General features: G+C 41.6%; 1 protein-coding gene across 1 annotated transcript; it reads left to right on the top strand.

Moving 5' to 3' along the window:
• Positions 1-41,978: 41,978 nt before the first annotated feature.
• On the top strand, positions 41,979-71,771 carry MICOS10 (mitochondrial contact site and cristae organizing system subunit 10). Its single transcript, XM_081055882.1, has 4 exons — positions 41,979-43,189; positions 66,483-66,530; positions 68,881-68,990; positions 71,517-71,771. The coding sequence occupies exons 1-4, from the start codon at positions 43,126-43,128 to the stop codon at positions 71,529-71,531; spliced, it is 237 nt and encodes a 78-aa protein (XP_080912008.1). The 5' UTR covers positions 41,979-43,125; the 3' UTR covers positions 71,532-71,771.
• The last annotated feature ends 318 nt before the right edge of the window (positions 71,772-72,089 follow it).

The raw sequence follows: 72,089 nt of genomic DNA, 5'->3' as shown, positions 1-72,089 counted from the left end.
AATGAATACACTATCACTCTCAAACTGGGACTCTTTCCTTCGTACCAAATCCCCCTGCACCTGATGACAATAGGAAATTTTGCAGCCTCGAGATTTTCAATTTTCTTGTTTCTTTTTGACTGGATGAGGCAGTTTAGAATGTATCCACAACTTTGACACTGCCTTCAAAAGGTGGACCTAATTTCCTCCCTCTTGACTATCAGTTGAACTTAGTGACTCACTTCTAACGAATAGAATAAAGTGGAAGTGACAGTGTGCAACGTAAAAATCAGGGAGCCTTCCATCCTGGTCTCTCTCTTGGATGGCTCACTCTGGGGGAAGATAACTGCTGTGTCAGGAGCACACTCGAGCAGCTCTTTGTGTGTGTGGGGGGAGGGGGTCTCATAATGAAGAACGGAGGCTTCTTGCCAACAGCCATGTGAGCCAACCATCACAGACACAGATCCTCTGGCCCCAGTCAAGCCTTCAGATGAGTGCGGCCCCAGCCAACAAACTGACTGCAACCTCATCAGACACTGAGCAAGAAACACCAGCTGAACAACTCCCAATTTCCTGACCCACAGAAATTGTGAGATAGTAAGTGTTGTTTTAAGCTGCAATTTTTGGAATACTTTGTTACACAGCAATAGATAACTAATGCATTTTGTATGAATTTTCTTGATGAGAGGTTGAACGAGTGCTTTTCTAATGATACCTGGCTCATGGAGACTTCTGATTCTTCATTCTCCATATTGTTTTAACACTATTTAGAAAGTCCAAATCCACACTTTACTTGTCACATTATGGCTAACAAATAAAGGACCCCTTCCCCACTAAGATATCAGGTGGGCTGCATCCTGATACCTGTTGTACACCAGCCCTCAGAGGCGTTGGCACTACCAGATCCCCAGGTGGGAAGGAAGAGTCAGGCTCGGTGACAATCAGGGTTCTGTCCAGTCAATAGCTCATATTTGCAAGCATCATATTGTCCATTTCAGGAGGGTCCATCTCAGAGACATTATTTCCTTACTGATGTTTAAACAGCAGCTGATCCTTTTACTTGATTTGGAGACAACTTCAGAAGCCTTTCTCTGACTAGCCAAGTCTCTGCACTCACTGGAGAGAACTCTCATAGGCCTTTGCGTCTGGGAACTCTCTGCCTAATGTAGAAAAGAGCCTGGAAAGAGTGTCTGCGCCTGTCCAGATTGAGAGTTGGGCCTGATGAAGACAAGCCAGCTCTTTTCATCTCACAGTGAGGACACCAGCACTCAACCTGTCCTGAGGGCATGGCCAGTGTGGGTATGGCCATCAAGTTCAATATTTTTGCAGTAAATAAGGCCAGGGCACATTGAGCAGACAAGATCTTTGGCCTGAAGGAATGCATGGTGTGGTTGGGAAGCCAGGCAAACGGATCAATAATTACAATTCAGAGCAGTATTCAGAGATTTACCCACACACCTTGCGAACTGGGAGCACAGAGCAGCAGAAAGCAAAGAAGAGCTCCTTCCTTGGGGATGGAGAGGACAGGACAGAATCAGGGAATACTGAGTGGGCAGCATCTGCCCTGGGCCAAGTACAGGGAGGAGTAAACCCTGGGTGGAGGGCTTGAAGGACAGGGCAAGGATCCCTCTGAGTTCTTGGTCATAACTTCTGGAGGGCTGGTGGCATCTAATTTACCCTCCTCCAGTCCCTCTTAGAATCTAGCGGGAGCATTAACCACCAAGCCAGACTGGAAAGTTGAACAAAGATCTCATGAAAAGAGGTCAGGGTCCAAAAACCCACACCCAGTTTGTAGCCTGGATGCTGTCACGAGAGCTAAGTGCAGGTTTCTCATCAGATCTGGAATCTGTTCACTTTCTCCATCTGCACCGCTCTTAGCCAGAGCTCAGCCACCATCCTTTCTTGCTTGGACTTTGCTGTAGTCACCTAACTGGTCTCCCCATTTCTATTCCCTATTTCTATGCTAAATCGAGGCCCCACATGGCAGCCACAGCAACCCCATAAAAAATTCAAGTTGGACATAGTGCTGGAAGTTCTAGCCACAGCAATCAGACAAGAGAAAGAAATAAAAGGCATCCAAATTGGTAAGGAGGAAGTAAAATTATCATTATATGCAGATGATATGATACTATATATAGAGAACCCTAAAGACTCCACCAAGAAACTATTAGAACTGATAGATGAATTTAGTAAAGTAGCAGGATATAAAATTAATATTCGGAAATCAGTTGCATTTGTATATACCAATGATAAAATAGCAGAAGGAGAAATTAAAAAAACAATTCCATTTACAATTGCTCCAAAGACTATAAAATATCTGGGAATAAATCTAACCAAAGATGTAAAGGATCTGTACTCAGAAAATTATACAACACTGAAGAAAGAAATGAAAGAAGACATAAATAGATGGAAACACATTCCATGTTCATGGATAGGAAGAATTAATATAATTAAAATGTCCATACTGCCTAAGGCAATATACATATTCAACGCAATTCCTATCAAACTACCAACGACGTTTTTCACAGAAATAGAACATATAATCCTAAAATTTATATGGGACCATAAAAGACCCCGGATAGCCTCAGCAATCTTGAGAAATAAGAACAAAGTGGGAGGTATAACGATACCTGATTTCAAACTATACTACAAGGCTACAGTAATCAAAACAACATGGTACTGGCATAAAAATAGATACATAGATCAATGGAACAGAATAGAGAGTCCAGACGTAAATCCATGCCTATATGCCCATCTAATCTACGACAATGGAAGCAAGAATGTACGATGGGGTAAAGATAGTCTGTTCAATAAGTGGTGTTGGGAAACCTGGACGGACACATGCAAGAAAATGAAGCTGGACCACCTCCTTACACCATATACAAAAACAAATTCAAAATGGCTTAAAGACTTAAATGTAAGATCTGAAACCATAAAATATCTAGAAGAAAATATAGGAAGAAACTTCATGGACATTACCCGGAGTAAGATTTTCACTGATATATCCCCTCGCGCGAGTGAAGTAAGAGAAAAAATAAACATGTGGGATTACATCAAACTAAAAAGTTTTTTCACAGCAAAGGAAACCATCAATAAAACAAAAAGGGATCCTACTCTATGGGAAAAGATATTTGCCAATGATATATCTGATAAGGGATTAATATCACAAATCTATAAAAAACTTACTCAACTCAACTCCAAAAAAACAAACAACCCAATTAAAAAATGGGCAGAGGACTTGGGGAGACATTTCTCTAAAAAGGACATACAGAAGGCAAGAAGACATATGAAGAAATGCTCAACCTCACTAACCATCAGAGAAATGCAAATAAAAACCACAATGAGATACCACCTCACTCCAGTCAAAATGGCTATTATCAATAAATCAACAAACAACAAATGCTGGCGCGGATGTGGAGAAAAGGGAACGCTAGTGCACTGTTGGTGGGACTGCAGATTAGTGCAGCCACTATGGAAAACAGTATGGAGGTATCTCAGGAATCTGAAAATGGAACTACCCTATGATCCAGTAATTCCACTCCTAGGCATCTACCCGGAGAAATCCAAAACTCCAATTCAAAAATCTGTATGCACTCCTATGTTTATTGCAGCACTTTACACAATAGCCAAGATATGGAAACAACCAAAATGCCCATCGGTAGATGACTGGATTAAGAAGCTGTGGTACATTTATACAATGGAGTATTACGCAGCCATAAAGAAGAAAGAAATCTTATCATTTGCAGCAACATGGATGGATCTAGAGAACATTATGTTAAGTGAAATAAGTCAGAAAGAGAAAGACAAGTACCATATGATCTCACTTATATATGGAATCTAAAGAAAAGACTATGTGAATGAACTAATCAGAGTCAGTTTTGGGGACGCAGAGAAAAAACCGAGAGTGGTTAGATGGGTGTGTGGGAGGGGGTTGGGGATAAGGGGAAAGGTGAAGGGATTTGGAAGCAGCTGGTAACCACAAGATGGCCTCAGGGTTTTTCTTTTGAAAATTAATTTGGGGAAGGTATTCTATAATGTTGTAAAGATTTTGTTGGGTATCCGATGGACATGCGTCCTATTTGGGAGACCACCTCAGGGATACTGTGGATACCTGATCATGGCATTGTACATCAGAAGCTAAACATTAATGAATGCCAACTATAATTTTATATATATAATGTGATGGTTCAGTGTGAGGTCGGAGGGATAGTGGATGGGGGGAGGGGGGTTCACAGTATGAGGGATATAAATGATGAACGTCTAAGTATTACCTTGTTTTGTACACCTGAAACTAATAAATAAATTAATTAATGAAAAAAAAAAAAATTCAAGTTGGATAATGTCACTCCCCTGCTTAAAACCCTTGACAGGTCTTCCATTACTCGCAAAATCCCCCCTGCTTTTTAGGCCCTCCGCCGCCATAGGTCTGCCCTCCGCCCACTTCTCTAACCCCCTCTCCTGCCCTGTCCCACCTGCTCAGCCTGTCCCATGCACTGGCCTTCTCCTGCTGCCCACGTACACCAAGTTCTTTCCCACTCAGCGCGATCCACTCACTCAACACTTATATCACTTTCAAAGTGCCAGACATTGTTCTTGGCACTGAATATACAGCGGGGAAGAAAACGCCCATAAATCCTTGCCCTTGGGAAGCTTACATTTTAGTGGGGGAAGACAGACGTAAACAAGACTAGTATATAAATACAGTATGTAGGGTGGGCATCGGTACTAAGGGGAAAGAAAGCTTAAAGAGGGGATCAGAAGTATTGGGAGTAGGTTTGCAGTTTTCAGCATGGTAGCCGGGATGGTCTCAACAAGGTAGTGACATTTGAGACTTACAGGGAGTGAGGGAATAAGCCATGTCGATATGTAGGAGAAGAGCTTTCTCAGCAGAGGTGACAGCATGTACAAAGGCCCTGAGGCTGGGCCATACCCAGCACGGAGGCCAGAGGGGCGGGAAGAGAGTCAGAGATGAGACTCAAGAAGTCACTGGGACCCTAATCAGGGGGTGCTGACAGACTGGCACAAGAACTTTGGCATCTGTAGAATCCCCTACCCGGAACATTCCACCCTGACTCTCCCATCTTTCCAATCTCACAGAGACTTGCCTTAACTACCCTCACAGTTCATGATCACAACACCCTCGTTTCTTCATAGCGAGCATCCAAATATGCAATTGTTGGATCTAATAGGGCAGGAGCCTGTCTCCTTGTTGACCATTGTAAACCCAATGCTTAGCAAACTGTCCAGCGCTTGGAAAGTGCTCAGTAAACAAAGTATTGAATGAAAGAAAGAAACAGGGAGATTCTGTAATTATTATTCCTAGTATGAACTCTATTTGGTATGAAGAAATATGTTTCAATGTTGGAGGAACATCCCCAGGAAACCGGTGGCCAGGGCCTAGAGGTCAAAAAGCTTTCAGAGAGAGAGAGAGAGAGACTGAGGAAAGAAAACCCCCCAAAATGCCACGTTTAAAGACTGGGAATTAGAATGGCCTTGAACTTCTAACTAATAACAGTAGGACCTAGAAGGCAAAGGAACAAAGCCTTCAAAATACTGAGTGAAAAATACCGTTAGCATAGAGTTCTACGCCGAGCCAATCTATCAGTCAGATGTGAGGTAGGATACACATAATTCCAGATACACAAACCCTTAAAAATTGTTATCTCTTATGCACTTTTTCTCAGAAAGTGATTGATGATGTACTCTACCCAAACACGAGAAAATGGCAAGTAAAAGTTAAATATCCAGGAGACAGTGGTTCCAATGCAGGAGCCAGGTGAGGCAAACTCCCAAGCTGATGGCAAAACGGGCACTCAGGATGACAGCTGTGCAGAGCTCAGTCTAGATGAGCGTAGCAGGGCAGAGGGCTCCAGGATCAAGGTCTCCCAGAAAATAGGAGAATTCGCACATTATCAGCTCCATACAACCAGAACTGCCTGCGTCATTGGCAGGGCCCCATGTAAAACGAAAATGAAGAGGCAAGGCCTCTTGTTCAAAAATTATGAAGAATTTCAAGGTGGTGAAAGCAGAGTAGTAAAGCAAGTGAGTGCACTCTTCTGAGAATGAGGCCCCGTGTCACCACAAGGGTCATATGCCCAGGAAGTCGGCCCTGGATGTCGACCATGTAAAAACTGTCTTGATAGGCTGTTTTTATCAGCAAGCTAAGAGACATCAACTCTAGATGACTTAAGGAGAAAGAAAATTTATTAAAAGAATATAGGTGGATTGTGCAAAAAAATGGCGGCGTGAGGTGAGCCTCTGTAATGCTCCCCTGGAATTTACAACGAATCAGACAACAATAACTCCACAAAAGAATATTACATGGACCATGAAATCCCAAGAAGGTTAGAGAACTTTGTAGCTACAAACAGAAGTAAGTCCTCAAACCAGGATGTAAGCTGGTTGAGTGAGAATGACCTTCTGCTGTCCCCGAGTAGCAGGCCTGGCAGCTGGCAGAGCTGACACTGCTAGGGCCCTGGGTATGGTTCACTGCCACGGTCTTGCACTGCTGCCCCACTGCAACGTCTTCTACCAAACAAGCGTCTTGCATTTTCTGCTTCTCCAGTTATTCATTACTCAAAGTCTTAGATGTGTGCATCTGGTGGGTGGCACCCACACCAAGTGCCCACACCTAGCTGCAAGAGGCTGGGAAAGCGAGCTTCTAGAATCTTCCACTTCTATGGTGGAGTTCTGCTTCCCACAGTCTCATAAGGGAAATTCCACAAATACAAGCTGGGTTCAAGATTTGTTAGTTCAGAAAAATGACAAATATCCACTGTAGCGTTATGGCAAGACTTGGTCATACACAGATTAAACACACACACAGACACACACACACACACACACACACACAGAGACACAAACAGAAATGCAGATAAAAATAGAATAAAATGTTGTTTAAGAAAGGAAATATATTGATAGTGTACTATCTGGCTCATCGGTGTTCTACATTTGCCTATTCTGGACAATGTAATGCAAAAAAAAAATTTAACCCACATTTTTCATATTTGTCACATTGTGACGATAGAAGGGGGAGAATCGGGTTGTTGATGATTTAAGAAAGCCAAAACGTCATGTGCTGAAATAGGAAGTTAATAGATAGGGCCTGAAATGGAGAAAATTGGAAGTAAATTCATATTGAGAAACATGGACATAAATGCCCAAAGAAGCTGCTAGAACATTGAAAATGGTCTTCTGGAGGATAAGACTGGGGAGTGAGGCGACGTGAGGTAAGGGAGCTGCATTTTTGTTGTCATTTGTTTTTGTCATAAGCGTTTCGGTGTTTGTTTTGGTCAGGCTACATCATGCAATGGTGCAGTAACAAATAAACCCTGAAAATCTCAGTGGCTTAACTCAACAACAGTTTTTTTTTCTTCTCATTCATACTGAGTCCAGTGTGGTTTGGGCAGCCTCCTTTAATCTTATAGTCCTGTCATCTGGAACAAGGTCATTGCAAGAGGAAGACCAAGCAGGAAAGTGTGATATTTGGAAGGGCCAACATTGCTTCAACCCACATTCCAATGCCCATAACTTGGTCACTTGGGCCCAGAACAATTCTAAGAAAGATAAAAAATGTAGTCTTCCCAGAAAGACACGTAGCATTGTCTTTGCCACAATACCATTTTTTAAAATTGATAGACTGTAATATTTAGAGTAATTTTAGGTTGACAGAGAAACTGAGCAGAAAGTACAGGGTTTTCTATATCCCCTCTTTCCTCAGCACACACACAATTTCCTCTGTTTTTCATATCTTGCATTAGTGTGGTACATTTGTTATAATTTATTAACCCATATTGATATATTACTATTAACTAAAGTCTATAGTTGACAGCAGGGTTCACTCTTTGTGTCGTACGTTCTATGGGTTTTAACAAGCGCATAATGTCATGTGTCCACTATTACAGTAACTTACAGATTAGATTCATTGCCTTAAATATTCCTTGTGCTCCATTTAGTTATCCTTCCCCACCCCCATGCTCCCTGAACCGCTGGCAACCACTGATCTTTTCACTGTCTTTATAGTTTTGCCTTTTCCAGAATGTCCTATAGTTGAAATCACACAGTCAGCAGTGTCTTCAGAAAGACTCCTTTCATTTAGCAATATGCATTTAAGGTGACTCCACATCTTTTTGTGGCTCGATAGCTCATTTCCTTTTCGCCTGAATAATATTCCATTGTCTGGATGGACCACTGCTTGTTTATCCAGTCACCTATGGAGGGACATTTTGGTTGCTTCCATGTTTGGGCAATTATGAATAAAGCTGCTATAAGTATTCATGTGCAGGTTTTTGTGTGGACACAAGTTTTCGACTCATTTCGGCAAATCCAAATGCCATTGTAGGAACGCAATTGCTGAACCTTATGGTAACACTCTTTAGTTTTGTAAGAAACTGCTAAACTGTCTTCCAAAGTAGCTGTGCCATTTTGAATTCCCTCTAGCAAAGAATGGGACTTCCTATTGCTCCACATCCAGTTTTTGGTGTTATCAGTGTTTAGGATTTTAGCCACTTTAATAGATGTGTAGTGGTATCTCGTTGTGGTTTTAATTTGCAATTCCTAATTACATTTGATTATCACATGCTTTTTTTCACATGCTTATTTGCCATGTGTATATCTTCTTTGGTGAGATATCCGTTCAGATTTTTTGGCCATTTTCTAATTGGGTTGCTTATTTTCTGATTGTTGAGTTTTAAGAGTTCTTTATATGTTCTGGAGACAGCCCTTTATCAGATATGTGTTTGCAAATATTTTCTCCCAGGGTGTGGCTTGTCTTCTCATGCTCTTAACTGTCTTTCACACAGAAATTTTTCATTTAAGTGAAGATTACCCTATCAATATTTTCTTCCATGGTGTGTGTTTTTGGTGTTATGTCTAAAAACGCATTGCCAAACCCAGCATCACCGAGATTTTCTCCTACGCCATCTTCCACAAGTTTTATAGTTTTGTGTTTTACATTTAGGTTTATGATCCATTTTGAGTTCATTTTTGTGAAAGGTATAAGGTTAGCATCTAGGTTCATTTTTATTGCATGTGGATGTCCAGTGGTTCCAGCACCGTTTATTGACAAGATTATCCTTCCTCCATTGAATTGTCTTTGTTCCTCTGTCAAAGATCAGTTGACTATATTTGTGAGGGTCTAATCCTGGGCTCTCCATTCTGTTCCATCAATCCATCTATTCTTTCACCAATACCACCCTGTCTTGATTACTTAGCTTTACAGTAAGTCTTGAAGTCAGGTAACGGCTGACTTTGTTCTTTTTCTTTAACATTCTGTTAGCTATTCCAGGTCTTTTGCCTCTGCATATAAACTCGGTTTGTTGCTATCCACAAAATAACTTGCTGGCATATTGATTGAGATGAATCGAATCTATGGATCAGGTTGGGAAGAACTGATATCTTAATACTGAGTTTTCCTACCCAGGAACAAAGACTATACCTTCTATTTATTGTTTTCTGATTTCTTTCATCAGAGTTTTATAGTTTTTCTCATATAGATCTTGTACATATTTTTGTGAGATTTTATACCCAAGTATTTCACTTGGTGGGGGTGCTAATGTAAAGGGTGTTGTGTTTTTAATTTCAAAGTCCAATTATTTATGGCTGGCACACAGAAAGGTGATTGACTCCTATAACCTTGCTGGAATGGCAACTTAGTTCTGGAGTTGGGGTTGATTCCTGTGGGATTTTCTACATAGATAATCATGTCAGCTGGAAACAAAGACAGTTTTATATCTTCTTTCCCAACCCGTGGACCTTACATCACTTACTTTTTATTCCATGAATATATTATTTTGCTAAAAATGTTTAAGAGTTGGGGATACCTTGGAAGGGTACCTGAAATGCTGATGGGGTATATGCCGAGCTACTCTGCCATCAGACAAAATATTTTAAGTGTATTAATCTCTGTTCCTTTGTTCCTCAAAAGTTAATGATCTTACAGAAAACAACAAGTGTTGGCAAGGGTTGTGGAGAAATTGGAACTCTTGTGCACGGGTGGTGGGAATGTAAAATGGTCTAGCCACCGTGGAAAACAGTATTGAGGTTCCTCATAAAATTAAAAATAGAATTACCATATGATCCAGCAATTTCACCTCTGGATTGTATACCCCAAAAAATGGAAAGCAGGATCTCAAAGAGATATTTGCACCCCTATAGGCATTACAGCATTATTTATAATAGCCAAGATATGGAATCAACCCAAGTGTTCCATGGACAAATAAAGGGATTTTAAAAATGTGATCTCTACATACAATAGAATATTATTCACATGTGACAACATGGATGAACCTTGAGGAAATGATGCTAAGTGAAATAAGCCTGTCACAGAAAGACAAATATTGTACGATTCTACCTATATCAGGTACCTAGAGTACTCAAATTCATAGAAACAGAAAGTAGAAGGGTGGTTGTCAGGGGCTGAGGGAGGGGGAAATGGGGAGTTGTTTAGTGGGTATAGAGTTTCAGTTTTGCAAGTTTAAAAAGTTCTAGAGATCAGTTGCCTAACAATGTGAATATAGTTAACACGACTGAACTTTACACTTAAAATGATTAAGACAGTACATTTTATGTTATGTGTTTTTTACTGCAATTTTTAAAAAGTTAATGATCTTTCCATATTGGACTAGAAGGATGATCTAGAAGGCTTTTCAGGTCCCATTAGACCCTACTAGAAATCTATCTGTAAGCAAATACTTAACCATGCCTGTTATTACTATTTAAATTTTAAATCTTTTAAGTGTTTTAAAGGGGCTCTTTGTAAAAAAAAAAAAAAAGATTATTCTGTAGTGAGAGTGACTAACTTTAATTTATCAGATTTGAAAAGTTAATTTTTTATTTCTTGAGTTTTTTTAAGGGCATCAAAAGCATGTAGAATTTCCTGGAATTAAAAAAAATTCAGTATTCTAAGCCCAAACAAAAGGCAGGTATTCAATTGCCACTTACTATGTAAATAAAGAATTAGAACCAGCTATGTTGTCTGAGCAGTTCCTTGGTTTGCCATCTTAAAGGCACTAACAATTATATATCAAAAGTGTTTCCCTATTTGCTTTGCCAACCAGGAAGCTCAGGACAAGATTTTCAGTATATCTCTAACGTCTACACAGAACTTTAGGCAATATGTGTTTACACAAGCTTTGTGTTCTAATTTGCCTCTGAACTCATCAGACTTATTCCTTCCCTTCATTTTTACTTAGCTTCAGCTTTATCACTTAAAAAAAAAATTCTTTGCACAGCACACATTTAGTAAATCCCCTTTGGAACATAGGGAAGTATATAAATAAATAAAACACAAATAAGTCATGTGAACTGAGCACTTTACAGATCTGGTCTTATATTGTCATGAATCTCTAAACATCATCTAATCCATTACTTCCAAAGACAAATAAAACTCTAGGGCCAAGTGACATCTTGTGAAGCAGAAGGAAGCAGCAAAGCATTAGGGGTGAACTCTTCAACTAATATATTTCATATCTCTTTGTAAACAGGAAACACAGAGCTCTCACAGCCAAGTGGCTGATGGGGGGAGGAGGTAGGGAGGAAGGCTAGGTCTGTGAATGAAGTGGTTCTGGGGGCAGTTATTGTTCACTGTCAACCTGACTGAAGAAACCAGCAACCTTCTATGAACGAGGTAGGAAGTTAAAATTATGCAGGAGGAAACTCTTAAACACATGGAAGCATCATAAATCAAGATGACACTAATGACTTCTGCTAGTTGTAATGTGCTTTGAGCTGTTTCTCCAGAAGTGGAAATGAGGGAGAGCTTTGAGCTATCCGCACTCTCCCTTCTTGTTTTCTTTTCGAAGAGCCACAATAGAATTAAATGAAATTGAGTAAGTGCTCATCATCTAGGCTTCTTGGTTGCAAGCCACAGAAACTGATTCTACCTTGAGCAAAACCAAAATTCATTAGAAGAGTGTCTTGGACGGAATGTTTGTGTGTCCCTGCCCCCTCCACCAATTCATATGTTGAAGCCCTACCCCTCAATGTGATGGTATTATATTTGGAGATGGGGCCTTTGGGAGGTAATTAGGGTTAGATAAGGTCCTGAGGGTGGGATCCTCATGATAGCTAGCTCTCCCCCACCCCCACCCCCGCCTCCCCTCCATCCCAACATCCCCAGGACATACAAAGAAGAGGTCATGTGAGAACACAGCAAGATGGCAGCTGCCTACAAGCCAATAGGAGAGGCCTCAGAATGAAATCCACCTTGCAATCCTTTGTCTCTCTGATCTGACCTTCTACCATTCTTCCCTTCACTCGCTCTGTCCAGCCACACCAGCCTCCTGGCTGTTCCTCCAATGACACAAACATCCTTCTGCCTGAAAGTCTTTGATCTTGCCCTTCCCTCTACCTAGAACTCTGCTCCCCCAGAGCTGCCTGGCTCCATCCCTCAAGTTCTTCAGTCTTTGCTCAAATGTCTTCTCAACAGACCATCTTTGGACCTTCTCTCTCCCCACCCTGCTTTATCTTTCATCATGGCATTTCTTACCACCAGGCATGTTATTTCTGTCTGTTTAATTGTCTGGTGTCAGTGCCTCATCTTAGAGAGTAAACTCCACGAGGGCTGCTGTATCCCTGGGAACTCTGCCTGAAGTTGGGTAGACACTGCATGAGCCAGGAAGGGCTCTGCTTTACTCAAACCCTGGGAAACTCAGGACCCTGAAGCCCCTATAGCATGAAAATGGACCTCATTTCCCCACCCTCAGAAGTTTGATCTTAAATTCCCTCGCTTTAGGAGGAATCTCCAGAGGGTAAAACTAAAAGCTGAAGGCACTGACCTTTTAAACCCCCAAATGCCTCAAGAGCAGGGAAGGGGTACTAGACCTAGAGCACAGTCAAAAAGATGTACTTTTTCTTATCCCCATCACCCTGCTTTATTTTTCTTCACAGCATTCGTCACTATTTGAAATGGAGCTGAAGCCCTCTCTAGCCACTTGGCTGTTCCTATAGTTTATGTCTGTTCTTTCTAGAACTTTCTCCATCTGGTTTTCCTTTGGGGACACTGGCCCTCCCTCACTCTTAGTCCATATGACTTGGAGGGCGGAACGCTCACCCCAGCCAGTCTACTTTGTCCCCCTGGCCATAGGGACTGCTTCGAAGACGACCATGTGACCCTATTCCGACAAAAAGACTCAGGACCAATTCAAGTCAATGGGACTGCTGGGGAAATACAGCGTCATCTTCCTGCTGGTTTAAGAGACAACAGGATGTAAGCCTGGAGCTTCCAGTGCCAGTGCCACAAGTTAGGAAGAGCCTTCCTATATAGAGTTCCACAACAAGAGACAGAGAAAGACTGGTCCTGATACAACTGAGCTCCTGGATTCAGCCACACCTGAAGTCAGTGGACTTTTTTCGGATACACGTTGCCTAAGCCAGTTTGAGTTGGACATTACTTACTGCCAAGGGATCTTAACTTTTTCATTCACTCTTCCGTCTCAACTCACTATGCATTCATCCCCTCTAACTCTTCTTCTGTGAGTAGGAGCTATATACCTAGGTTAGACATCGAGCACTTCCCGCTCAAAGCCCAAACAACTGGATGCAGATGGGGGAAAGTCAGTTCATTTTCTCCATGTTTTCAAACATTTGGATGCTTGCCAACATGAAGATAGAACTTCTAGCTTTTTATCTGATAATTTGGGAGCTCTGTTAAGGCCGAAGGGCCTGATTCTCAGGCTCTCCTTGGAACTGTAAGACTTATTAGCATTTGACTAAAGTTTTACAAATGTGCAGAATTTGGGGGAGAAGGATCCTGAATACATTTGCTGAAATATTTGTACAACTTCCCCTTAATCTACTTAAATGATTTCATTGTTTTTAGAGCACTTTGAGCTACTTTTCCTTTTCAAAGTTAAAAGAACAGAGGTAGACGCATATCTAGACTGTATCTTCCTTACTTTTAAAAAAATATTTAAACTTCATCATTTTTTTTTTCTTGTTGAAGTGGTAAATGTTTTAGAAAAATAAAACGTTATGGAAATATATAAAAGAGGGTATATAAATTTCCCCATGAGCTGACTCTCTAGAAATGACCATAACTGACAGTTTGGTGGGTATCCTACTATGTAATGATATATAAAGTTCTTAGACATAAATGGATTGTATCATACATATCATATCACTTGTGACTTTTTTTCTTTTATACATCATGGGCAACTCACCATGTCTTTATATAGAGCTATCTTAAAATGCCATATCATATTTCATTGTATGATGGGCTATGTATGTGGTCAGACAATTAAGTTCGCAAACTCACCCTAGAAAAAGTTTTACATACCTCACTGCTGAATACATTTATACATTTGAGCCTTTTCAAAACCATTTCAGTGGTTCTTCTTTGCCCTCAGGGTAAATTCCGCCCTCCTTAACAAGGCTTCTAGGACCTGGCCTGCCCCGACCACACCAGCCTCCGTTTTCCCCACCCCTCACACTCCCCAGCATTCCTTAGCAAAGCCCTGCTGCTTTGCTTATTGCCTGAAGAGCAGTTGTTCTCTCTCCCACTTCCAGGTCTTTGCATAACAGTCCTAGTGATTTATAAAGAACTCACTAAGTGCCGGCCATGTGCTAAGCATTATACCCCACTTGTGTACTCACAATAATTCTGTGAAAGACAGTAGGGTGTACAGATACAAACACACACTCCCGAGTCAGACTGCTGGAATGCAAATTCAGGCTCATGTATTAATCATGGTTTCATGTTCTGTGTTTTATGAGCTTTGACATTTTAGGGCCTTGCTAATCCTGGAGAGACTGCCTCGCCCAGGGCTAGCTAATTCTGAGAGAGAGTAAACAATTTGCCTGCGAGCATGCCTTTTGTATCGGTTCAAAGCCCAAACACCTAACTACCTTCTCTATCGAACTCTCACACACCAACTCAATATCCCTCCCATCCTAAAGCAGCTCAGGTGCCAGACGACTGGGAATCACCCCATAGACTGGAGCCTGCTGAAATTACTCCGACTAACCAATCCTAAACTGTTTACCTTGCTTTTCCCCTTTCTTCCCATGAAAACCACAATAAAGGCTTTTGCCCAGGCTCTTTGTCTGTCCCTAACTGACCCTGATGCTTTTTCTTACAGCCCTGCATGGCGTGGCATACCCCTTCCTCTTGGAAACTATAATTAATAAATTCTTCTTTCAAAGGCAGTTGTCTCCATGTCTATCATCTTCCCATACCCGATTAAAATAAAATCTTGAGTACATTTCACAACAGCTTAGCTCTTTACTAGTTGTGTGACCTTGGGCTCCATCTCTGCCTTGAGTTCTCTGTATCCAAAATGGGGATAATAATAATAATGCCCTGTTGGTGGGAATGCAGACTGGTGCAGCCGCTATGGAAGGCAGTGTGGAGGTTCCTCAAAAAATTGCGAATAGAATTACCATATGACCCAGCAATCCCTCTGCTGGGTATCTACCAAAAAAATCTGAAAACATTTATACATAAAGACAAGTGTGCTTCAATGTTCATTGCAGCTTTATTTACGGTGACCAAGACATGGAAACAACCAAAATGTCCTTTGATAGATAAATGGATAAAGAAGTTGTGGTATATACACACAATGGAATACTATTTTGCAGTAAGAAAAAATGAAATAGGAGCATTTGTGACAACATGAATGGATCTTGAGAGTATAATGCTAAGTGAAATAAGTCAGACAGACAAAGCAGAGAACCCTATGATTTCACTGATATGTGGTATATAAACCAAAAACAACAAAAGAACAAGACAAACAAATGAGAAACAAAAACTCATAGACACAGACAATAGTTTAGTGGTTACCAGAGGGTAAGGAGGTGGGGGGTGGGAGATGAGCGTAAAGGGGATCAAATATATGGTGATGGAAGGAGAACTGACTCTGGGTGGTGAACACACAATGGGATTTATAGATGATGTAATACAGAATTGTACACCTGACATCTATGTAATTTCACTAACAATTGTCACCCCAATAAATAAATAAATAAATAATAATAATAATAATAATACCTACTTAAAAGGCATAGGGAAAAATTATGAAAAAGTAAGACTTGTTTTCATAATTAGAGAGGCAGAAAGAAGAAAACACTAACGGTGTCTGATTAACTCACCCATCAGGTTTTCTCCAACTATGGTATTTTACGACTCTGTAAGTTGTGGAAAACTGACAGTAATGCAATAATTCTTGCCCAAAGAAATGCAACTGATTTTGTCCTGAGGATATTGACCAGTCGTGTCAGTTTTGCATCTACTTTTAAAATCTTTTCAGCATAACTTTTCTGACTATAAATGGTAGTACTTTGAATTTTCCTTTTAACCACTTGTAACATCTTACTGGTTTCCTCATTATTTAATGAGCTTAGTAATGTCTTTGACAATGTTCGTTTCTATCTGTATAAGAGTCATAATTTTACCTTGCTTGAAAATGATCCTTTAATGTTCCACCAGATAACCAATCAATTCATTCAACAGAGCCAGGTAAACTGCATTCGCAGAAGTACATGTCATGGGTGGTGTCAGTCAGCCACATATTTTCTCACCTCTCAAAGGTAAATCCCAAGTAACAATAGAAGTTGAACTCTGCTAACTCTTTTTCTCTATTTTCTTGCGCTCTACTAGGGTTGTATTTTGTTTTTGGTTAATTGATAGCTGATAAGTTATTCCCCTTTAGTGGCATCAATGACTAGGAATTTGATTTTTATGGTTGGAACATGTAGTGATCTCTATAAGTGGGTTAATGGATTATAAAGATCTATTCTCTGCTGTGAGAGGCAAAGAATCTGGTTTATTAGTCTTTTTGTTTGTCTATTTGAACTCAAATCAATGAAGAATTTTATGCCCACCAGTAAGGAGAACAACTCTTTGATACCAGGACCGGTGAGTTTTTTTGTGTTTTTGAGTTTATTCTTGATTCTTGTCTAACATTGTAGATTAGAATCTGTAGGCTCTATACCTCTGTAGTATAAAAGGCCCTATGTCTTATATAAGTGTGCAAAGTTTTCCTATCTTCAGAGGATATTAATTGTATTATGAAGTCTCAAAGGAAAGGAGCTGTTTTCTGAATTGCTTATATTTTTAAAGTGATTATACATATTCCTAAAATTTGAATAAAAGGAGGAAATTGAATTTCGAATGCTTTAAATGGGTGATAAGTAAAAGACGCTATTCTTATAGAAGCTCAGACATGTTTTAAGAATCCAAGTGCATGTAAGTAAGGTAAATCTTTGGCAAATAAGGCTAGCTTAATCATTTTGCTTTCACGAAAGCAAAATTGCCCAACTTATTATTATGAATATAATAATACATTTTACAAACTACTTAGGTTAGTTTGTCCTGAACTTATCCAGGTTTGTTAATCAAATAAGCTAACATTCCTCCTGTGTAACACTTACAATAATCAAGAAATGTCCATTTGTACTCAATTAAATTCAATCATTATTTTGACAAACTTTAGTAGTGACCATGTCTACAGTATGCCTGCTAATGGATAATTTCCAAGATCTTCAGATAACTGAAACCCTTGAACTGGTATTAAATTGAGTTATATAATGAATAATCATTGACTCCTAAATAGTTTCTAAGACAGAATACTGAAACACAGTTTACTAAGCATAATTTTAAGATTACATACATCTGCTTACATATTATATACTAAGAGAAGGTGTATAAAAGATAAGTGGGGCTACAGGAAGTTGCATTGAAAGCTTTACATGTCTGCTAAAATACTTGGGTGAGGCGAGCAGATCTTCATTATCTAACCTCACACCCCCCCAGTATTGTCTGTGAAACAGTAGTTACGTTGGTTAAAAATAAAATTTCATATGTGTGTTTGAATGGTCGACATCACCCTAGAAGCAGTAGCAAGAGAGGAATCTGACTTGTATGTGGGCAGAGGTTCTCAGGCTTTTTGTTTGTTTTTCTGTCTCTTAATCCTTGTGCATTCTTGAGACTCATTGAGGACCCCAGGCAACTTTCGTTTATGTGAATTTTAACTATCAATATTTATCATATTGGAATTTGAAACTGGGGAAACTTATTATTTATTTAATGTTTCATTTGAAGATAAAAGTAATGCACGTATAGCATGATCATAAATAGCATCTCAGTATTAATATAAACATTTTGGCCTTATGGGTCCCCTGAAAGAGAAATGCTTTGCTAAAGTGAAGTGTTGGTTTGGTTACTTTCGTTTATGTGAAAGTAAATTTGACTCACTTTAGTTTGTGACATCTGAGTTCGAAAAGAAGCTATGAAATAAATGAAAACTGTAGCAAAGTTTGTTCAATCTTGATGGTCCAGCTTCCTTGGTTTACAGACTACTGCTTTCACCTGCCACATGAAAGGTTATTCTTTATTTTCTGTGTAATTGCCTAATAGCAAAGACTCCATGTCTTAATGATTTTCTGTGATTTATTTTGATTTTACTATATCCTTACTTATTTAAGGGGGGCAAAAAAGAACCAAGATTCCTCACTTACGAAAGAGCTAATGTGTTTTACAACCTTGTTGCCGTCTTTGTTCATTTTTAAATGCTTTATTATCACAATTACAGGCACTCAGGATCCTATCTTAATTGACTGTCCAAATCTCCTCTGATAACTTTTCTGAAATTTTTGCTTTCCAAGACTGAATCTTAAATACAGAAGAGTAAAGTAAAAATTTCAAAATATCTGCCATAGCTAAAACTCTCTTTGAGATTTTTCCGTAGGATCCCAGGAAAATCACAAGGATTTGTTCTTTCTCTTTATTAAAAATAGTAATAATAAAATAAAGCTAGAAATCATTACATTTCCTTGAAGAATCGCATGTACAGAGTTGTCAAACAGAATCGGCTTTCTCTAGGTTAAATTTGTATCAGTAAAATGTCATTTATTTAAATAATATTCAATTGTATGCTTCATGGGAAGCCCTTGGGACAACGTCCCTGCTCTCCATAGTATGTTTCCCCTCCAGGAAAACACTCTTATGAACTAGTTCTTTTCAGAACTAGCACAATTATGAAATAGCTCTGTCCAGTTTTCCTATTTTCATCAGACCTGTCAGTGCTCTTCCTGATGATATTGGCAGATAGTGTAAAGTGTATCAGTCATGGGCTCAGACATTATATAAAATGTTTACTTGCTGTAGCCTTCCTTCTTTAATCTAGCAAGGTCTAGGCCAGTGGGATTCATGTCAGACTTATTTAACATGGAACAGAGATCTGTAGATCTCTACTCCAGGTGCATTGAACCTCTTTACTTGATATTCTCGGTACAAAAGAAATTATGTCTCAGGATTTTTCTGTTATATCTCAAAGTTATTCCCACTGTACAAATTCTGTTCATCCATATTTACGAATCCGATGTCAAATTGAGTATTTCTTTGAAAATAGACTTCTTCGTTATCTCTAGAGCGACTTTGCTCAAATTCTGTTCTTTTTTGGAATGGGTTGATTATCTTTGTTTGGCACGCCAGCAACAACCAAATGTCCCTGTCAGTTTCATGCTTTTTCTTATGAACCCTTGTCAGATCTTTCACATTGGAAAATGATCAGCAGTAACTTAACCACATTGTAGAAGTCATTGCCATCTACAATAGCTCTGAAGCTTGCCTAAAGACTCTGCTTTCAACAAAAAGACCATCTTGGAGCTTCATGGAAAAGGGCTGGACAGATGCTTCAAACTGTTGACCCTCATAGTGAGCTGACATGCCTCAGATGACTTTTAGACTCCACCAGAGGAGTAAGTCAGGATTTCCAGGACTCTATAGTTGAGCAGGTGGCTTCATGAGATTCTAACTCAAGAGCGAGCAGACCAAGAATTAACTACATGGGACTGAATGAACTGACAAGGGAAATTTTATTGTAGTTATTTGTTTGGAATATTGTAGTTCTAGTTTTAATGTTCTATTTTTCAGATTTACAAAGAAGCCCTTTGTCTTTCTTCTTAAGCCATCTGCAACCCATCACAATTTAGTAGATTCTGTTTTTGTAAACTGAACTAAACCATGTTAAAATATCTGATTTTCGCTGACCTCACAGAATTCAGAATCTCTTAATGTCTCTTTGCTTTTCATGGTAATAGTTATTTGCATAGGCTTAATAAGAATGTGCCCTCTGTTTTACAAGGATAAATTGTACATCAAAGCCTCACCTGGAATGGCGTATTTGAGAATGATGCTTATCAAGTCAGGTAAGATATTTTAAGGAATAGAAGTTGGCTGTATTTACAGAGTTAATGTGGACAGAGCTTTCCGAGAAAACTGGTCGGGTACCTGGTTTACCAGTGCTAAGGAATGACCTTTCGGATATTTGGGGGACCTCAGAAAGAAAGGAATCCACACAAGTTTATAGGTATGACAGGTAAAAGAAATCTAGTAGAAAAACTTTCTTGGGCTGGGGATTTCTTAAGCTAGGATTAAAAAATTACAGAACCTTTTAAAATTCCAATTGGAGATTCCTTATAAAAATTTCCAGACAAAAGTTAATTTTGTAATTGTTTAAAATTGTATGGCTCAAATTTTGTGAAGCAAATTTAAGAGGCCTATATGACAAATTAATGCTCTCACTGCACCAATATAAACAATCAGGCCAAATCTAATGAGACCAGCTTTATTTTGTGATCAAGAATAATTAATTTTTCTTTGAGATTATTATGATCGTGAGGGGTTGGGAAGAGACTATAGGGACAAACTGGAAAGACCTTGAAATTGGGTGGGTGTCCTGACTGGCTCAGCAGTCAGTGTTATCTCTGCCTTTCGTTATCTTTGAGCTACTTTAGAGCTCTGTAAAGTTGTAGAAAACCTAACAATAATGCAAATGATTCTTGTCTACAGAAATAAATTGTGTCCAGTAGAATGCAATTTTTTATTTGTTGTCTTGTGGGTATTCACCAACTTTGCTAGTTTTGTATCTATTCGTAAATTAATTTCATTGTTCCTCGTCTAACTATAATTGTAGGGTGCTTTGATTTCTGCTCTGAACTAGTCATAACATCTTACAGTTTCCCTCATTCCTTAATAGATTCCATAAAGTCTTTGATACAGGTTCCTTTCATATCCACATGAGAGGCAAAATTTTATCTTTTTTGAAAATTATCCTTTGAGTTAATATATGTAAGATGCTTAGAACAGTGCCTGGGCCCAGTACAGGCTCAATAAATATTAGCTCTTGTAACTAAAGGATTCAGATTATCTGTATTTTACAGGTGAGGAGAATGAAGTGCAGAGAAGGTACGAAAACTTGCTTAAAATGGCACAGCTTGTCAGAGGTGGAGCAGGAACTAGAAGTTAGGTCTGTCTTCGGCCTTCAAAGCCACTGTTTTCTTGTCCCCACCCCTACCACCCCCTTCTTTTACCCACAGTTCTCTCTGGCTGTGCTCTGCTAACTCCCACTCATTCTTCAGGTTTCATAATTGGAGTCTTTCTGGATCCCTCTGGGCTAGGTTAGAAGGTCCACCTCCAACCTTGTATCTTCCTGTCAAGCACATATTATAAATATGTTGCCACCTTCAATTTCCTCTCCTAAAGGATGAGCCCCATACAACCAGGGACCAAGATTGTCTCTATCGCCATCCAGCATAGAGCCTGGCATGCAACCCGTGACTACATGCAAGTGCCAGGATTGAGGCATCCTGTGGGCGTGGTGTTTTCTCCCCTGGGCTGGAGAGCAGGATGCTTTCTGGAACTGCCTGGAACCCCTCTGCTTCACTGTTCTCTGCCAGCCCAACACTCCCTGGGCTCCTGGCCACGCTAGAGGGTACCAAGCCTCCCAAAAAGGATGTCCGGAACCACTAGCCTCTCATGACTTCAGTTTCTGGTTTTTGTTTTCTTTTCTTTTCTTTTCTTTTCTTTTCTTTCTTTCTTCTTTTTTTTTTCCAAATGAAATTCCAGAAATCCAGGTTTAAAAATAACCAATAAATGCAATCTTCTCCACCAAGCCGCTTGGCAAAAACAAATCCTCAACAAAGACCAATGTGCAGTCTCGCTTCACACTTACTCACTTTCAGAAGCCAACTTAGCTCTGTTTTGGGTGGGGAGGAAAAAAGAAGACAGGAGTCCTTGGGGCTGAGGGGAAAGGGTGCCGAAGCCAGGCACAAGCTGGGCTGGACAGCAGGGCTGACCCCGCGTTGCAGGCACACGCCCTGGCGGGAAGACAGCTGCTTGTGAAGTCCGGTTTTCCTGGGAGTCCCAGCTTGCTGGTCCCCAGCCCTGGATTGGGCAGGAGATCAAAGCAGCTTTGGAAAACGGCCTCCATTAGTGATCCGGAATTCACTCTCCTTCCCTGGGGAGACATCAGCTTCTGCTCGAGCCTGCCTTTCCTCACTGTGACTTAGGGAACTGGTGGGAGGCGTAGGGAGCAGCATTTATACTCCAGCTGAACGACAACCTCAACCTTCCTCCTCTTTTCTACATGGTCTATTTTTTGACCTGTCATCTTTCTTAATGCCCATTTTGTGGGTGAGAAAAAATGTGTGATGGAAGAAAGGAAATTCAGGACCAGGGAAGGCCTGGAAAACTGTCAAATTTCATATTTCCTCCTCTTTTGAATCAGCATTTATGTCCCTCAATGGGGTTTTCCTGCGCATGCTTGTATAACTCCCTTTTAAAACAATTTGTGCTGTTTTTTCCTTGCCCTGCCCCTGGGTAAGTTATTCCAACGACTACTTTCCACCTCAAAAGAAAGTAGTGGACAGGAAAAAAGTGGTCGTATGGTCTGTTGGCTACAACGCCAAGTGGAGCCAGGAGACTTTGGTTCTATTCTGAGCCTTTTTGGGAACAGGACGAAGGAGAGGGACATGAGCCCTGCCCTGTTACGGGAGTTCCTGGGACCCCATGCCAGCAGGAGGAAGTGGCTTACTCCAGATCAGAAGGGGACCAAGAACTAGCGTTTATGAAACACCTGCAAAATGCCAGGCCCTTTACCGACTGGCTCGCTTAAGCCTCACAACTTTGTAAGACAGGCTTTTGTGATTTTCATGTTCCAGCTGAGGAAACCGAGCCTGAGAGAGATGTAATGAGTTGCCCGAGGAAGCACAGCCTGTCAACAGCAGCTGGGAACAGAGCTCAACTCTGAGCTGTTGCCCCAGAACGTGCAACCCGCCAACCCTGCTGTCTTCATTGATTTACTCGATTTATTGAGCACCTGTTATGTGCCACTCCCTGTATTCATAGTAGTGAGTAAAACAAAGATCCCTTTCTTTATGAGGCTTATCTTCTAGTTGGGGGTGAATAGAGTAGGGAGGAAGATAGAAAACAAACATAATAAATAAGTAAATTATGTAACACGATAGCTCTTACATGCTAAGGATAAAAGAAAAATCAGAGCAAGCTAAGAGTATTGGAGACACCGTTGTACATTTGAACAGGGTAATCAAGATAGTCCTCATGGAGGAGGTGACATTTGCATGAAGACTTAAAAGAGATGTGAGAGTTGGGAATCCTGGTGTTTGAGGAAAGATTATTACTGTCTGAGGCAGTAGCCAAATCAGTGCAAAGGCTCTAAGGTGGGAGGTGGCCTGGCAAGGAGGCCAGGGTGCTTGCAGCAGAGTAAACAAGCAGTCTTTACACAGAAAAGGGCCACTCTGACTGTTTTGTGGGTAACAGACTATACAGGGGCAGGGAAGAAGCAAGGGGAGTGGGGAGGGGACTGTCGCATTACCTGGCGGAGCAAACCAGGTGTGGGGGGGGTGAGCAGTGATCTGATTCTGGGTGTATTTTGAGAGCAGAGTCAATAGAGTTTCCTGATGGATTAGATGTGAGGTATGAGAGGGAGAGGCATTGGGGCACTTCCAAGGTTTCTGCCTGAAGGAGGGAGGGAGCTGCCATCCACTGAGCTGAGAAAGGCTTTGAGTGGGGCAGATCTGGGCAGGGAAGAAAGGTCAGGAATTTGGTTTGGGATATAGGGAGTTTGAGATGAGTAACTTCTCGTACAGGGCCAAATAAATAACATCCAAAAGCATGACTGAAGAGGCCCATTTATGACGAATCTCCAGACAAACCGGCCAATTCCAGAGTTTCCCCCAACACTGCCTTCCTGAAAATCAGTTCTTCTTAAACCAAGGGTCCATGAATTTGTATGGAAAAAAATTACATCTTTCCCCCCACCACTAACCTCTGACTAGAATTTAGCATTTCCTTCAATTATGAATATAGGCAACAAACCCCAGTAGACTTAGCAGGACCAGTGACCGCCACCAACAGGAACCACAGACATTTTCATTCCACACAACAGGTGACACAGGTGAACCTCAAGTGTCTTCGACCCTCATCACTTCTTTGAACTTACGGAAGTTATTGGACCCGCCACTAGTTCAACGCATTAACAAGCACATGGGTGATTATATCATAAATTCATATTTAAAACATTTTTGACAATGGTATTTCATGATATTTAGTTTCCTTTGTAACCCTATGCATTTTACTGTTTGTATCAAAATGTCGTTATTCTGAGAAAGGCTTCTCCAAAGGGGCTCAAGGCACACAAAGAGTTAAGATCCCTGATCTAAGTTAAATATCCTTGACAAAACGAGAGCAAACACCAAACAAGTCACTAAAATATCTTGATTCGAGGCAGGAGCCATGCCCGGAACGTTATAGGCATTACCTCATTGAATCCTGACAGTTGCGAGGTGAATGTTATTATTATTCCCATTTTACAATTGAGGGATTTGAGGCAAGTCACCCAGCCAGTCAGTGAAAAATCGGGCATTCAAACTTGGGGCTATTGCTAAAGTCTGTGTTTACTTCACCAAAACAAACGGGATCATAGGTTGTGGCCTAAGTGTCCCCTCTGAATCAGCTCCGTGTCACAGCCAAGTGGCAGGGTGGAATCAGTGAAGAGTCTGGAGACTGCAGCTAGTCTGCCTGGGCTCAAATCCAGCCTGCGCTGCCTGTTTACATGCATCTTTAGGTAAATTACTTAACCTCTCCGTGCCTTCATTTCTGTGTCTATTATATGGGCATGATGGTGATAATGCCATCAGCATATGTGTGTTGTGGGGTAGCAAGTGTATGATACCCAGAACAGTGCCTGAAATGTAGAAGGTGCGTGCTTTATAAGGATTTATTTTTATTAGGAGCTTTAGCTCTAGAGAGAAACAGATTGGGTTTGAATGTCAGCATAACTTCTTACTAGCTGTGTGATCTTGGGCAACTCACTTAACCTCTCTGAGCTTCACTTTCCTCATTTATAAGTGGGGATCATGATTCCTGCTTTATAGGGTGGTTGTAAGTATTAAATGAGTTGATGAATACAAGATTTTTAGATAATTTACTGACTAGTACAAGCAATCCCTAGTAGATAAATACACAGTGTTAATGCTAATATATTATTATATTATTGTTGTTGTTGTTATTATTATTATCTAGTTCTATCTCTTTTCAACCCCATCAATTTCTAGTCCTTACTCTTGTCTTTATTAAGCTTTCCCAACCCCATTCCTGTACTTGGGGATTTTGTGGAATGTCATGTAATCAAATTATTAAGGTTATATTCAGACATTTATTACCCATACATTTATTGAGCTCTTACTATATGTCAGACACTGTTCTAGGCATACAGATACGTCAGAGAACAAGAGTCAACAGCATCTGCCCACAGCATCTGACACTCTAAACGTTAGGTATTCTGTCTCACGTGAAGTCCCCTTTCTGATCTAATTTAAGAGAAATTAATATTCAAGAATAATAACTTTATATCAATATACCAGACATAGGTCTATACTATCTTTCTCTAGACAGAGCCCCTCCAAGCTGGGCCCAGCAGCTCTCCAGTCCCATTCCCCACCACTGAGAACTTCTTTCCTCTCTAGACAAGCAATGCCCATTCACAGTTCTCTGCCTTTGCACATAACTTGTCCCTCTGCCGGGAACATCATTGCTACCTGACAAACTCTTACTTGTTCTTTGGATCCCAAGTCTGATGTCCACTTCCTCCCTGAAGCCTCCTTTGACTCCCCAGGGCAGATGCCTTCTCGATTTGAGCCCTCCAGGGGAAACTTGCTTATTTTACCTAATCAGCATCAATTCCTTAGTCATGTTTAATTGTCCTTTAGGGAACCATCCCCTGCTTGCTTTTTTGTCCAGTGGGCTGATCTTAACCCTACCTCATCCTTCATTCCAGAACTGAGCACATGACTAAGCCTAGCCAATCAGAGTATTTCATTCCTCTCGCCATAAAGATTGGTTCAGGGATGGAAACACAACCCAAACCTGACCAGTGAGATTCAAACCTGGGGCTTTTTGCTTAAGCAGTTCAATTGGATTTCTGTCTCTCACAATCAAGAGTCCTGGCTAGTACAAGCAATCTCTGGTAGATTGTTTTGTGATCTCTCTGTTACCTTCTCTCTCTCTTTCAATTGCTCTCTGAAATAATCCAGACAAGGATTGATTCTTATTCATGAGATGATGTGGGATCCAGGTCCCTTCAGACAAATGGCAGGAGAGTTAATAGAGTTCCCCTCTTAAGAATTTGTCCCCATTCCCTAGATCACAAAGATATTCTCTCCTACATTATGTTCTTTTGTTGAATATATTTTTACTTTTCATACTTAGGTCTTTAATCCTTCCAGAGCCCACTTTGAATATGGGTATTATATAGGCATCCAAATTCTCCTCACTTTTCCTCTGTATTAGGAATCAGCTTTCACTACTTGTCTTGAACTCTTTGCTCTCTGGTTTCTGCTCTCACCACCGTCTTAAGATGCTACCTCTGCAGAGAATCATTGACCTCTAAATATTCTTATTCCATGGCTTTTAAGACAATTCCTGTTCATCTTGCCTTCTACATAGCACTGGGTGCTTTGGACCACTTCCCCTTCTGGAAACTCTGTGTGCGTGCCCTTTCCAATCTTATTATTCTTGTTTGCCCTTTCTTCTTTTGTCTCTTCCTCCTCTTTCATCCCTAGAGCTTTGGTGGCTTAACTTTCTCTTGCAGCTCTTAACAACTGATGTAATCTAAGGCTCTATCCTTGTCTTTATTTTTATCCCTTGTAATTCCATCTTCTTTGAGAAATTCATCCATTTTCAAGATTTCAATACCTCCAGGTGAGTTACTTCCCTACTGGTAAATTCAGCTCTGACCTCCCTTGTGAATGCCAGTGACAACTTTCAAACTCAAAATTGGACATTTTTTAGTGTGTCTACATTCAAGTTAATTTTAACTGTGAAAGTAATTTTATACAATTCACCTGTATTTTATACATTTCCTAATCCTCCAACATTCTGACGCAGTATCTTCTATAAACTAGGTGTTCAACATATATTTATTCAATGGACAGAGGATCTTTTATGTTTAGTAATATTAAAAGTCAACTATTTCTATGCATGGTTCAGCTCAGAGTCACATTACATTTCAGAGGGAAGTTCAGTCATGAGTCAGTTCACTCCTTCCTTTGGTAAGAGAGTGGCTCTCTCCTGGCTATCCACCTTCTCCTGTCTTGCAGTGCTCCTCTCACTGAGATAGAGTAGAGAGGCAGGAACAGGGGTTGGCAGTGGCCAGAGCCACAGTCACTCTGCTATACGGGAAAGATCATAGTTTTGGAGTCAGAGAGACCTGCATTGAAATTTCATGTCCTACACTTAGGAGGGCCTGCTTTCCTTAGCTACAAAAGTAGGTAAGATGGCTCAGCCCAGATGGCTATAAGAAGAGTAAAGGGAACAACACATGGAAAGTGCCCTACACCTAACATGTGCTAAAAAGAATTGTGAGTTCTTTCCTTCTTGCCCCCTTGTATCCCTTTCCTGCATTCGGTTTTAAGCTGAAGACAAAAGCATCTGAACTCTTGGGATAAAAGGTCCCTAAAAGTACCCTGCACAGCCAAAGGGGAAAGTCAAATTGAAAGCCTCCTAATCCACACAGCATTCCCGTGCATCTGTAAAGTAGGTTGAGGGAACTATGATCGCCTCCTCTTTACAAATTAAGAATTGAAAGTATCTAAGATCCAAGATGGCAGAGTAGATAAATGCTGTGCTTGACTCCTCCCATCAACACATTAAAATTACAACTAAATTATAGAACAATCAACCTGGAGAACCATCTGAAGCCTAGCTGAACACAGGTTTTATAACGAAAGATATAAAGAAGAAGTCACATTGAGATTGGTAGGAGGGGCAGAGACGTGGAATGGGCCAGCCCCACACCTGCTGTGGTGGCTGAAAATTGGGAGGGATATTTTGACTGTGGAGGATTCCCCTGGGGGAGCAAGAGACTGCAGCCCCACCCCAGGCTTTCCAGTCTGGACTACCGGTGCCAGGCAGAGAAGCCCCCACAACATCTGGCCGTGAAAACAGTGGGGATTCTGACCATCCCAGTGGGATGGAGGTTTCAGGAAACCCAGACATCCTTTTAAAGGACCCACACATTGACACACTCGCTCACAGGCACTCACCCTGGGCTCCAGCAGAGGGCCAATGACTCAGGGGATGACAGAGACGTACAGGGAGAGACTGAGTTTTGTGCCTTCAGGGTGAGGACTGGAGAACAGTTGCCATTTTCCCTGTGTGGGGTCCTTCTGCGCAGCCAGCAAGTGGGCACCATCTTTCCTGTGTTGAGCCTGCCCCCAACAGGCCAAATCTGAATCTGATTGGTCTGGTAAGCTCTGCTCACTTCACCCTGGTGATTCCCTGGGACGCTGCCCCACCCAACTCGCCCAATGCCCAAGGCACTTCCACAGTGAGCAGCCAGCCCCGCCCTCTTTGCACTCTTTCTTGGACAAATCTCAGGGGTTTGTGGGCCCTAAGCAGGCAACGACTGACCTTGGTAAGCTGTGGACTTTTGCTGAGTAGTTCCAGGCTCAGTGCTGGCACCAAACCAGAATCTACATAAAGCAGGTGAACACAATTCAGCTCACCCTGGTAATTCCCTGAGATCCCGCCTCACTTAACTCTCATACTGTATGAAGCTTTATCAGTAGCTGAACCTTATGGGAGCTGGCAGGTGGCAAGAGGCCTCTGATGTCCTGGTTTTTTGTGGAGCTACTCCAGACCCAGTACTGGTACAGCCATCCCCAGTACACAGCATGGCTTCTCCCATGTGCCTTCTGGTTTAGTACAGGCAGTGAGCAACTGTGAATCACTTTATAGCTCCTACCAGGTTGTCCCCGGCTGATCACAGGCAGTGGCTGACCTGGGCCTGTACCAGAGCCCCTCACAAGAGGCCCCAGAACCAATATACTTGGAGGTTGGCTTCAGACCACAGTAGATCACAATTAGCCCCACAAGTAGCACATTGAAAGGGCAGTCTTAACTGGCACCTGCTGGGGAAAATCCCACTCAGTGGGGTGAGCCCCCTGCACAGCAGCCTGTAAGCTGTGGGTGTGGCAAAACCCCACAGTCAATCAGCCTGAGGATCAACCTTACCAACTGAAGTGCCAATAGCAATCAAGGCTCAACTATAACAGGAGGGCACACGACCTGGCTCAGGTGACCAGGGAGACTGTGCCACTGGGCCCCACAGGATACCTACCACATAGGCCACCTGGCCAAGACCCGAGACATAGCAGATCTACCTAATAGAAACAAACAGAGAGACAGCCAAAATAAGGAAACAAAGAAATATGTTTCCTTATTAAAAAACACATGACAGAACAGGAGAAAACTCCAGAAACAGTACTAAACTAAATGGAGGCAAGCAACCTACCAGACACAGAGTTCACAACAATGGTTATAAGGACGCTCAAGGAACTGAGTGAGAACTTCAACAAAGAGATGGCAAGCATAAAAAGGGACATAGGAACCATAAAAAAGAACCAGTCAGAAGTGAAGAAAACAATAACTGAAATGAAGAATGCACTAGAAGGAATCACCAGCAGACTAGCTGATCAAATCAGTGATTTGGAAGAAAAGGTAGCAGAAAACATCCCATTGGAACAGAAAAAAGAACTGGGGAAAAAATGAGGATAGTTTAAAAGACCTTTGGGCCAACATCAAGAGAACATTCTCATCACAGGGGTACAAGAAGGAGAAGAGAGAAAACAAGGGATTGAGAACCTATTTGAAGAAATAATGACTGAAAACTTTCCTAACCTGGTGAAAGAAAGATGTACAAGCCCAGGAAGTGCAGAGAGTCCCAAACAAGATGAACCCAAACAGGCCCACACCCAGACACATTATAATTAAAATGGCAAAGGTTAAAAACAAAGACAGGGGGCCAGCCCGGTGGCTCAGGCAGTTGGAGCTCCGTGCTCCTAACTCTGAAGGCTGCCAATTCGATTCCCACATGGGCCAGTGGGTTCTCAACCACAAGGTTGCCGGTTCAATTCCTTGAGTACCGCAAGGGATGGTGGGCAGCTCCCCCTGCACTAAGATTGAACACGGCACCTTGAGCTGAGCTGCCTCTGAACTCCCGGATGGCTCAGTAGGTTGGAGCGCGTCCTCTCAACCACAAGGTTGCCAGTTCAACTCCTGCAAGGGATGGTGGGCTGCACCCCCTGCAACTAGCAACTGGCAACTGGACCTGGAGCTGAGCTGCACCCTCCACAACTAAGACTGAAAGGACAACAACTTGACTTGGAAAAAAGTCCTGGAAGTACACACTGTTCCCCAATAAAGTCCTGTTCCCCTTCCCCAATAAAATCTTTTTTTAAAAAAAAAAAAGTGAAAATTCAGAAATGAATTGAAAAAACAAAACAACCCCCCCCCCAAAAAAAAAAACCCACAAAGACAGAATCCTAAAAGCAGCAAGAGAAAAGCAGTTAGTTACCTACAAGGGAGCTCCCATATGACTGTCAGCTGATTTCTCAACAGACACTTTGCAGGCCAGAAGGGATTGGCACAAAATATTCAAATTGATGAAATGTAAGGACCTACAACCAAGGGTCCAATCAAGCCTATCATTTAAAAATCAAAGGACAGATAAAGAGCTTTCCAGACAAGGAAAAGCTAAAAGAATTTATCACCACCAAACCAGTATTACAAGGAATGTTAGAGGGACTTCTTTAAGATGAAAAGAAAAACAAAAAGATAAAAAATATGAATACTAAAATGGCAATAACTACTTATCTATCAACAATTACTTTCAATGTAAATGGATTAAATACTACATTCAAAAAACATTGGAGGGCTGAATGGATAAGAAAACAAAACCCTTACATATGCTGCCTACAAGAGGTTCCCTTCAGATTGAAAGACACATTGACTGACAGTAAATGGATGGCAAAAGATATTTTATGAAAATGGAAACAAACAAAAAAAGCTGTGGTAGTAATACTGATACCAGACAAAATAAACTTTAAAATAAAGGCTATGGCAGGAGACAAAGAAGGACCCAGCAATCCCACTTCTGGGTATTTATCTGAAGAAACCAAAAATGCTAATTTGAAGGGATATGTGGATCCATATACTCATTGTGACATTGTTTACAATGGCTAAGATGTAGAGGCAGCCTGGGTGTCCATCAATGGAAAAATGGATAAAGTGGAAGTGGTACATATATACGATGGAATATTGCTTGGCCATGGAAAGGAATGGTTTCTTACCATCTGTGGCAGCATGGATGGACCTGGAAGGTATTGTGCTGAGTAGAGTATGTCAGACAGAGGAAGACAGATGCAATGTGGTTTTGCTCTATGTGGAATCTAAAGAACAAAATAAACAAACAAACCAGAAACAAACTCGTAGATACAGAGGAGGACATTTTGATGTTTGCAAGATGGGAGGAGGGTTGGGGGCAGTGGGTGAAAAGGAGAAGGGATTAAGAAGTACAAATTGGTTTTCACAAAGTAGTCATGCGGATGTAGGGTATAGTATAAAGAATATAGTCAATAACATTGTAATAACTATGTATGGTGTCAGATGGGTACTAGGTTTATCAGGGTAATAGATGGGAGCGGGGTTGGGGAACAGAGTAAAAATGGTGAAGGGATTAAGAAGTACAAATTTGGGCTGGCCTGGTGGCTCAGGCGGTTAGAGCTCCGTGCTCCTAACTCCAAAGGCTGCCGATTTGATTCCCATCGGCCAGTGGGTTCTCAACAACAAGGTTGCCAGTTCAACTCCTGGAGTCCCGCAAGGGATGGTGGGCTCCATCCCCTGCAACTAAGATTGAACATGGCACCTTGAGCTGAGCTGCCTCCCGGATGGCTCAGTTGGTTGGAGCATGGGCTCTCAACCACAAGGTTGCCAGTTCGATTCAAGTCCCACAAGGGATGGTGGGCTGCGCCCCCTGCAACTAGCAACGGCAACTGGACCTGGAGCTGAGCTGCGCCCTCCACAACTAAGACTGAAAGGACAACAACTTGAAGCTGAACGGCACCCTCCACAACTAAGATTGAAAGGACAGCAACTTGACTTGGAAAAAACCTCTGGAAGCACACACTGTTCCCCAATAAAGTACTGTTAAAAAAAAAAAGTACAAATTGGTTGTTACAAAGCAGTCATGGGGATGTAAAGTAAAACATAGCAAATATAGTCAATAATATGGTAATTGCTAGGTATAGTGTCAGGTGAGGACTAGATTGGTCAAGGGGATCACTTCTTAAATTATGTAAATGTCTAACCACTATGCTGTACACCTGAAGTTAATATAAAACAACACTGAATGCCAACAGTAATTGTAAATTTTTAAAGGAAAAGGGTAAAGTGGAAAAAGAGGGCCAAATTTCCAGGAAAAAGAAAGAATTGGAAGTATCAAATTCCCAAGAGCATCAAATGAGCACTTTACAGTTCACAGCAACTCAGAATTCATTCAGACTCTCATGAAGGAAAGCTACACATAACTTTACAGATGGGCAGTGAAGGAGATAGTGTGAAACTGTCCATCCATCATGACCCTTTTAAATGACCTGGGCAGCATATTCAAGCCAGTGCAGGGATGAGATTTAAAGTCACTATAAGGATCCCCAATTTGTCTCCACAAACCTTCCAAACCACTTCCTTGTTTTTCCACCCTGCAGCTCCTCATTCATGAATTTCTTGGTTTCCTCAACTCTCTTTGTTTTGGCTTCAGACTACGGCTCTTATCCTCCTCCCATCTCTTTGCTGGATAGCCTGCTGGGCTTGCCTCTCTCTTCTGGCTCTCCACAACCACACCGACCCAAGCCATTGCTTTTGATTTTTGTCCTTCGATGCTCCCACAGGTAAGAAGCAGCCCATCTGTCGGATCCACTGGAGGCGCCCCACCCCTCACCAGGACCACAAGAGTCATAGTGGCTTCCCAGTTTCAAGATGGCAGAATAAAGGCTTTTCTGCCTCCTGCTTTCAAAAATCACCCCAAATCAAACAGTACAACAAATGCAAACAAAAGTATTGTTTATTAAACGAGGAGAAGACAGCAGCCTCTGATCCCACTAGATTAAATGGAGAGAGGAAGGGCCAAGCACCCCAGGTGGGTCTGCTAAGGGTGGGTATCTGAGTAGCCTCTGTGGAACACCAGGCTAGACCTGGAAGACAGAGGGTTCCTCTTGTGCATTTCTTTATCCCTAGAGCGCTTAGCCCAGGACTGGCCGAATCAGGTCCTTATTCAACACTTGCCGAATGAATTTCATTATATATATAATAACATTTATCACATATATTATTATCAGCATATGAAAGCATATTTTACTCAAAGGAGAATGTTAAAAGTGTTTACTACATGGCTAATGGAGCTGCCATTAGTTTTATAAGCGAGCGGTCCCTTTGAAACCCATAGACTGAGAAAGGGAACTCTAAGCAATATCCTTGCCCTGATGTTTAGCATTTCATGGCTTCAAATATTTTTCCAAATTCACAAAATCTGCTCTTTCATTAGCTCAGTTTTTGTTTTTCATTATTTTAATGTGAATTTGGTTCCTAGGGGGATCAGGACTTGAAAATTACATTCAGCCCTTGGCAATTATTAGTAAGAAACCAGGTAACAGCACTGACATCTAATATTTAATTGTTTTTGATCAGCATTAATTAGTCACAGATGCGCACCAGATTCCCATTTAATTAAATACTCTTGGGAACATATTGTGGGCTCAGGGATTCTAACCACATCAAAAAGTAAATGTTCAACTTTAAAAGTTAGGCCCTAGAGACCCAGGCATCCATGGAGAGGAAATTCCAGATGTCTAGCGTTCTCCCTCTTTCCTTAGAAATAAACCTCCTACTTCTAGCCCCCTAGATTCTAAACTTTTAGTGTTTCTGCCGGGAACGTCCAGCCTGCAGCCATCTCCTTCTTCTCTGTCTTGCATTGTCAGTGTTACCCTGTCTACCGTTCCCATCCACATACAAACGGGAGTAATTTCTCCCATCCCACAAAACCTGCTGTCGACTCCACCCCTTAGCCAATTGCCCCTTTTCTTTGTCCCTCTTTGGAGAAAAACTCCTTGAAAAGAGTGTGTATACTTGCTGTCTCCAATCTTTTCCTAGTCTCTCTCAAACCCACGGTCTTCAGGCTTTGGTTCTGACCCCTTCAGGAAACTGGCCTTGTCTGTGTAACCAAAATAACCTCCTTGATTATACTTCCAATGGCCAGTCCTCCATCTTCATTTGACCCAGTTCATCACATTCTCTTTCTTGAAATATTTTCTTCATCTGCCTTCCAGGAAGCCATTCTTTTTGGTTTTCCTCCCACACATGGTCATTCCTTCTCATTCTCCTTTGCTTTTTCCTCCTCCTGTCCCCAGCCTCTGAATGTTAGTGTCACAACACGTTGGCCTGTGTTTCTCCTCTGGCTATCCTAGTCCCTTAGGTGACCTTAGAGAAGCATATATATGCATTGAACTCCCCATTTTTATCCCCGGCACTGTCTTCTCCCCTTCTTATTCTGCATTGCTACTGAATGTTTACTTAGCCTGGATTTCTTAGAAATCAGAGCCTGAGGCAAAGTTCACACATGTGCACGCTACACTGGACAAATACAATCAATACAGAGAGGGAGGAAAGAGGGAAATGAGGCAGGGAGTGAGGGAAAACAGACACAAGGGGTGCAGTATCGAGCTAGCCAGATATTCACAAGAAAACACAGCTAGTGGCCTGGTCACACGGGAACATCTCCAGAGAGGCGGGGGGAATCACAGCATCTCTGTGCTGCCTCTTGGGAAGGAGAAGGTTTATTTCTGGCCCGCAGAAGGAAATAGAATTCATCTGTTGACTCCTTCTCTTGTCTTTGATAAAAGTTTACCCCTGCGTCTCTGGGTTGTAGTCCCCGGCCTTTTGGGGCTCCTTGGGGATGTCAGCTCCCCCAGCTCTGAGTTAGAACATAATCTGGGCTCAGAAGGGTTGGGAGGGATCATGGTCTTTGTGAGCTAGTCACTTGGGCTCGATGCCTGGAGCTTTTGCGGCTCCTGTTACAGCAGGTATGATGGAGCTGAATTGGAGCCTGGCCCTCACCATGGGAGACACTGATCCCCTAGCAGGAGGCCATTAGTTGTGTTGGCCAGGGCTCTTCTTTCAGCAAGCAGTCAAGGGGGTGGGGAGGAGAAGGGGTTAAGGAATTCTGGGGCAGCACATGAACTGGGTCTATTGGGCAGCTCCAAACTTAACCTAGCCAAAATGGAAGTCCCGATTCTGTTTTCGCATACAACTTCTTTCTCTCAGTTTTCCCTATCTCAATGTCAACTCCCATCTTTCCGTTTGTTCACACCAGATAGCGTAGGACCATCCTTAACTCCTCTCTTTTCCCCCTCAAACCCCACATCTCATCTATCAGCGAATCCTGTCAGCTCTACCTTCAAAATGTATCCAGAAGCCAACCTTTTCTCACTGCCTCCTTTTCCATCTTTCTTAGATGATGGCAACTGTCTTTCTACCTGGCTTTCTGCATCTGCCCTTGGCCCAACATTCTATTCTCAACACAGTGGTCAGAATGGTCGTTGTCAAACACAAGTGAGATGGTGTCACTCCTCCCCTCAAAAATCTCTATCTTCCCATCTTGCTCAGAGTAAAACCAATGTCTTTTGCCATGGCCTATAAGGTTCTATACCATTTGCTTCCACCACCACGCTGATTTCATCTACTGTTTGCACACTGTTGTGGCCACCCTGTGCCTCTACAGGTCCACGCAGACTTCCACCCCAGGACCTTCACACTTGCTCCTCTTTGTGCCTGCCAGACTCTCCCCCACAATTATCTGTTTGGCTTCTTCAGATCTTCAGAGCTTTTAATCTTTGTTCCATTGCTTCTCAGCTAGAGAAGGCTCCATGGAGGAAGAAGAGGCTGAAGGATGGGAAAGATAAGGAAAACAGCAAGGAAGGAGTGACCTGTTGAGGTTCAGAAGCTTGTTGGAAAGCCCAAAGCAACTGCAGGGATAGTTTGGCCCGCAAGGAGACCTTGTATGTGAGAGAGTAATGAGAGTTGAAGTGGAACCATTCTCAAAAGGCCCTGAATGCTAAGTTAAGGAGACAGGTGTTTATTCTGTAGGCATAGCCATCCAACTGAGAATCAAAGTCGCTTCATTCAAGTTCCAGGGAAAAATGTCTTCCAACCAGGACCTCTGAATCAGTGTTTGTTCCGGTGGTCTAAATGTGTCCACGAAGGAAGCAAGAGAGACTAGCATTGACAAAGGAACAACAAAGCGTAGAAAGATATGTGTCCCTGAGAAAAATTTCCCAGGCCATTTCAGGAAGTTGATGGGAGAAGGTGGTCTTCCCCAGAACCACTGCTTAAGAGTTTACGCGTCCAGTAATGTAGCAACTGGAGTTTGGAAATGGAATTTCAAAAACAACCCAACAGGAAGAACAGGGGAAGGGTGGTGCTCTCTTTTGGTACCCGTGGGTCAGGGCTACGAGGCTCAGCCTCTTGATCTCTTGATAACCAAGGTTGTAAGGTCAAGGAGGTCAGTGAATGTGGGCGCCACTGCCCTCTGCTGGAGGGACTGGCATCCTTCCCAAGACATATATTTGGCTCTGGGTCAGCAGTTCTTAACCTTCTTTGGATCCTGGGTCCCTCTGAGAATCTGAGGAAAGCTATGGACTCAAAGAAACAAAGATATGCACTCATACATAAAGACTTGCGTCGAGTTTCAGGGATTCTTGGAAAGACTCTCTGCAATCCATCTATCAATTTCCCAGGTACAGGTGTGACTTTAGAAGCAGACAGATCTAAGTGCCAGTTCAGGGCTGAGACACCCACCTCTTTGGCTATGAGACAGAAGAGAAATTAAGAAGAGGTTACCAAACATTTATCTGAAGAAACCTAAAACACTAATTCGAAAAGACATATGCACCCCTATGCTCACTGCAGCATTATTCACAATAGCCAAGATGTGGAAGCAACCTAAGTGTCCATCTATAGAGGAATGGATAAAGATGTGGCACATATATGTATACAACAGAATATTACTCAGCCATAAAAAGAATGAAATTTTGCCATTAGGGACAACATGGATGGACCTAGAGGGTATTATGCTAAGTGAAATAAGTCAGACAGAGAAAGACAAATACCATATGATCTCACTTATATGTGGAATTTAAAAAAAAAATAAACAAACAAACTGTCTAGATACAGAGAACATTTTGACGGTTGCAGTTTGGGGGAATGGGTGAAAAAGGGGAAGGGGTTAAGAAGTACAAATTGCCAGTTATAAAATCATTCACAGGGATGTAAAGTACAGAGTAGGGAACTAGTCGATAATATTGTAATAACTATATGGTGTCAGATGGGTCCTAGACATAGCGTGATCATTTTGTAAGTTATATAAATGTCTAATCACTGTGTTGTACACCTGAAACTAATATTGTATGTCAACTATAATTGAAAAACAAAAAAGTTATAAAAATAAAATAAAGGTAAATAAATACATAAAATAAGAGGTTACCCAACCTATTTTCTGCCAATAATGCCTTTCCCTGCCCCCTTGAATCCTACATTTAGAAATATTTTCTCACCAAACAAATTGCACTGACCAAGAAGTCCCTAAATTTTTATTAATGAAACAGAATAGACAAGTGATAGCCAGTTACCTCCTTATGGCGGTGTTCATATAATCCAGGTAAAAATCAAAGCGAACTTGACATTAAGTTAGCCAGGGGAGTGCTGCTGTGAACAAATGTATGATGGTTGGCCTTGGAAATAGTAATACTCAAGCTGTGACGGTTACACTCGCACTGCCTCTCAAGCTTACACGCTTAAATCCAAACTAATTCACTGATGCTGTTTGTGTCAAACTCATGGTCTCTCACAAATTCGTTTACATACAACTCGAGTGTACCTTTGAATGCAGGTAAATGCAGAAAATGCACCTTCAAAAACACCTTTCCAAGCATGCCCTCAGACTCAAACTCTCTCTAAGGTCAATTCAAACATTTGCCGGCCACGAAGCTACTCTTCAGTCTGCTTGTGTCTCACACGGGGACCCTCTGGCCTCAAAGGCAGGGCCATGCAAGAGCACAGAGAGTCAGTGGAGAACCACTTAGTACCCACCTGGCCTGGCTGGTGCTGGAGATGCAAAAATGAGAGAGACATCCTTCCTGCTCCTCGTTGGTTCATTTATTCATTCACTCATTCATTCATTCACTCCAGAAGTATTAATTAAATGCCTTCGATGTAGCAGACACTGTGTGAAGTTCTAGGGATATACTGGTGGGACAAGTGAAGTCCCTGCTTTCATAGAACTTACTTTACCATCTGGTGGGGGAAGTGGGGATGAGGATGTGGAGTGGGGAATAAATACAGAAAACAATTGCAAATTGTGAAATGAGCTAGGAAGGAAACTCAGGGAGTAGGTGGGGCTAGATAGGAAATAGAGGACCCCTGTTAGATAGGGGGAAAGACCTTGCATAGTTTTACCAGTCAGGGTCCTGCCAGGAAACGTGGTATACGCAATGTGGGAAATGGAGAAGCATTTAATCAAGTTACTATTTCCAAAGCAAGAGGAATGGTAATACCTTGGAGTAAGTAACAGTGACAGCCATTATTAGCATTAGGCCCTAAAGTATAAGGGAAAGAAGCAAATGCAAGAATCTGAAGAAAGAGCTGATGGGGCGACCCATCTGATAGCAGCTGCTAGCTACATGCACATAAGTGGCAGAGGCGACTGGCATTATCTCATGATTTCCAATCTAGTGTGTTCCCTGCTAGTTTCCTAGGTCTGCCGTAACAAAGTATCATGGCCTGTGAGGCTTAAAACAGCAGACATCTATTCTCTCTCAGTTCTGGAGGCTAGAAATCCAAAATCAAGGTGTCAGCAGATTTGATTTCTTCTTGGTGGCTCAGAGGAGAATGTGTTCCAGGCTTCTCTTCTAGCTTCTGGTGATTCCTTGGCCTACAGCTGTATAGCTCTAATCTCTGCCTCCATTATCACATACCCATCTTCCTTCTGTCTAGCTGTATTTCTTCTCCTCTTCTTCTAACAACACCAGTCATTTCAGATTTAGGGTTCCCCTTATTCAAGTACGATCGGCAACAATTTTAGAGTGTAAGTAAAAACCAACTGTTGGCGACGATGTGGAGTAACCAGGATGGTCATACACTGCTGGGGAGGATGTAACCTGGTGCAGTCACTTTGGGTTAAAGTTGGCAGTGTCTGAAAAGTGCCCTCCTTAGTTATATGTCCTATAAAAATGTATGCCAATATGCATCAGGATGCATGTACAAGACCGAGAAGACTTGTTGGTAATAATCCCAAGATGGAAACAACCCAAACATCCATGAACAGCAGAACCAGTAAACAAATTATGAGTAGAATACAACTATATACTATATAGCAATGAAACAAGAACGAACTATGCACACCACATGGAAGAATCTTAAAGCATAGTAATGGGCAAAAATAAGTCAAATACCATAGAACACAACTGTATGATTTCATTCATAAAAAGTTCAAAACCAGGCAAAATTAAACCATATTGGTAAGGATGTATCATCAGGTAACAATGCTTAAAGAAAAGCAAGGAAATGAATAACATAAAAGTCAGGATAGTGGTTATGCTAGCAGGGAGGGAGGGGGTATGATCTGGCAAAGGACACATTGGGTTGTGGGCTTCTGAGGTGCTAGTGATGTTTATTTTACAACAATTTTTTTGTTACACTGTATTTATGTTTTTCCGCACTTTTCTGTATGCTTGTTATATTTCACAGGTACATACACACATGCTTGTAAAAAAAAGAATGGGTGGGGCACCTGGACTTTGGAATCAAACAAAGAAGCTACTTAGTAGCTGTTTGACTCTGGACACATTACTGAAAAGGCAAAACAATATAAGACCCATATTGGAAAAAGAAGATATGGAACAAAAAAATGTGAATCTCCCTTTAAGAAAGGAATTCGTTTTCAATTGAAGGGCAATTGGAAAAAAAAGCCAATGGAATCTCAAAGACCTTTATTTATGCAGGTGCTGTGCAATAAAATATTCTAATCTGGGTTGTTAATGAAGCTGGATTTACAACCCAGTAAACTAAACAAAGAGCTTATGTTTAGTTGATTAATCAGTTGGGGCTAAAATCTAGTGTACTTAAGTGACAGTTTGCACTTTTTCATTTTTCTTCTAACCAATGTAAAAAGATGGTGGCTCTTTTGCTGTGGAATTGCTTCATTACAAGACTGTCAACCCATTTGAAATGCAAACTTTTATCATGAAACTTGTTCCATACAACTGAGAGAAGTCCTAATGATGGTAATAATAATAATGATTTACACAGAGTTCCAGTTAGGAACCAAGAACTACTTTAGGCTGTCTGTAGTTATTGAAACAGTTTGGCATGATACTATCTTCCTTTAAAGACTTCCTTATTTTGAGACACGAGAAACTATTCCAGGGTCATTTTGTATTTTCCCTGCTCCAGCACTGGAGTCTCGGTTGTTTTCCTAAGGAGCCCTGGATTCTTTTAGTAACGAATTGTATTTAGAAGCCAAGATCTAGCTTGCTTATTGCTACTGTTGTGTCATTGTTTTTAGGCCCTCTCAGCAAACAGGATCAGGAAATACACACACACACACATACACTTTTATATCTACCTCTATTATATCAAATACCATGAGTTCATACTGGTACATTGAATTCTAATCCAACAGCAAAGAGTTCTTCAACCTTTCTACCTTTTCATGTTTGTAACGCCCTTCTCCTGCATTAAGAAATCTATTTTTAATAATTTTGAATGTAATGAAGTTTTTAATGTGTTGTCATGCAGGGGCCAGCTCCCGTTCCCCACATAAGAACACAAGATATGGTGAGGCCAAAAAGGAACACCAACGGAGCCATAGATAGGGGAGTCATACCGTTATACTCTCGCTGGTGGCTGGGTTGGAGACACAGAAAGCAGGAGCCACATGATCCGCAATCTGCCGATCACTTCTCTGCCAACCAACCTCACTTGCTAACTGCAATCCACACTTATTAGCTCAGCCTCGGCAGTTATATCAGTGGCTAATGGCTAACTGGTAACAGCCGATGGCCAACTAGTCCCATGGCCATCTACTACCCACGCCAGCACCTTTCCATGTGAGGCCAGGAGCCTGGAAACTGCTCTCTGGAACTCCGTCCCCACGTATGCGTATTGTTGGTTTTTAAAAAAACTATTGTTCTCTCTCGTATTGGTCTTTGTTCTCCAATAACTACAAAAGCTCCAGAGTTTTATTTTAATTCATTCAACCAACACTATGTGCTAGATAATGTTCTAGGGCTGGGGATACAGCAGTGAATACAACTTTGTATTCAGAAAGGCACAGTGGTAAGAGAGAATAATAGATACAAAGCTAGGAAATGGCAAAGCTGGGATCTGACACCAGACAGCCTGGCTCCAGAATTCATGCTATACCATCTGCCTCTGATTGCTTTTGTAATTTGCTCTCTGCCTTCCACAAAATTTTACAACTCTCTTGAATCCAATAAAAATACTTCTGTCAGTTTCTAAATCTACACAATGCAGAGGCTTGTGTATCTTCCACATGACTTAATTTCTCTGCTACTCCGTTCCCAATCTGTGAAAACAAAGATACTAATGGCTAATAACAGTCAGCCTGCTGCGAGGATAAATGAGATTATATGAGATGCCTGGTGCTACTTGTGACACATTGTAGGTATTTAGTGAAGTTAGTTTTTCTTTCCTCTTTTAACATAAATGCTACACTGTAGCGTTCCTCCAGAACAGACTTTTCTTCTCTTTTACATTCAATCATTTATTTACACATCCACTTATTCTTACATCAATTCAAGAAATATTTATTGAGAACCCAATGTACACCAGGCTCTGCCAGCCATGGGGGAAATACAGGACCGGGCACAGCCTTCGAGCGACACACAAACAATCACAATACAATCTGGTCTGTAGCTCAGGCGAGAACTAGAAGAAGAAGGGTGGTCATGGAAGAAGCCTTCCTGTAGGAAGGGGCCCTGTCCTAGTAAGGACTGCACAGCGCTTCTGCTGTTCAAAGTTGACAGGGGTCAATGAAAAACTTAAATGGGTGAATGCATTCAGTTCAACAAATATTTCGTAGAAACTTCAGCTGCCCCAGGCACTGTGTGCTCTGAACTGGGAGTGTGCAGATGAGGAAGGCGCAGCTCAGGCCCTTCCCGGCGTCTCCTTGGACCCGCACATGTTTCAACGATGGGGGGGGGGGCAAGCTCCTGTGACAAGAAGAGGGAGGGGAGCCCTAAGTTGTAGTCGTGGCTGTGACCTCCGGGCCAACACCCTTTAAACAGCGGGCCGAGAAAAAGCAGCCCTGCGAGGACCCCGAAAGAGAAGGGCGAGCGGAGAACGAGGCAAGCCGGGCGGCCCGGGACTCCAAAGGAATCAAGAGAAGGCGCGGACCAGGCGGAGGAGGCAGGGGGCAGCAGGCGTGTCCCACGCTGTCCAGGGATCCAAAAAGCATCACGTCGGTTCGGCCCTCGCCGGCCGCTGCCAGAGCAGTTGTGGGGTAGAGGTGCAGGCGGGAGTTCCCTTGCAAGGAACGAGGGAACGAGACAGGAGAAAAAAGTGGAGGTGAGTACGCGCATCCATCAAGCGCTGTGCCCTCAGTTGCCCTGGGAATTTCCAGGGCCCCAGCCGGGAGCGGGTGCGGACGAAGCGCCTTCCGACTGCGCTTTGGGTGCCGCCTAGAAACCCGGCAGCCTCGCCACCCTTAGGTCGGCGCGGCTCCAAGGTCAGGGTCACCTCGGGCCTCCCCGTAACCCGTCACCTTGACGACCGACGGAAGAAAGCCGGAAAGGACGGAAGCCGTGAGGTCCTCTCGCGAGATCTGGCGCGCCGACGCCGGCCTTCCGGGCCTGGGACCCGCGACTGGGTCTCGCGAGACTTGCCGGGAACCGGAGCGCGGGGCGCCACGGTCGGGAAAGCTGGGGCTCCGGGCGGGGAACATGTCGGATTCCGAGCTCGGCAGGAAGTGGGACCGGTGCTTGGCGGATGCGCTCGTGAAGATAGGTAAGGGGCTTGTCGTCCCTGGCAGGCCTCGCCCGGAGCGCGGGGGTCCGCCGGCCAGGCGGGCGGACGGGAAGCCCCGGGAGAGGTCGGCGGTCCGGCCTGTTCCGGCCCCTACGGCCACGGCCGGTCATCCGAGCCCGGGCGCGAGGACGGGCCCCCGGCGGTGGGGACACGGGCCCGGGGAGCCGAGGCAGCGCCCGAGTGCGGGGAGTGGAGTCGCAGCGCCGACGAGGCGGGGGTCGGTTTCGCGGGTGGCGGGAGAGGCGCGGAGCGCTGTGGGGCGGGAACCAGGAGGTGGGACGCGGGCGTGTGCCGGGGGCGCCACGGTCCTCCGGGGCCGCGTCGCCCGCACGGGGACGGGAGCCTGGGCGGGAGGCCACCTTCCTGCTCAGCGGAAACAAAAGTGCCTGGTAAAGGTCATCGGGGGCCCGTTGTGGGCACGGCCGGGCCCGAACGTGAGCGGCTGTCGTTCCCGATGTGGAACGCGATTCACGGGCGTCCGAGGAGGCCGGGGCCTGAACGGGGCGGCAGTGACGGGGACCGGCTCCGGGAGGCGCCCTGGGACGTGGTCCCCGCGGAGCCCCCGAACACGTGCTCCAGGACGACGCAGACTGCGGAGTCGCTGCGTGGAGGGGACGGGGAACAGGGCCATTGCTGTCCTGAGCCGTGCTCGGTGCTGGGCGCCGGGCCAGGTCACCACATACAGGACAGTCAGGGGACAGAGATGTGCCCAGGGGCTCAGAAATGACACGGTTGCTGATGAACGGCACACCTGCGACTATGTCCCAGGTTTTCTGGCTTTCAGGTCCCGTGCTCTTTATTTAATACTAATTTTTATTGTCCAGATTTGATATTTTTGGATGGAAATCTTAAGAGTGTTTTTAAGAGGAGTTAGGATTGCCCTTGAATGAAAATGTGGGAAAAGAAATAGGAAAGTACGCTCCACGACAGCGGGGATGTTTTCTGGTTTATTCATTGCTATATTCCCCAGCCCCTAGCAAAGTGCTTAATAAAAATGGTTCAGAAGAGTCAATAAATGAAGTAGTGCGTCACACCTACCACTTCACCCCTGAATTCATCACTTACCCGCTGTGTGATCTGGGGCAAGTTACTCAACCTCTCTGTGCCTGTTTCCTCATTTGTAAATTGGCAATAAAAATTAGTATACTGCCTCACAGAGTTGTGAGGATTCATTGAGTTAGTTTATAACCAAAGGCTTGAGGACGAATCTCTTGCTAAGAATGGGTTATTCTGGAAGTGACCAAAGAAACACGCAATTTTTGTTATTGTTAACGGCTTACATTTAGGAGAGAGGATTTAACACCTAGATATGAAATGGCCAAAGGAATTACTAAACAGTATGACATAGTAGTTAAGAATGGGAGGTAGTTTGAAATCACTCACTCTCACACTCCCCCCCCCCCCCAGCCTCACTAGTTCTGTAGCTTTGGGTGATGTATCATCCTTAATTATGAAATGGGGATAAAGAGACAGATGACCTAAAAGGATGATGAAGATTGAAGGATAGAAAAATACATAAGATTCTTAGCATAGTGCCTGGCACTTGGTAGTAATAATTGTTGGTATTCATATTGTGTCACTGATGACCACGTGAGGCAGTGTGTAGTGTCACGGTCATTCATGAGGGGGGCAGTGGGGCATACATAGGTGAAACAATTAAATGAGGCATAGTGAGATATGATCACAGCTAAAAATTAAAAAGGGATTCAGACTCTTTTTGCTGTAGCACTGTTATAAATCAAGTAAGTGGGGTGATGGTCGAGGTCAATCAGTAAGCGTTTGCAAGGGAAATGGGCCTCCCACTGACCTGTGAAGAATGATGTGGACTGGGGTAGTCAGGGAGGGAGCAAGAACTTGAGCAGAGACCGAGTTGAACTTACATAGAGGAGGAAATTGAAGCATGGAGCAGTTAAGTATCTAGAAGTGGAGGAGCTGGGTTAGAACCCAGGCATTGGATAATAATTTCAGCACTCCCTAAAAGACTGCTTTGGCTGGAGTCAGAATTGTGAAATGTCTTAGAGAGATTCTGCTTTATCTTGAAGGCTTTAGAGTTGCCTTTGGCTTTCTCACATGTATTCTGTACATTCAATACCTCTGTCTTAGATTAAATCAATTACTTTCTGCTCCCAGGGCTCATTATACCAGGCTGGTGGAAATCATAGGGTGGTTTTAAGCAACAAATATTTAGTGAGCTCTGGGCCAGTCACTGTGCGAATAGACAAGCAGAAGGCATTTCACTGTCCTCAACAGGGAATTGATCTGATATAAATGGGATTTTGGTATGGCAACGTTTTATACAGATCAGATTTGGAGGAGAGGAGACTAATAGCACTGTAAATGTGAAGAGATCAAAGTCTGAACTGTTAGACTAGAGAGAAATGGGTATATCTGAGAAACTACAAACCTTTTTCCCCATTTATAAAGGGAAAATAGTATAACCCACTTCCTAGGCCGGCACGGTGACAAGTACATAGTAGGAACTCAATAAATACTATTTAAAAAATCTTCTCTCCAGCTAGTTAACTTTGCTTCATCTTCATTTCTTACAAAAATGACTCCAAGGTTAGAACTTGGGTAAGTGGTAATGTCATTGATCAGAATTTGGAAGTAAAACAATAGGGGTGGGTGTGCACCTCATATACATTAAATAACACATGAGACGTAGTAACTGATTCTGGGAGGTGGCAGGAGAGACTAGTGAGAAAAAGGTCATGATTTTGCTTGCTTTTCTGCTTACTTAGTTGAATTAGAGAATGATAGTGCAGAAGTTGAAAATGGAGTTTTAATTCTGAGGGGGGAGCTGAGTTCAGATTTTGAGGTGGTTGTCCCTTTAGTCATGCACTGAGAGACGGCGTAAGAAAGTACGGACATCTAATTTTGGGAGGCTTTCATGCAGTCTGAGTGGTCTTCTGACACTGACCATTGGTTTAGTGAGTGTTAGTTCCTGTTCCTATAGGCAGTGATAGAACTCTTTAAACCTCTTGGCTACTTGCTTTCCTGGTACTTCAAAATGGAAATGGAGACAGAGAGAATGGCAACCTGTTACAAGATAGATAGAGGTTCTGTAGAAGATATAGGAAGGGAAGAAAGGGCCAATGCAGGCTTTCAGTTACGTCTTGATCATGTTATACTCTACCTTGACAGAGACTGAAGGGAAGCCGAGGTGAATGGACAGCTCCCTTTGTGGGCACTTCTCTGTTTGACTAACCTGGTTTTATGCTTTTCCCACTGGTTTGTTGAAAAATAGCTCCTGTTTGGTCTCAATGTTATGCAGATGAGTTAAATAACTTTCGTAAGCATGTGCTTCAGGCAGTGGTTCTTTAAAAAAGTAATTCTTCAAGGATCTCTTACTCCGAGTCTTGTGTAATGTCTTTTTTTTAAACAATAAAAGATTATTTATTGAATGTTTCATGTCCACATTAATGTAAAAGCTTAACTTCTTTCAAGATTCTTTTTTTGTTTGTTTTTCTGTTTCGCCATCTTGGACCTTCCTTCCGTAATGTCTTAATCGAAAGTTCTCATATGATTTGGTCCTGTAGGAAGAGACACATTTATGAATACCCCTCCCTATGCTATCATAAGAAAGCCAATTCTGTTTCCCCCATTAATTCTGTTTTTAAAATATCTATTTGTATCTATTAGGGTTATGGTAGGATAGGTGTTTTCTATAATAATATGGTTTAGTCTGATAAATTGAGCCCATGGATGGACAAAAAACACAAGCCTCTCTGTAATTGGCACTATTGTTCATTACACATCTGTTTCTTCTTTCAGCTCTTGTTCCTTTCTTTTTCTCCTCACATTTTTACTCTTCTCATTGGCTTTTTTTCTTATTCCTGCCCCTGCCATTCGTTGGCATTGCCTAATTCATCCATAAGGTTTGAGATTAGTGTATCTTTTTAAAAAATTATATAACCTTGTTAGCATTTGAGTTTCTGGGTGTCCGTCCTAGTTATTCTCTATCCCATCACTAATTTTTCTTAGTAGCACATACCACCAGCTGGAATTTGCAATTTGTTTCTTTATTCAATTGTTTCTTCTCCCTAGAATATAAACTTAAGAACCAGAGACTGTTTCGTTTTCACTGTTGACGCCCCCCCGCCCCGGGGCACAGAGGAGGCATACAGTACTTATTGCAAAATGAATGACACGTATTGCTGAGAATTTTGTAGACTATATTCTCTGCCCGTATTTGCTGCTCAGTGTGTTTATTAACTGAATGAATTAGCTTATAAATTTAAAAGTCCAGGTAAGGTAGATTTCATGTGAATTTCTGCCAGTTCACATATTTGATTGTGTGTCCTTGTACTCTTGGGACTTTTACCCACTTTTAATTTCTTCTGGGGATGTAAATTACTGTCAGTAGATCTTAGTAATAAAGTAGTATTAGAAATGTTTAGGAGTAGTCAACCAAGAAACATAAACCAGCGAGCACTTTTGTTTTTAAACAAATAGAAAGTGATGTTGGTTTAAGTGGTAGTGCCAGCATCTCACTGCAGGAAATTAAAAAATGAGTAAAGAATATTCCATTTTATGAATGGCGTGTTCCGTTAGTTTTATGTGACGGCGTCATTAATGGCTTTTGCTAATTTTATGGACTTATTTTTAAGTTTTAGCACATTTATTGAATGCTCTGGTTTTCTTTCTCCACGCACTTCAAGGGCTGTGCCGTTTATTTTCCTTGCAGTACTGACTAATTTGTCTTGCATATACCCACAGGAATAAGTCGCACATTCTTGTTAATGAGAATAGATGGTGTAGTGTCTTGCCAACATAGGAGCCTTTTACTTGTCACTTTGGACAGAATGGGAAGTTATATGCGTTTTCTGTTTCCCAGGGAAAATAAAATTCTAGGTGCTGAGAAAATCACAGCTATGAAACTTATGGAGGTGCTTCCCTGCAGTTTCAGGATTTCTGAGCCCTGTAGGTGTGAGTCATGGAAGCAGTGTCACTGTCCTCAGAGTCCTGTTGCCACTCTTGAGTGTCGGAGGCCCGTCCTGGCTGGCTGTGATCTCTGACCAAGTTGACATCTGTGTGACAATGGCCAGGGCCTCAGTTGCATATTTGCAGGAGGAAAATCTGATTCCAGTGCTTCCTAGATTCATATGGAGGTCCTGGGAATCCTTAATGTGACTTGAAAAGCATTAAAATTGGTGCTGTCCCTTTCCCCTGCTTTTCACTCCCACCGTTAAGAATATGGTAAGGGATATCTAGTGTTACTAATCCGGGGATTGGCCAGGAACTCTAAAAGGGGAAGGAGATGTTATGGTTGCGGGTGTGGTTTCCCAAGCCTCTGATACTTTGCTAAAAAAAAAACTGTCCTTGCAAGCCAGGTGTATGAAGCACAACAGTGTTTTTCATTTTCTTAGTAACGAGGCAAAATGCAAGCCACGGACATTTATAAGCAGCCCCTAGAATGTATTCCATTCGGTGGACTATGTATGGTAGTTCACATGAAAAGAAAACCTTTTGCTTTTCTTTTCCCTGATTTTTTTCCATGAGAAACCAATGTGCCAATAAGTACTTCTCTGTGCCTGTTTTCTCATCTGTAAAATAATAGTACCTCCCTTTGAGACTTGTTGCAAGTAAAGAATAAATGAGATAACTTCTGTAGATAGATCAGTTAGGACATTACTTGTACTTGATAAATATAAGCTGCATTAGCAATCATAAGTTCAAATAACACATTTGCTCTGATCTCGGCTCTTGTGGGTGGTGTGGAAGCCTGCCAATCAGTCTTCCAGTTTATATATATAATAGTCACCGTTTATGTATGTACTTAATATCAGGGATTGTGGAAAGCTGGGGTGGGGCTCGGGGTGGTATGCGAGACGAATGGACACTGGCCTACCCTTGAGAGGCTTCTCTTCGTGAGGAATGTGTAAAGGAAGTGGTGACATTGGAATTTCACCTTGGGAGAATATGGAGGCGTGAGTTAGTAGGTGGACCAGGTGGAGGACTGCATTCCAGGCCCCGGGAACTGTCGGGCGATGTCCCAGAGGAAAGGGAGACTGGCTCCTTCGGGAACGACGGTGGTGGCTACCGTTGATTGAACACGTACCATGTGCCAGAAGCTAAGCATGTTACATTTTACATGCAGTGTCTCGTGTGATCCTCAAAAGTCCTGTGGGGTATTTTCCCAAATTTTTGTGTGTGTGTGATAAAATATACATAATAAAATTTACCGCCTTAACCATTTTTAAATACACAGTTAAGTATTAAGTGTAGTATTAAATACATTCATAACGCTGTGCAATCATTACCACCATCCGTCTCCGTAACTCTTCATCTTGTAAAACGGAAACTCTGTACCCGTGTAACAACTCCCCATTCCGACCGCCCCCAGCTTCTGGCCACCACCCTTCTTCTTTCTGTCTGTGATGTTGGCTGTTCTAGGGACCTCAGGTACGTAGAATCATATAGTGTTTGTCTTTTTGAGACGGGCTTATTCACTTTGCATCGTGCCTTCACTTTTCATCCATGGTATAGCACGTGTCAGCATTTTGTCCTTTTAAGGCAGAATAATATTTATATGTATATATATATGTGTGTGTATCTGTGTACATCTGCATCACGTTTTGCTTGCTCATTCACCTGTCAGTGGACACTCGGGTGGCTTCCACGGGTTAGCTCTTGTGAATAATGCTGCTGTGAACATGGGTGTACAACGATCTCAACTATCTCTTGGAGACCCGACTTTTAATTCTTTGGGGTAAATACCTAGAAGTGGAATTGCTGGATCGCATGGTCACTCTGTTTTTAAGTTTTTGAGGATCCACCAGATTGTTTTCCACAGCGGCTACACCATTTTACATCCCCACCAACAGAGCACAGGGGTCCCCGTTTTCTCACATCCTCACCAACACCTGTTATTTCCTTTTTTGATAGTAGCCATCCTAGTGGGTGTAAGGCAGGATCTCTTTGTAGTTTTGATTTGTGTTTCCCTAATGCTTAGTGGTGTTGAGGAAGCTTTTCATGTGCTTATCAGCCATTTGTATGTCCTCTTTGGAGAAATGTCTGTTCGAGTCCTCTGTTCATTTTTGAATCTTTTTTTGTTGTTGCATTTTAGGAGTTCTCTGGATATTAATCCCTTATCAGATATATGATTTGCAAATATTTTCTCCCATTATGTGCGATGCCTTTTTTACTCTGTTGATGCTGTCTTTTGATGCACAAAATTTTTAAATTTTCGTGAAATCCGGTTTGTCTGTTTTTAACTTTGTTGCCTGTGCCTTTGGTGTCTGAGCATGAAAAAACTCTTTCTCCTTTACGCTTATACTCACAGTCCTTTTGGCATCAAGCGAGTGGGTTTTCCACACCAGGCAATTCTCTGACACCAGCTGAGTGTCCTGTCATTCAGTTCAATTCTGACACTAAGTGGCTTTAGCACAGACCCCACAGGTTAAGGGCTCAGTCCCATAAGACTCCCCTGACTTCAGATACCAGTCATAAGTCCAGACTGTTACCTGTGCTTCTGACTGACTGGCTCTGAATCAGAGCTTCCCACGACCCCCTCCTAGGGTTCAATAAGTTGCTAGAATGGCTCACAGGACTGAGGAAAGCAGTTTACTTACTAGATGACCAGTTTATTACCAAGGACGTTAAAGAATATGAATGAACAGCCAGATGAAGAGTTGTGTAGGGTAAGGGCCTGAAGGGGTCCCCAGAGCAGGAGCGTCTGTTTCCGTGGAGTTGAGCTGTGCCACCTGACTGGTACATAGATGTGTTCACCAACTTGGAAGTTCTCCATACTTTGGGATTTTTATGGAAGCTCATTACAAAAGTATGATCAATCATTAACTTAATTTCCAGCTGCTCTCCTCTTCTTGGAGGATGGAGGGTGGGGATGAAAATTCCAAGCTTGGCTGGGGTTTTCTGGTGACCAGCCCCCATCCTGAAGCTTTCCAGGAGTCCACCTCGATATGAGTTCCCTCATTAGAACAAAAGACACGCCTGTCTCCCAGGAAATTCCAAGGGATTCAGCAACTGGAGACAGATATATATTTTTTCTACTATTTTACAGTGTTGTATCCAAAAATCATTGCCAGATCCAGTGTAACAAGGCTGTGTTTTCTTTAATAGTTTTAAATTTTATATTTAGGTCTTTGATCCATATTGAGTTAGTTTTTGAATATGGTGTCAGGTAAGGAAGGGTCCAACTTCATTCGTTTGCATGTGGATATCCAGTTTTCCCAGCACCATTTTTTGAAAAGACTGTCCTTTTCCCCATTGAATGTCCTTGGCACCCTTGTCAATCATTTGACCATATATGCAAGGGTTTATTTCTTGGCTCTCTATTCCATTGGTCTGTATCTCTGTCTTTATGCCAGTATCACACTGTTTTGATTACTGTAGTTTTGTGGTACAGTTTGAAACCAGGAAGTGTGAGTTCTCTGGGTTTGTTCTTCTTTTTCAAGATTGTTTTGGCTATTCAGGATCCCTTGAGATTCCACATGAATTTTAGGATGGGTTTTTCTATTTCTGCAAAAGATGTCATGAGATTTCAATGGGGATTGCCTTGAATGTGTAGATCGCTTTGGGTAGTGTTGACATCTGTTAACAAATATTCTATGGTAAGGATATACCACATTTTCTTTATCCATGTATCAGTTAATGGATATTTATGTTCACACTTTTTGGCTATTACAAATTCTGCTTTAATCAAGTGTGCAAGATTTTATGTGGACATAGGTTTTCATTTCTTTGGAGATGTAACTAGGAGTAGAATTGCTGGGTTGTATGGCAACTCTGCATGGCATTGAGAAAAACCATGGAATGTTAAGCTGAAGAGTAACATGGCTGAATTTCTGATTTGGGAAAGATCACTGAAGCAGCATGAAGAGAATGAATTGGAAAGGGCCAGAATGAAGGCAGAGAGGTGGTAGTATTGCAGAATCATGCCAGAGATGATCAAATTAGAGGAAACCAGAAATAAGATGAGGGCAGAGGAATGAAATGGAGACAGAAGCAAGGGTGATAGTACAGTGGTAATATTTACAGAACTTGAAATGCATGCTCATGAGCGGGAGCAGTCAGGGGTGAGGCCAAGCTGATGTAAACGGATGATGGTGTTGTGGGTGATGAATAGAGGCAGGAGGGGAGCCCCAGTAACATTCATTTCTGGTATGCCTTGAAATAGGTCATGCGTTATATGCAGTTCAGTCAGCATGATGGCAGTTACCTCTTTGCCCTCCATTTATATCTTCATGAAAAGACGAGTTGGCCTTGTTCCTTCCTTGTTTAGAAGAGGATAGTAAATTACTTAGTAGCCAACCTGCTTAAAATTAACCAGCAGATTTCATGTATTCATCCATTAATCAATTAAGTGTAGTTAAATTGATTGTTTCAGGCCATTTTAATGTTTAAAAAATACTGTGATGAAAGAGGTCTTGAATATAGTTATGGAAAAAGAAAGCCAATTATTGTTTTTAAGTATCAGTTCATCTGATAAATGTGGGTTACCACAAAGTTTTGGTGGCTCACTAAAAATTGCCTTTTCGTGGCCTGTGTTTGCAAACTGATACCTCTCCGTTTCGTGGAGTGATATCAGTTAGGCTAAACTAAAATACTTCAAAGGGTTTAGGTTGTTTATAGGTTTGGGTTTCAAATTAGTACATGTTAATTGTTGAATTAGTAGCCACATTTTGCTTGTTACATGTATTTCTAAAGTGTTTGTATGTATTTCTAAACAAATGTAAAAATACTTTTTCTATTTGCAGCATCAATATGAATAATGGAACATTGTGATCTTGCTAGAGGAGAATTTTCTGTTAGTATTATGGAATAATGTAATTAGGCACTGTATGGAATTTGAAAACATATTTAAATTTCTGTCTGGCTGTGGTTTTATGCTTTCCTAAAATGTGGCCTGAAACAGTTTATTAGTAAATATGCTGAATTGCTTTCTCTGGCAAGTGCATTTTAGTATTGAATCCAAGTAAAAATACAAATATTTACTTATAAAAGTCATTTGGTGTGGTAATATTTTTACTACGGCCATTGACCCACTAGTGAAATGTTAGGGCATTGCTAGATTGGATCCTGTTTATTTAAAGGCCAAGAGAGGGAAAGAGAGAGGAAGCTAACATTAATTGAATGCCTGTTATGTGCCACCGTATTTGATACACTAACATATCCCTTTTTACTCTCCTAGCAACTTAGTGAGGAAGTTTATTTGTTTTTCCAGCAAGAAAAATAATGCTTAGAGATATTTATAGAAATTGAGAAGCTGATTTAAAAATCTATATGAAAATGTAAACAATCCAAAATAGCCAAAGCAGTTTTTGAAAAGAAAAACAGAAGTTGGAGGGATAACATTACTTGATTTCAAGACTTACTGTAAAGCTATAGTTAATAAGACGGTTTGGTACCGGGGGAGGGATACATGCGTGGATCAGTGGAATCAGCTAGTGTCCAGAAATAGACCCAGAAATATATGGTTGATTTATTTTTAACAAAGCTCCCAAGGTAGTTAACAGGGAAAGGAAAATCTTCTACAAATTGTGCTAGAATAACTAGGTATCCCTATAGAGAAAAATGAGCTTCATTAAAATGAGCTTCATTATCATGCATAAAAATTAACTTGAAAGGATCACAGACGTAAATGTAAAAGCTAAAATTATAAAACCTTTAGAAGAAAACATAGGAGAAAAATTTTTGTGACTTTGAGTTCAGAAAAGATTTTTGAGGTCACAAAAAGCAAAAAGTCAGGAAGAGAAAAATTGATATACTGGATTTGGTCAAAACTTTAAACTTTTGCTCTTTGAAAGACACCATTAAAAAAACAAAAAAGGCAAGTCCCAGAATGGGATAAAATATTTGCAATACTTAAAGGACTTGTTTTCAGAATAAATAAAGAAGCCTTTAAATTAATCATAAAAAGACAACCCATTTAAAAAAATGGATTAAATGTTTGAAAAGATTCTTTGTTTTAAAATTTTTTATTGGGGAATATTGGGGGACAGTGTGTTTCTCCAGGGCCCATCAGCTCCAAGTCCTTGTCCTACAATCTAGTTGTGGAGGGCGCAGCTCAGCTCCAAGTCCAGTCACCATTTTCAATCTTAGTTGCAGGGGGTGCAGCCCACCATCCCATGTGGGAATTGAACCGGCAACCTTGTTGTGGAGAGCTGGTGCTCTAACCAACTGAGCCATCCGGTCGCCCCTGAAAAAATTTTTCACAAAAGAATTTATACTCATGGCCGAGAAGCACATGAAAACATGTTCAGCATCAGTGGTCATTAAGAAAATGCAAATTAAAACATAATGAGATGCCCCTGATCATAGGTGTGTGCCCATTAAAATAGTTAAAATTAAAAAGACTGACAAGAGGGGTAGTAGATTGGGCGGGGAGTTATCACTTTGTGAGGAGTGTAAATGTCTAACTATTACATTGTTTTGTACACCTGAAATTAATTAAAAAAAAACACCTGACAACACTGAAGGTTGACCAGGATGTGGAGCAACTGGAACTCTTGTATACAATTGATGGGAAGGAATCATGGTACAATCACTTTGTAAAACTTTTAAGTGGTTTTTATAAAGTTAAACATACCATTTAGTCATTCTATTCCTAGGTATTTACCCAACAGAAATGCAAACATGTATCCATACAAAGTCTTGTGTATGAATGTTCATACCAGCTTTATTCATAATGCCCCCAAAGTGGAAAGAACCCAGATGTCATCAATAGATGGAGGGATAAACAAAATTCAGACTGTCCATAGAGTAGGATATTCAGTAATTAAAAAAAATAAAACAGAAAACTACTGACACATAGAACAGCATACATACATTTCAAAATAATTATGTTGAGTGAAAGAAGCTAGATGAAAAAGAGTATCTATTGTCCAGGGTTTTGGCACAAAGAAAGAGCACTCTCATCCTCGGAGACATTGTGTGTGCAGTTCCAGACCACTGCAGTCAAGTGTCGTGATAAAACAAATCATCGTCTTTTTCCTGGTGGAGGGTCTTGCCTAGGATTTGTTGAAAACGTACCATCTGTGAAGTGCAGTAAAGCAAAACACAATAAAATGAGTTGTGCCTGTATATACTGTATGATTCCATTTATAGAAAAATTCTAGAAAATGCAAATCACTCTGTCATGACAAAGGAGGTAAGTGGTTGCCTGGCACCAAAGGTGGAGGGATGGATGGGCTGCAAAGGAGCACAGGGAAACATTTGGGGAACGGGGGTGATAGCAGTGTTCTTTTTTTCTCTCTCTCTTTCCTTCCAACTTTGTCCTAATGGGTTACTAGCAGTATTTTGTTTCTTGATTATGGTGATGGTGTCACCGGTATATATATCTATCAGACTCAATTGAATTGTACACTTTAAAGCAGTGTAGTTTATTCTACATAAGTTATACCTCAAAAAATTATTTATAAACCAAAAAGATAAAAAATGAAATGAAAATGAAAAAGATGAAAAATATCCGTGTTGGTGAGATATATGCAACCAAAACCCTCAGACCAGCAACTAAAAAAGATGGGAAATGAAGAATATAAGAAAAAGGAACAAACAATATTTAGAATGACTTTATCAAAAGCATCGCTCATAATTTCAAGGTCCTTTTTTTTTTAACCAAATGCATGCTTGTAAAAAAAAAATAAGACAAACTGTATTACAAAGGGAAAGTCCATTGGAATCGATAACTGTTAACAATTTAATTTGTCGTTTTAAAAAGTAAGAAGTGGAGAAAGTGAATTTAAAATGCTTTTTAGACAGCATGACATGAACAAGAAATAAAGGATAAACTTGAGTACAAATGAGGAAGAATATAAGATACGAGAATAGGAGTCAATATTAATGGATAATGGGGAGTTGAATAGAAAAATGGTGCAAAACACATCTGGGAGAGAGGGCAGGTAGGCAGGCAGATCACAGTGTGGCCGAAGGGCTTGTATAAAATTATACAGACTCTCCAAGTTGCTTTAATTATGCATCTTCAGGTAGAATTTTTAAAGCTATTTGATTAATAGTGTACAGCGTATATGGGAGGAATCGGAATCCAGTGCTTTCACTTCAGATTTCTTTATCCAATCTAAACCTGCATTAGAATGCTTAGGATAATTTAGAATTATTGTAACACTGACATAATTGTTGACAGATTTGTAGACTTACTTAACTTTGACAAATGTTTACAAGTTAGAACAAATGTTTCTGATTGTTTGTCAGAACCTGCACATATAAACCACTCAAAATTCCTGTTTGATGGATTCTAAATGATTAACTGAAACAAATGATTTAAGCAACATAATTCACTTTTTACTAGGAAGGTCGTACTAAGAAAGCTTCTAGTTTCTTGGCATCATTTCAGATCACTAAATTGAAATCCATTAGTTGTAGGAATTTTTTGTGTGTTTTTTTACGATTTCAGCATGGGCCTATATGTGACAAACCCTGAACTTGCAAGCTCATAAATAGCCCACTCTGATTAGAAGAAATACAGTGTATATTGTTCCAATCATACATTGTCTTGGCATTAAAATAAATGCTGTTCATCTTGTGTATTCCCAGAAAAGATTGGCTGTGACCATTGAAAAATAACTTATTTTTCTCCTTGTTCCAGCTGCAACTTGAAATTCATTGTATTTCAGCCTATAATTTCCTTTTTAGAAGGGTTTTTCTTCACTTCCGTTTATGAAAACTAAATGCTTGGTGTCTTAAGGGGTGCAAGCCCATTGGTTCGGAAGGGTTATTTATGGGGCTTTGTAGACTAGCGATGCCTTTAAGAAAGACTGTAGAATGCTGCTGTAATATAAAGTCATCTGGGTGCTCTGTCCTGGCCTTACAGTCTTGGGCGCTTGATTAGAACCAGATTTGAACAGCAAAGAAAAAGTTGCTTGCTCACGAAAGCCCCAAGATTCAGGCGAGTCCTTCCGCCACCTTTGCAGTGCTGATTTGGGATAGTCACCATTTGCACCAACAATACCTTAAATACAACCACTGGATCCCCTTTTCTGTCTCTATCTGTCTTGTTCACGACTACGCATAGCTTTACCGAAGGTCCGTTATCTCAGAATCATCAGTACATGTTGTCACTCCCACTCCTCAGGAGTTCCTGATCCCTGGTCAGAGTCATGCTTTAACCTGCACCGCTACCTTAGACACCGTCTTTTCCATTTCTGCCTAGAACGGAATACAGGGAAGGCAGAGGAAGGGCGTTGAGGAGAGACCAAAGTGTGGAAGACAACATTTTTTTCAGTCAGATGAGTAGAAAAGAGAATCTGAGGTCCTTGTGGTCCATTTCTCGTGCCACCTCCTCTCCCCCTCCCTTCTCTAGCCCTCCAGGATGGTTTGAGTACCCTGCTGTAGTGCTTCTAGTACATCCTGTTTCTGTCATTGTACCTTGTATGTTACCAGTAGGAAGTTACCATTCTCCAGGGCCTAGCATAGTGCCTGGCACACAGTAGGTTCTCAGTTTGTATAACTAAGGAAATGCCCACACATAGTGTTGGCCAGGATGAATTTTGAAAGGTGTTTAGTTTCCTTTGGTAAGTCACAATTAATGATTATAATAGCTTCCTATGTCTGTGGGGAGGCTACCCTGGCAGGATAGCATGGTGACCAAGGAGCAGGCCTCTGGAGTCGAACTGCCTGGGTTCAAATCCCAGATGTGTGACCTGAGGCAAGTTACTTAACTTCTCTGTATCTCAGTTTCTTGGCCTATAAAATGGGGCTAATAAAAAGAAGGTTGCTGTGAGGACCAAAATGAGATAATTTAATCCTGAAGCATACATTTCTAGTGACTGCTCTTTATTTAATACTGTACGGCCTTTCTGAAAACTATCGATGCTGCATTTTTATAAATCAAGTTACATTGCAGATTTATTAAGAGAATTTGGTATTAAAAGGTTACTCGGTGACTTATGAATAGCACCAATGTTTTTACAGTTATCCAGGTAGAAGTTTTCAGCATTTTCTTTGACAGCTTTCCCCACTGCAGCCTCCAAAAGCCCAGATACACATACATACACTTAATCAGTTAAGTCCTGTAAATCCTGCCAGCAAAATGTCTCTTCCTTTCCAAGTAATCCTACACACCTTAGCCAGATGAATCTTCCCAAAGCACAGCCTCAGTCTTGTTAGCCTGTTACAAAACTCTTCAGGGACGCCCCCTGCCTACTGAATTAAGTGCTGTGTGGACTCGTTGGCCCAGCTTCTGGCGCCTTCAGAATGGCCCTCACCCCTTCCCAGCCTTATCTGCTGCTCTCCAGGACATGCCTCATGCGTCAGCTAGACTGCCCACCGCCCTCCAAAAAAACCTCTGGCTGTTAAAAGTCTACTGTTGAAGACCACTCAAATGCCACCTTTTTCATTTTTTTAGTATTACATTTATTGGATGACACACCTCTTTCTTAAAGAGTAAAAAAAAAGTCTTCCCAGCTAAATGTGTTCCCACCGTCCTCCTCTGGACCGGCAGAACATGTTCCCCTCTCAGGGCGCTGAGGAGCTGCCCTCGTCCAGGTTCCTCACTTATCCCTTCTTGGTCACAGGCTGCCCAGGAAAGAGACTGCCTTACTTATTTCTGACCCTGGTTGGACCCGGCACTCTTGCCCTTCAGTGCTCAGTAAATATTTAAACTTTGGATTTGTTCTTGAAATGCTTTTTGTGGGAGAAGACAAGTACAGTTACTATGTGCGATGCACTGTTCTTGTAAACTTTCTACACGTTATGCTGTTTCGTCCTCACTGTTCCCCAATCCGGGGTAGGCACTGATATGTTAGTATTCTGATTTCCATATGGAAAAACTGATGCCTGGAGAAGTTATATCATTGACCCAAAGACTGAGACACAACTAGTAAGTAACCTACCCAGTGTTCTCAATCATTTTTAACCTGGCTTCCCCACTCGTCCACAGTGTCTTGTAACTGAAGTATAAGCACGGGGGAACACTGCCCACTTTTCAAAGAATCAACACTATGCACTTACTTGAGTGATGTGCTCCAAGAGTAAAAAAACTGCTACTTAATAAATGCTAATAAATGGCGATCAAGTAAACCTGTAAGGAAAAGAAAATATTGGTACTTGTTTCTCCCTTGAATTTTTCATTTGAATCGGGAACAGGCAACCATGTAACAGTATAATGATCAAGGGAGCCCTGATCCTTAACATTTGCTCACAAGGATGAGAAGAATCCAGTCACTGATGTTGATGAGGGGGTAGAGGTGTTGGAGGGGTTGGGAGGGAAGGGACTTGCTGAAAAATAACCTTTCGAGCAGTTTGAGTTCGTTTGGGGTCATTTGTCAGCTGTCAGCCCACTTGGATTCATCTTATCTCCAGCCATGCACAGGGAAGTATTTCCCAGCTTCATTTGTTGCCTGTTTCTCCTTGATTCTAAGTAATTTCAGCTTTTTATTACCACTCCTAATAAGTCAGCATCTGTAGTTTCAGTTGTTTTCTTGAGGGACTGAAGAGTGACATAGTCATAAATTACCCGTGCATCGTGGGACAATCCAGAAAGACTTTGTTGTCATAGGTAACAACAAAGCGGTCCCTGCTGCTATGCTGACCTCTCCGTGAGGTTTGTCTAAACCCCTGTGTAGGAAAGAGCCATCTGTGACTTTGGAGGCAGACGGCCTGGGTTTGAATTCTCCTTTTGTAGTTGCGTGTGCTTGGCTTAGCCACTTAACCCTTCTATGTTGTTTCCTCTTCTGTAAGAGAGGATCACCATACAGCTAAAAGGTGGTTCTGTGGAGCAAATGATGGGATGTATGGAAATGGAATACAGTGCCTGACACTATAATGTTAGTACCTCCAAAGCAGCCTACCCTGCCCCCAATAAATACAGTGCATTTTTATTGTGTTTATTAGAACTTACTTCTGGCATTGTTTTGGTCTTCCTTTAATAATTAGTTTTCAGAGCTGCTTCTCATTTTCCTACATACTCTTCCCACACGTGAATTGACTGATTATATTTTCATAAAATGCGTAAACCTGTGTTTCTTCTTTTGCGCAATCTTGGAAACTAGTTATGGCCGTCAGGATTCTGAAAGTTGGAGCATGTGCTATATGCACTCATGTAAAAGGACCCTTTTGTGAATTTGGCTTTTCTTGAAACAGAGCACACCAGTAGTGCTTTCCACACTTACCTTCCCTATCTGTACTCCTTTCTGCTGACTGGTTTGCTTGTTCTGGTCGGAATGCTGGCAATTGCTGCCCACCTGAGAAATTCCTACAGATGTTCCAGCCTCTGTCTAGTCTGGATAAGCCACAGGAAGGTTAAGGTCTTGTAAAATAGCCACCTTCTTAGTCTATTTCCTCTAGACCCTGCAGCAATGTTGACTTTTGAGAAGCTGATTAACACAGACCGAGTTTACCGTCTCTGGGTCTTTGGTCTGGCACACGTTCTTGGTTAATTCCCAGGGCTTGACATTTACACATGGACACCTGGGACAATCTGTCTTTGCTTCAAAGGATTAAGTAACACAGTTTGGAGCTGACTTAAAACTGTTTTTTTCCCTCATAAATTGGGCCCTGAGTATCTTTCATAAATCAGGAATGTTTCTTGGAAATGTAATTCTCACTAAACTTAGTCCCAAGGGTACTTTTCTAGAAAAGCTCGTTCTTGTTTGTCGTAACAAATGCTCTTGATGATTGTAATAGCATTGATAGAAACATGATTGACCAGGAAAACATGCCCATTATATATAGGTCAATTTGATATTAATCCATGTTCAAAGCATAAAAATAGCTTCATGAAACAGACAGCTGTAGGAAAATTGTTTATATTTTAAAGCAAAGTGTTCTAGTTCAGCAATGAACCTGAAGGAATCCCCCCATTTAAATATGTGAGGGTGCCAAAAAAATGTATACACGTTTTAAGAAAGGAAAAAATAATTACACTGATGGTAACCACTGTGAGCACCTCTTGTAATTGCAGAAGTCAAACGTGACTTGTATTCATCTTTTGTTCTCGGGATATATTGAGTATTACAATTTCAATACAGTGTTTTCCTTTCTTCAAATGTAAATACATTTTTTTTGGTACCCTCTGTATATCAAAACCTGATGTATTCCTAGAAACAATTGCTAATGCCAGTGAAATATAGTCAACTATGCAAAGAGTGGGGGAAAAGGTTCTGATTTTCAGCTGTGGGTCACCCACAGCGTGATCCTAAGTGAGTTGTATTTCAATTAAGAGGATTTACTATTGCATTGCACTTTTGACTTCTTTTGGGTTTTGTTAGACAGGTAGCAGAGCTTACTAGCACTTACTGAATTGTGTCAGACACTGCTCGATACCTTACATTTTCCTTACACAGCAGCCCTCGAAGGTTGTTTTCACTTTGCAGATGAGCACATTGAGGCTGGGCGAGGTTAAAGCATTGAGCTGAGGTCAGAGTTAGCTGGTAAGGAGTCGAACAGGGGTTTGAACCAGGCCTGTCTCCTGTAACATCAGTGCACGTGCCGGTCCACGCAGCAGGAGAGGAAGGAAGCCTGTCGTTTTTTGGAAGTTGTACCTTGCAGACATTTAAGAGTCAAGTTGTTTGGCCCAGGGCTTACAGGATCTTAAAAACTTGCTTGTAATTCCTGTAGCTCTGCATACTTGTAGACTGCCAATTGAATATGGTAAAGTATTTGCTCGTACATCTTGATGTAAGTTATTATCAAAGTAAAATAGAGTTGCTTTGCAATTTTAATTTTTAGATGAGAATCAAATTGATCACTATACATTAGGCTTATGAATTTAGGTGCTTGGTTTAAAGTGTTAACTGTAAGCTGGAGTGAGATCTTAATTATCACATAAATAACATACTAAACAGACCAATAAAATGGGTCTGTGGTCTTTTTTTTTTTCACCACCTCTGAAATTTTATAGAAATCTTTTCTAAGAGAATTTCTGAGGATTTTTTTTTCTGTGCCTCTCTGAATGGTGAATTAGTCCTCCTCAATTGAAAATCCATCGGCCTGCGCCCTCCACAACTAGATTGAAGGACAACGACTTGGAGCTGATGGGCCCTGGAGAAACATACTGTTCCCAGTATTCCTCCAAAAAATTTTAAAACAAAAAAAGAAGAAGAAAAATAAAGAAAGTCCATTGATAATTGCACCATTGACTCAGTTGATACTGCAGGCGCACCTATTGCTCTGACTTGTTCTGTTTAGGGGCTGACATCCAAAGTCCCTTTGTACCCCAAGACTGCAGTCAGGTTATGTAGCCTGTTTGTTAATTCTTGCTGATTGTTTGCTTCCCGATTATTTGCAGTGAAGTAAAGCTTTATGGTATGTGGCATGGTCAGAGCACAGATTTTTCTAAATAAAGTTACGTTGACTACCTGGAAGTTGTCCATATGTCACAGTAATAGCCATCAGCATGTATTTCCGCCTCTTACACAAACTGGGGCTTAAGGTGTATACTGGCATACTGCTGTTGTTACTCTTTTACATTTGGTATAAAATCCACTTGGGCATAAGATAAGGCAATATTTTGCATGTAGTCAGTGGGAGTGCGTTCTGTTGTGTTATTAAAATAGTATCGGATGAACTGTTAGGGAGTTGCTACTTCCTAAAAATGTGTTTTTATCTAACCAGCCAGTTTTATGCTGTCCTTTTGGGCACTAAGCATGCATTAAAGTGCAGGGTTAGATGGATTTGGAGTAATTTTGTTCTGAAAGAAATGGTGCCAATTCTTTTTCCTCTCCAAAGAAATGGTTTCAGAGTATGGGCTCCTTGCCTGATGTCAATTCCATAAGGCTCCTCTGTTGTGGGTTTTTCTTTTTCTTTCTTTCTTTTTCTTTTTTTGCCTTTTCCCCCTCCTTCCCCCATAAGTGGACTTTGCCATGAGGAAGATATGTACCTATAATCAGGCATTTCTTTACTTTTAGGGTTATTTGTCATTCCAGACAGCATGAACCAAAAGAACAGGCTTGAGTGGGGGGAGGCAAAGTTATATAAACTGTATTCATAGTTAAATATTTGCTTCCAGGGAAGGTGAAAAATGCTTTGTACTTTTCTTTTGGCTTTTTTCCTCTAAGGGAGCTTGTCATGCAGCAACAGAAAAAAGTGGCCAAAGGCAGAGAAAGCTCTTCTCTTTTCCATGTTGGTTTGTTTTTATTGTAAGACAGACCTTTCATGTTTTATTGTTATGAAGTTTAAACCTGGCCTAGAGGTGCCAGTCTTTAGTGGAAACAGCTGCAGAGTTGGTGTCCCCTGATCAGGTGGGACTTTCTTTGAAGCAACATGTTGCCTTTTAAAAGAAAATTGAGCATGTGAGAACTTGAACCTGTAAAACTCATCAGCAGTTCCACCATTGTTTCTCTCTCTAATAACTGAGATAGCTGACTTTAAAACATTGGCATTTAAAAATCATTTTTCGCATTACTTTTTTCTGAAGAGAATATTCTTGTTATTTTGTGTCTTAAAAACACAGAAATGGGGGAGGTATCGCTTAAGAAGTAAAGCTATAGCGGCGCAGTGTAACTCGTATCATAGAGCACACTCCGCCTTTCGGCGAGTCTGAACTGTGATTGTGAGCTCATATTTATACTTAGAGCTAAATGTCTTTCTGAGGAGCAACATTAGGTGGTTGGGCATATACCTGAACTGAAATGAAGTCGAGAGGTTACAGATTTTCTACTCTTAATGTTGGCGGATGTTGACGCACTTCTCTCTCCTCTTTGTGGCTGAGCAATACTGCTAGAAGTGGCCTCAGCATCATTCTTGGTCTACTGTTAGGAAAAGCTGAGCATCAGAGAGCTTTCTTTCTTTGGGGGGAAAACAGGAGAGACAGGCATGGAGTCAGAGGGACAAGAAAAATGCTGAAATATTTTCCTTTTGGGCTTTTGATTTGTTTGCCAAAACATTGCCTTCCAGATGGAGAAGACCGAAAGCTCTGATTGTAAGCCATTATGTTTTTACTGGCCTACCTCCCCATCCCATCGCCTGGTTTGAAATCTGTCAGCCCGTCCAAATCCTTTACCTCATTTTCTAGTACCAATTTACTGTCTTACTCATCTTCCAGCTGCGAGGCGGTGAGGCAAGCCTCTTTGAAATTGAACCCAGTGCCATTTTATAAACCGAGCAACAGCAGAGCCTTGCCAAGGAGTGTCAGTCGCGATAGCCCCCATTTCTCTGAAGTTCTCGAATCAAGCCCACCAGGTAGACTTGTGTCTGTGACATGTGCGATCAGATTAGTCTGGGAATGAATCTGAACAAGCCCTTTTGGCCTTGTGTAGACTTGTTACTAGCCCGGTTGCCTAGCATTCTGGGCTGTTGCATGGGAAGTACAATTTATTTTTTGGCTGTATCTTACTGTACTGGCAGGAGAAATCTCGACGCTCCTGTTTCCCTTGGGAAGTAGTGATTGTTTGGGGGTTGAAATCATAGGGGAATCCAACGTCAGGACATAGTGGGTATAGTGGCTTTGGAGTCTGGCAGGCTTGGGCCCAGTTCACTGCTCTACCACTAACTAAGCAGAGCAAGTTGTTTTTTCTGCATCTGGGAAATGGGGCTAATACCGTATCACGTTGTTTGGTGTAAAAGATAATTTGGGGGGGGGGGGAAGAAATGTTGGGTTCTCCTGGGAAATACTGAAATGTTAGTTCCTTTTCCTTTTTATTATGTCAAACTTGAATAGTTTAACTGTTATGGTCTGTAAACTTACTGGTTTTCTACCATTTTATTAAATGATATGGAAATTGGGATAACATGAGTGATTTTCAGATATTGCATGTTAAAGTTGGGCAGCAAACCAGGACCTAATGCAGGTTCTATTGGACAGGACAAAGTAATGATTTTTAATTAAAATTCATATTTATATAGGATACAGTCATAGGAAAGAAAGATACACCATGGCCACACATATATGGTAGGGAAGAATTATCGGTAGTCATTCTGGGTAAATAGCATAGATACTTTCTTCAGGCCAGTATCAGCTGGCATGTCGCATAGGTGGATCAAAAAAGATGTGGTTTAGCTTCCTTGCTGGTGACGAAGTTCTCTGTTTTTGGAGCTGACAAGGTCAGGTTGGTTGACAGGGAATACTTTGAATATTCACACTGCAGTAGCCTAAAATCATGGTTAGAGAAGAAGCCCTTGGAATTTCAGTAGCACAAATTTGAAAACCATGAAGGCCAGTGAGAACTGGGACTTTTCTGTGGTGCTTAATGTAAAGGCCTTAGTCAAGGGTTATGTGTGCCCATGGCAGACAGTAACCAGAATGTTCCACAAGGTCTGAAAACAATTGTCAAGCTGATGAAAATAAAAGTCAGATTTGGTTCTCTTCCTTGGCTTGTATAAATTTTTTGATAATGGGAGAATAAGTTCATCTCAAAGCTTGGGACATGTATCACTACAGTATGTAAGGTGATTTTTTTTCCCCCTAAAGTGGTATCACAGACGAATATTTTTATTTTAATAGTTCTGCATTCATTTGAACATACCTTATGGAAAAATATATAGCTAGCATTCAATCTATGATTTCACCAATATCATTATTTAAGTTGAGGCTAAAGTTGTTTAATTAAATGCATCCATTGATTTTCTTTTTAAAAAGAAGACTAGTAAGTAAATAATTGTGTAGGTGATATGTAGATTTAGCAAAAATTGAATGACCAGCGTTTGAGAAATACTGGTAAAAATGAGGATTTGGTCTTTTTTTCCAAGCTCAGATTCTTGTGAAGTTTAATTTAAAATTCGATATTTAAAATGTATTTCTACCAGACCATTAAAATGGGTTCACGTGTGTTCTTTTATTTGGAAAGATAACGTGGTTAAATTGCCCTATGAGTAAACTGAGGGTAGGGGATTACTCTCCACATTTGGGACTTTTGAGGAAGTGCATTCCGTCTGTCTGGACGCTCTGACTTGTGACAACCTTTAGGAATTGTTCTGGATCACTCCTTTCCATCTTCCTCAAAAAGTAGCCATCACCCAAAGTGCTGAAAGGACAGACGGAGCTTCCTGTTGACGTTTTTATCTGATGTTCTGGCTGTGGCACCCCTACTCAGATGGGTAGGAGTGCCCCAGATGCTGGCGACTGTTCACAAGCAGTGCAGGGAGCATCTCCTCAAGAATTCTTGGCTTGTTCCCCTCCCCCAGACTTGTTTAGACAGAATGGGAAGACTTTTTATCCCCTATTGTGGGTAGGGGACCAACGGCATCTATAAAGCTCCTGACAGTAAGAAGGAAGGTTGGAAATGCAAAAATCAACTCTACCAAATTATGGGGGTGGGGGGGAATCTTTTATAGATGCTCACGTTTATGAAACATTTATTTTATTTTTGTCAAGTTACTATTATGAGATTTACCATGCTTTTTTTCTCCTTTGCAGGTACTGGTTTTGGATTAGGACTTGTTTTCTCACTTACCTTCTTTAAAAGTAAGTGTGCCATTTAACTCTTTTTGTTTTGTCTGATTGTCCTTTTTAAAAATTATTCATTTTTTTTTCAGTTACAGTTGACATTCAATATTATTTTATATTAGTTTCAGGTGTATAGCATAGGGGTTAGACGTATGATTTACAAAGTGATCTCCCCAATTAGTCTAGTATCCACCTGGCACTATACATAGCTGTTGCAACATTAATTACTGACTATCTTCCCGATGCTGTACTTTATATCCCTGTGACTATTTTGTAACTACCAATTTGTACTTGTTAATCCCTTCACCTTTTTCACTCAGCTCCCCAACCTCCCTCCTCTCTGGCAACCATCAGTTTGTTTTGTGTATATATGAGTCTGTTTCTGTTTTGTTTGTTCATTTATTTTATTAAATCATTACATATATGCGTCTGTAGCTAAGTAGGGAATTGTAAGTTGAAGACTAAAAGTGGGGTCTCAGCTTACACCTGGTGAATAACTCATCATGAATGAGGACTATTAGGGAGGGTATATAGGATGGTGTTTCTCCATGTGTATTTTATTTTATTATTTTTAATTTTTTTATTGAGGAAGGGGAACAGGACTTTATTGGGGAACTGTGTGTATTTCCAGGACGTTTTATTGGGGAACAGTGGTGTGTTTTTCCCAGGACTCTCATCAGCTCCATCCAAGTCAAATTGCTGTCTTTTCGATCTTAGTTGTAGGGGGTGCAGCCCACCATCCCTTGCGGGAGTCGAACTGGCACCCTTGTGGTTGAGAGCACGCGCTGCAACCAATTGAGCCATCTGGCCAGCTGGGAGCTCAGTGGCAGCTCTTTGACTTCATTTTAGTTGTGGAGGGTGCAGCTCACTGGCCTATGTGGGAATCCAACTGGCAGCCCTGTTGCCCGGAGCCTGCGCTCTAAACAACTGAGCTTTCCGTCCACCCCTCCATGTATATTTTATAGCTTTGTTGAGATATAATTGGCATACAATAAGCTGTAGTTATTTCAGTGTAAAATTTTAATATTTTGACCTATATATTACATGTATATAAGTGAAATTATCATCCCAATAAAGGAAATGAACATATCTATCAAAAAGAAAAAAAGTAGACCACCTCAGGGATGATGTAGATGCCTGATCACTGCACTGTACACCTGAAGCTGAACAATAATGAATGCCAACTGTAATTTTATATATATATATATATGGTTATAAGAAGTGGAATACAGCATTAGGAATAGAGACAGTGGAAATGTGGTGCCTGTGTGTGATGTCAGAAGGGTAGTAGAGGGGAGGGCTATCACTGTGTGAGGGATATACATGATAAATGTCTAACTAGTACATTGTTTTGTGCACCTGAAACTAATAAAAAAAAAAAAAGTAAGTGTGACTCTTACTACCTTGCCAACAGAATGTCCTCGTGCATACATACACATAGCAGGGACTCTTCTGGAAGGCTCATCTACATGGTCTGCCAACCCATCCATTTATGGGTTTGGGTAGGCCACTGTAAATGAGTTAGACAAAGAATGTGGACCCAGAAGAGATCAAAATGTGTTGTTGAACATCCAGAATTCCCCCTGGATGTTGAGTCAGAGTACCTGGTAACTATGATTTCGTTTCAAAAGCCTGTAGTTATGCCAGTGAGTCATTTGGCCAAATCTACATGCTCAAATATTTCTAGTTAATGATAATTTTTTCTAAAGGAACTTTAAAATGAGAGTTCTGCTGGTAATAAAAACAAGTGGACCAGAAATACATATGCTTGTTGGCCAAAAACTCTCCTAAGCAAAGGGTAGGCAACATCCCTTTCATTCTGTGGAAAAACTTCTGAAGTTTGAATATTGACCTCTTTCCCTAAGAACTGGTGGGGAATACATAACTAGAGAATCATAATTAACACAGAGTAGTGATATGAAATAATCATTTACAGTATGGGCATAAGTAAACCTCAGGACTTACTAGAATCAAAATATGTAAATATTGGTGAAATTCTTACACATTTAAAAAATTCAAGCCCCTGACTGAAAGGTGGTATTATTTGTGTTAATGTTAAGAAAATAGTTAAAGTGAGCAAATTATTGGAACTGATACAGAGAAGTTAAAAGGTTCAACTGTGTCTACTGTTTTCATATTGTACCATTACATAGCATAGGTACTTAATAAATACTTGCTAAATTAATAACTTTACTAATAGACTCCCTCTGCCCTTTTTTGACCATTGATGAAACATTGGCAAAATGTGGCATCATATGATGCGTGTTGAATATTTATTGAACGCTAAGCAAATGTATTTAAGCCAGAGAAAAAGCTGTATCTTCTCTTAACGGTTCCTGTTGGGATTTTTCCTTTTTCTGCTCACTAGGAAGAATGTGGCCGTTAACCTTTGGTTCTGGCATGGGATTGGGAATGGCCTACTCCAACTGTCAGCATGATTTCCAGTCTCCATATCTTCTACATGGAAAATATGTCAAAGTATGTACAGAATTGATCATTCTCTTTCCTCCCGAAGAAAAATAATTTTCTCTTGAGTCTCTGAAGAATTCTTCATAGTATATATGAGTATAATTAATAAACTGTGTGTGTCATGTGGCACCACTGAAATCCTACCTGCTCTTTGGCCTTAGGGATGACACTGCTTTGGTGCCTAAAGTCCCTCCCCTGTCCCCTGAGTGGCAGACGTGCATTCACATACCGTGTTTCCCCCAAAATAAGACCTAGCCGGACAATCAGCATGAATGCGTCTTTTGGAGCAAAAATTCATATAAGACCCGGTCTTATATTATATTACATTGTATAAGACCCGGTCTTATAATAAAATAAGACCGGGTCTTATATGAATTTTTGCTCCAAAAGACGCATTCCTGCTGATTGTCCGGCTAGGTCTTACTTTTGGGGAAACATGGTATAGACTCATATGTTAGCTGACTGCAACTGACAAACCTTTCTGAAAGTTTATCATTCTGGTAGATTTGCATTAAATATCTGTAGGTAGCACTTCTGTTCAAGGTCTCAGAGTGCCCTGTAAATGTCTCACACATACTCAAGCTAAACTGAAAGACTTCTGGGTCTCAGCCCCCGTTCTGCTTTTTATTGAAGAGGACGGCGCTTGGCTCTGAGTCCCACATAATTCTGCCGAAGTCCTTGTCTGCAGATGGATTTTTCATGATGCAGACAAGACGAAAAATTATAACGCATGCCTCGAGGGGAGAAGGTAGCCCGTTTGCTAACGTTTCTGTGTGTCGCAGCATTTCCCCTGGCCTTACTTCAGATGACTGATTACCGTGGAGTTTTCAGTGAAAGGATCACGGGAAACTGGGTGCTGAAGGCCAGAGGCGTGTGTTTATCTTTGTATCCCAGGGTCTGGAACAAAGTAGGCACTCAAACGTAAAACGAATGAATGAAGTAAATGGTACATGTATCCTATTGATGTGTTCACAGCCTCCGGCTTACTAAGGCGTCATCTTTATAGCAATGCAAAGTCAGCGAAGAACTTCACATTCCCTGGGTAGCTGGACTCATGCTCTCTAGGTTACCCTTAAGCTCGAATCGCTGTGACTTGGGCAGCAGCAGGAGGCTAGTGGCCAGAGCTCAGAAGCCGGGAGACCTGGGATAAGCCCTGGGCACTTGCTTCCGGTGTGATCTTGCGTTTTTCACTTCTGAGATTCTCTTTTCTGTCTATCAAGTGAGAGGGATAATTTCTACTTACGGGGTTGTTGTGAGAATTAAATGGGAAATGTTTCTAAGCTGTGAGGTGCTATATAAATAGAAATGTTGGGGCCTACCAAGAAAGGTGATTGACTTGTCCGTTGTTCCATCATAATAACAAGTAGAGCAGAAAAGGCGGTACAAGTGAGCGTCCCGATTTCTGCTCAAAAGCTGTCACCAAATCACAGGTGACCGTTTCCCACCGCAGCTCAGTAGCCTCTGTCGTAGAACCTGCACAGAATGGGAGCTGCCCAGCGACCATGTACGCGTGTTTGGAGAGAGGATTGGGAGCGGGGAGAGTGGGCCAGTTAGGAAGCCTGGCAGGCCTGTCGGCGTCCTCCATGTTCATGACCCAGCTCTGCCTCAGAGCCAGGGTGATGTAATCAGAGGGACAGTGCAGGAAGAGGCGCTGCTGCGTGGCACTGAAGCCGACGACAGGCAGTTCCCACTGCCCCCCACCCCTTCACTTTCTTGGCATCACAGCTGAATTTGGGAAAGAACCGACAGGAACAGGGAGAGGAGCTTCAGGATTTTTAATTGTTTAAAATGTTTTCATTGTTCCACACTGAGTTACCATGGATAATGGCTCAGGGGGGATTATATGCATATGACACACGTAATGGCTGGGAGTTACTGTGGAAAATATTGTTCCATTTTTTACAGCCTTGTGTGTACTGCTCCAAAATGGCCTTGTGACTTTATCTGAACTTGAGTCTGTGCTTCAGCTTTGTCATCTTCCATTCTCTAAAAAAGAGCAAAATCCCAGTTTGGGGCTTTTTCCATGTCATCATATTATGGTAATTGCCTGTTGAGTGCCTGCTGAGCCCTGTGGATCATCGAGGTGTTTTGTATTCTTTCTCTAGACCTCCCCCGCCCCATAGACATGTGAGAGGTTTTATTTTTCTCATGCAGAAGATGAGACATCTGCATCTTCCTGAGGTTAAGAAACTTGCCAAAGATCCCGTCACTAGTAGGCTGTTTGATTTTAGACCCATGCTCTTTCCACTCACCTATGAGCCATCCCTTGATGGGTTTTATGAATACAGTTCTCCAGGTACCGATTGTTGAGCCCTGTTCTGCTTCTTTCCCATTCTCCTCCCTCACAGGTTGGAGAGCCAGTCTTAAGAACCTGGGTGGGATGTTGACAGTTCTCTTGTGAGATAGTTTGAAAGCAAACAGGGTGGTAAGGTTTGGGGCCCGTAGGTCCCTTGGGTCTGACCTGCAGCAGCAAGTTAGAGAGGGCTGTCAAAATACTGCTGCACAGTTCTAACCTGAGTGTCCTTATTTTACCAGGAGCAGAAGCAGTGACTTTTACCTGAGAACATCCCAGTGGGAGGAAAAGAGAAATCATGTTTATTCCTCAGGAATATTGAAGTGCCCTGGAGTAAGCTGACATTCTCCTGTAACAATGTTATCAGCAATGCTTTAAACTCCAGCACAGTGTTTATGTGTTTGAAACGAAGTCTGTGTCTTGTTTTGTATTTTCTCTCTGAAAATTGCAAGGAGGTGGTCTTAAAAGAAATAAATTAAACAAAAATTGGCAGCCCAGTACATTGCCTGTATTTCTTCGCCTTTGGTCTCCGAGCACGAGGAACCCGCCTGGTCCCAGCCTCTCTGAGAACCTTCCTGTAACCACAGTCGTTGTGCATTCCTCCCCACTCACCCCCTAATGTGTAGTTCTTAGAACTGTTCCCACCTCGTAAATCGGAGGTTGGAGATTGCTGCTGCGTTGTCTGATGGAGGTGACAAATGTCTGGAGGGGCGTTGCCTTGCTATGGCAGCTCTTTACAATCTGTGTGTTGTTCTCACCCCTGGGCCTGGCAGGACACATTTCAGCTGTGCCTACTGCACTGAGCTCTGTTGGCA

Source organism: Rhinolophus hipposideros (genome assembly GCF_964194185.1).
Source record: "Rhinolophus hipposideros genome assembly, chromosome: 8".
In the NCBI taxonomy this organism is placed as follows: domain Eukaryota; kingdom Metazoa; phylum Chordata; class Mammalia; order Chiroptera; family Rhinolophidae; genus Rhinolophus; species Rhinolophus hipposideros.
Note: the sequence above shows the minus strand (reverse complement) of the source record. Positions and strands in the feature narration are given on the sequence as shown.

Coding starts and splice junctions, on each gene's coding strand:
- MICOS10 (XM_081055882.1), top strand. CDS start 43,126: ATGTCGGATTCCGAGCTCGGCAGGAAGTGGGACCGGTGCTTGGCGGAT. Junction 43,190..66,482: donor GGATGCGCTCGTGAAGATAG/GTAAGGGGCTTG, acceptor TCTCCTTTGCAG/GTACTGGTTTTGGATTAGGA. Junction 66,531..68,880: donor CTCACTTACCTTCTTTAAAA/GTAAGTGTGCCA, acceptor TCTGCTCACTAG/GAAGAATGTGGCCGTTAACC.